The 72,089-nt window shown below is 41.5% G+C and overlaps 1 protein-coding gene across 2 annotated transcripts; it reads right to left on the bottom strand.

Moving 5' to 3' along the window:
- Positions 1–32,531: 32,531 nt before the first annotated feature.
- Positions 32,532–60,939, bottom strand: LOC148040059 (uncharacterized). Of its 2 annotated transcripts, XM_087696535.1 has the most exons (11): positions 60,215–60,939; positions 59,270–60,145; positions 58,985–59,066; positions 58,806–58,900; positions 58,642–58,713; positions 58,454–58,533; positions 58,263–58,359; positions 58,028–58,075; positions 57,815–57,883; positions 57,566–57,730; positions 32,532–33,251 (listed from the first exon to the last, which is right to left on the bottom strand). In XM_087696535.1, the coding sequence occupies exons 1-11, from the start codon at positions 60,641–60,643 to the stop codon at positions 32,982–32,984; spliced, it is 2,283 nt and encodes a 760-aa protein (XP_087552661.1). In that variant the 5' UTR covers positions 60,644–60,939; the 3' UTR covers positions 32,532–32,981. The 2 variants fall into 2 exon arrangements, with proteins under 2 accessions (XP_087552661.1, XP_087552658.1); XM_087696532.1 differs by having other exon boundaries at positions 59,270–60,939.
- Positions 60,940–72,089: the final 11,150 nt, after the last annotated feature.

Genomic DNA, 72,089 nt, shown 5'->3' with positions numbered 1-72,089 from the left:
GCCGTGACCACCGTCTGCTGCCGCGACCAGGAACGCCGCCGCCTTGCTGAAAGGCCCAGGCCGCCGCCCATCCTCTTCTTGACCACGACCTCCTTCCCAATCATTGGGACCCCCCGACGTTGCTGCTGTTGCCCAGAAGCTTCTTAGAAGCTTCTTTAAGAAGCTTCTAAGGATAAGGCCATAGGCCTTGATCCTATGCGGGCTTCTCAGTTTTAAAACCGGGATCGGGAAACTCGTATTCCTACGCGAGGAGAAGGTATCGACCTCCTAGCCGTCTCGAAGAGCAAGAGTAAAGGCTAGAGGGAATCTGCGGAGTCCGTATTCACGTCTACAATGGCTCCCAAGAAGACGCAAGGCGCACCTGCGGGAGGTTCATCTCCTAGCATTCAAGTGGACATCTCCCCGAGCCCACAGACCCAGGTTTTTTTTATGATTTTTGATTCTACGCAAAAGTAATGCATTAGGTATAATAACTCTCACGGAATAGAAAGCACATATTCATGTTCAAATTTACCAAGCCGAATTAAAAAGGCAATTGAGGAAAATTTGTCTATTTGATCGATTACTAGAATTAGCTCATGACATGAAATGGAGTTATTAACATTTTCAATATGATGAAGTGAGTTGTCTATCCATCTTACGACCCTAGTATTATGCTGCCTTATCATGCATTTCAAAGTGACGAGCCTAGAACACCTACCGCCTATCTTTATAAGGCTGAAGTTATTAAGTGTATTTTTGACTAGACATGGAAAGAATAAGCTTATGTCGCAATTTAGGAAAAATCTTTATTGTAATGGTTCATGGGGAAAAGCTGTTAACACCCGTAGGAGGTTATCCGAAAAGTAATGGTGGTGTATCAAAAATGAATCTAGGGATTGGCATGTGGCATGTGCTTGCAAGAAAGAATATACCAACACTAACTCTACAATAACCTCATTTAGCTACGTTGTAGTTATGAAAGGGTTGCATGTTGCACTTTCATCGTGCATAAAATTGATTCATCAAGTGTTGCATTTGGGAAAGGTTGCAGAATTTAAACAAAGCATGAGATTCTAAAGTGTAGATAACAAGGTAGTAGTCATGATTATTTGAAGTAAGTCCTAGTAGGTCCTAAGAAAGTTGGTACCCAGCTTATCATGTATTTTTACTTTACCAATAAAAGATAGAGTGAGTCGCATGTTTACATGTATTGTGGTAGTCGAAACCATTTTTCTTCTTTAGATCTAGTTTATTGTCTCTAGGGAAGGATTCATCCTTGTCGCGAGACAAGCATAGTGAATTACCCAAATCACCTAGTCGCAAAGGATTCGTATGGGCATGGTTCAGTCAATACGATAGATACCCCAAACACTAACTAGGGATTAGCACGTTAAGGATTCGGCCAAGTTTTCCAATTGTCGCTAAGTCGAAACCTTCATGCCCAATAGTCCTAATCACATTCCCAAAATGTTGAGTTAATTGGATGCTCATGCAAACAATAATCTAGGGTTCCTACCTTAAGGACCAATCGCTCAAAATGATGAAACTCGAATTGAGTTGGAACCCTAGGACTAAACGTTGTCGATCTAGTGAAATTAGGGATGGGACGGGTAAAAAGACACCCTAAACCCTGCTTCTCGTCTGAAGATAATTCCGTGACCAGAAAATGCCATTCAATAGGTGAAATGATCTCTTGGAATGGAGGCGACACTTGTGCAACTAGTTGCAACGTCGCATAGCCTTGTGGTTTGATCGTAAGAAAGTTTTGCCATTCCTTGGAATGAGGTTGGCAGGTTCTTGCGCAAGTTTAACTTGAAAAGGGATGGGTAGTCATCCTGTTACATCGCCCTCATTAGGGAAAAATTGCCAAGTTAAGGGAAGTTAAGTAATTGCTCGGCGCAAATGATTAGTCAATAAATTAAAGCGACATGGTCGCCGGGATCTACTATTAATAAAACCTAAGGTGTTGGTTAAGTTGGGTATGACCCTAACCCAAGGACGATAGGAATCTTGCCAAGTTGCAATTGATTCCGGATCGAATGCGGGATGCATTCGGAGAGAAGGAGTCACTCCTTAACAGTTTGCCAACTAAACGACCACTGGAATTGATTGTGCTTGTAACAGCTTAGAAAGCACTGTTTGCATTGTTTGTTCAAGGAATTAAAGGATGAAAGATATATAAATGCTTCAGGTTGAAGGCCTGAAGGGAGTGGCAGCTCAGTTACCCCCGACTGCCTGCCTGACCCTAACCAAGGGGGTTGTTGACCGCGCCGGGAACGTGGACCGAACCCGCCGCGAGAGGTCTTTCCGTTGAGCTCTACTTGGAGCAGGAGGACGCTTGGGTGCCAGGGGGGCTCTGGCCGTAAATCCCTCGCCTTCCGGGTCCTGCACAAGAGGCTAACGTGACTTGGGATTGGATCCCGAGGCCCGCATACTAGTCTACGGGCAGAAGCTTGGAATAGTGATCCCTAGCGGATTACTGGATAGCCTTCGGGCGGATTATGAACAAGCCTATGGGCGGAACCTCTGTATTTCAAAGATAAAATGATGATATGATAATAAAGAAGTTGTTTGATATTGTTTTTCTATGTCACGTGATAAGATTACGTGAAGGAACCAGTGCTTAACGGGATTAATCAAGGAAGCTGTTTGTTATATGTTAAATTAATGTGTTAGGTAATTACATAACTAAAACAAACCGAGGAAAGTGCAGAGGATGGACCATGGGTCTGTCCTATGGATGGGTGGTCCTGGTTAGCCGGGAACTTTTCTCAAAATCACTCGACGAATAGCGGGATGATCATCATCATCAAAGCTAATAATGAAAACGATGACCTAGAGTTACATCCTACCCGATTTACGCTGTTTTAGGGGAACGGAATGGGACTATGCTTTATGGCAGAGAGGTTGAGCCTTGCATCCCTCTCGTTTCCCACTCTCCTTGAACCAAGTGCAGCGTGAATCCGCTTCGGACCTGGTGTTCCTGCGTAAAGTAGTTCGCTCGGGTCCGACGCTAGTTGCTGTTAGCTAATGACCAAACAGGGAAACCCTAATTCCGGTCGATCCTAAGTGGGAACGGCCAGGATACTTCCGCTACGGGGCAGACACGGGAAGACCTGGATTGCAAAACCCATAACATTCCATGGGAGTGCCGGGCGGAGTTTTCTAGACATCCTTTCCGATGGACTGCTAAGACGTGTCCTGGATGATCCTAGTGGACACGTTACAAATGGGTTATGTAGGGTCCATGTGGTTTAGGGATACCCGTAGGGTTTATCTCCATCCTAGGGATGGTTGGCTTATTATCACTAGGTGTTGGGAGGGCCAATGGGGCTCCCCTTTGAAAGAAGTTTGGTGGCCTATTTGCAAGGTAGGGTTGTCTGTAAGGCTGCGAGTATGGGAGTCTTTGAGGTAATCGACAATGCATGGCATCATGGTCGGACCTATCGCAAGTAGCGTAAGGTCATGACCTAAGGTTCTGACACTCAGCTGGCAGATGGTTTCCACCACAATGCACACATTGGACATGTGGGCGCATTAGTCATCTCATCATCTCTTGCAATTTGGCTATTTTCATCTTCATCTCTACTAGATCTTGTCCCAAATCAATGCCCTTCCCTTTATCCTGAGCACTTGGGTCTGATCTCTTGCTTAGCATTGAAGCTCTCAAGGAATTCCTAGCACTAGACTCTTTTCAATTCAAGCTCTTGGAGCTTCTCTCTTTGAGTTGGTCGTCCACTCTAATAGGCTCGAGTTGCTTCCAAGGCTTTGTAGAGCTCTTCGCTTTGTATTCCGTTAATGAATACTATGGACACCGCTCTTTTGGTTGGTCTCTCGCCCATAGGGATTCTCTTGAAGAGGCTCCTCACATGGGTCATGTAATCTTAGATGTCCTCTTTCGCTCTCTACTTGATATTCATGAGTCGCACTAGTAGGTTGTTGGAGTATCCTAGTTCGGAGAATCTCTTAATGAAGAGATTTTCCAGGCCATTGAAATTGGCTCGCTCAACATCATCTAGAATCGTGTACTAGGTTCTACCCTTATTGCCTAAGCACAAACTGAAAGCTTGCAAGCATTGAGTGAGATCAGTGAGATCGTTGGCCTTGTAGACTTGCTCAAACTACTCTAGAAAGATGTATGGATCGGCTAGTATTTGTCCAATTGTTTTGCTACTACGGGAATTTTTTATTGGCTCTTAGAGCCTTGGCTAACTCCTAACCCTACCAGTAGCAATGTTGCTAATGCTCCAGCACTCTGCTCCACTGTCGTGTTATCTAGTAGCCGCTTTGTTAGAAGCTCGCTCAACGTGAGGTCTCCTTCTAGCGCTCTTTCATACTTCGTTCAATTTTTGCCTGCTAGGGCTAGCACTCTCTCGATCTCTCACATTTCCATACTCTGGCATAAGCTCCCCCTAGTCTACTAATCCTAGTTTTAAGTGACTGTGCCTTGTAGAGCTTTGCATGCTAGTTTCCTCTCCTCCTCAAGGTCCACTATGACATCCTATGTAGGTCTACCGCGATGTTTTAATCAGGTTTGAGCATCATATTTGCTCACTAATTGTTGGATCGCCCCAAGAAAGTCTCCTAGTTCAATTTCTTCATTGCTTTTACGATTTGAGCTGCCCTCTGCCATATCTAAGATTTCATGTTCTGCCAAGTTGTCGATCAGGTTAATAAGGTTGGGTAGATCCACTTCCCCCATAGTGTCTGAGTGAGTTTTTATGCCTGAGTGAGTTTCTTGTTAATTACGACCAGTCCTCAACTTACCTTCACTTTGTGTGTGTGTGTGTGTGTACTCTTTTCCGTGCACTGTGCGCAATCAAGCTTTTAGCTTTTCTTAAGTGCATTTCGAGTGCTAGAAATTAGAGTGAGTGAGAAAACAAAGTGTCTGAGTAGCTCTTTCACTCTCATTTATGGGTTTGGCTTGATAGGCTTGTATGTTCGGTTTCCAGCCTCGATTTTTGGTTGTCCTTGCCAATTTATAGGGTTTTCGATGCACCTTCCACTCAATCAAGATTTGTTTAGGGGTTTGCGACTTCGCTTGAGGCCGCTAATAGGCTAGGTCACTAGATAGTCGATTAGCATGGCCTCTACATCTACGTCTTGGTGATTCTTCCATTTCTTGCACCAGAAAGGTGTTTCAAGTGTCTATATGGTATTTGGAGGTTCGTACGGTCGGGGTCTAGGTGGGTCTGGTCTAGAATTTAAAAATTTTGGAAAAAATTGAATTCGGCCCAACAGGTCCGAATTGCAGGGGTCGAGTGTATAACTTAGATAGGCGCCGAATGGCCGAGGGCTAAGTGTAATTGGGCCGAGCCAAATGACATGTGGCACAAGTGGGCCGAGGCCAAATATGGAGTTCGGACGGTCTGACGGGCCGAATGTCCGAGGGTCGAGTGGGTGCACGGCACTGGGCCAAGCTGGAAAAATTGGGCGGGCCAAGTACCTAGTCTGTCCGAATGTGCAGCTCATCCAGGCGGAGTCCAGGTAGTCGAGTGGCTATGTGTCCAAGTGAGCGAGGCCAAATAGGCTGGGAGAAGTAGGCCAAAGACAAGTGTTAGAGGGCCGATTTTGGGACTCGGCCTAGAATTGAGCTGCTCAAATGGGCCAAATGCGGTGCGTTTCTTATCAAAGTATCGAAAATTTTGATGAACTAAGAGATTCAAGGCTTTGTAATCATCAAGCACTTACAAATCATATCTATGGATTAAGGAGAAGGTTTGGATATACCTGTAGTGGGCAACAAACTCATCGACTACAAGATCAACTTGAATCCACGCAATGGAGCTCTCTCTCTCTCTCAACCAGGGTTTCAAATGAGCTCTCCCTTGGCCTCTTGGTTATTAAATTCCTTCCTGGCAAAGGACTTGCCACTCCTAATCACTCACTGGTCGACCTTAATCCCCTCGATTTCTTAATCCTAACCTACTCTAAATGCAACAAGAATCAAAAGCAAAATACTAAAATGATTTGTCCTACTCTTCTAATCATCAAACAAAGTATGAAACTGACAAGACCCACGGACCACTTATTCATTCAAGCGTTTCAAGTGAGCACCTATGGCTATCTCTCACCTAGCCGACACGCCTTCGATACTACCGAGGTGTAGTGAGCTTATCTCAATGCCTGAATGAGTTGCCTCCTCCCTCAAGCACACTAGTAGCTCCATGATTCTTAATGCAAGCTCAAGCATCCTCAAGCCTCCACCTCCAACCTCCATCGTCCATAGCCGCGCGCAAGACAAGAGAAGAGAAGAAAAAGAGAGGAGATGGTGGAGAGCTTCACCTTGATCCCTCGCGCTCACACCCTCACTCCCTCACACTCTCACACTCCCCCTCTCAAGCATACATAAGCAAGCAATGAGAATAGAAGAAGAGAAGAAGAAGAGTCTCTTGTTGTTGCCGCACACCAAAGAATGAGCTCTCATTCACTTTTTGAACTTTATATACATGCCCTATAATCCCATGGGCACCCATCCCCTTTTTTACATGACCAGCCATTGTGGCAAGGTCCTCTTTTCCATTCCCTTCTACTTGGCCTATTTCTTTAGCCTATGCATGTCTACCCTTTTACAATTTGCACATGAGGGAGTCTGGTGCTCTTTTACAAAAGTTTCGGGGTGCCTTTCACTTAAAAATGTGCTTTTGTCTTTAACGTGATTTTAGAGGCTGCCCTTGCACCTTTGCTTGTTCTTTGTCCTGCTTCTTCCATTTCATTTGTATTTCACTTCTTTTGCTTCGATATCAAGCTGGGGTTAATAGCATGGCTAAGCACATTGACTCCCTCTCTTCTTGCGCTGACAATCCCCTTTCTTGTGACGTCTCCTAATGATGCCACTAGTAGGACTGCATGCATCTCTATGCCCTCCCATAAAGCATTTACATGCAAGGACTTAGGCATTGAATTCAGTGTTAGGCTCGCTATCTATGTGGTTGCATCCTGGTTGTGTACATTAGTTGCTCCTGGCTCCTTATATTCCTCTACCCATTCCCTTAACTCTCACCATAATTAGAAACTTTGCTTAAGCACATCCCCCATCTGCAGAGTCACCGGGGCCAATATCAACATTGTAAGCAAGCTACTAGCTGCTTGCCTTTCGTTATGCTCTACACTCTTTTGGCACTACTCTTGGGTAGTTTGCCTGCCTGTGGCTCCTAGGCCTTGTCCTTGTGGTGCTACATTTGGTGCAGAAGCTTCTCTAGATTCTATGTGAGAAGGTGAGGCAGGCATGCTCACACTACAAAACTCATCAATCTCATCTTCTAGAATGGGCTTGACATCCTTTAGGTGCTCTTGGACCGCTCTCACTCAGTTCCTTGACCTTGTCAACCACTTTGAATTGGTGCCTCAGATCAGGATATTCCCTGACCTTGGCACTCCCCTTCTCTGTTGTCTTAGGAGCAGATGTTTTCACTTATGCATTTGTGACTTGCTTACCCTTCGGTAGTGTAGTGACACTGCCAGTTTTTTGAGTGCAACTTTTGTCTCAGCTCTCTTCCTTCTCCTTCTACGACTCCTCTTCCCTATGGAAACTACATCAATGTTGCTAGATTTAGGTAATAAGATACCAGCCTACCTAGTCTGTGCGTTGGGCATGAGATTCAATGAGATGGGAGTGGCCTCGCCATCAAGTGTCTCGACTCCAAATAGCCCAAAGGTACGAATGGCACAATAGCTGAACTACTGAAGAGTTTTCGCCTAGGGCACTTGGCATACAAATGAGTGATTCCACATGCACGACATCTCAAGTTGACATTTTCTCAATTAGCTTGCTCTCATTCAGGGCAACGAGATGAGATGTGTCTTGGGTGGGCCGCAAGTCCCCAGCATGTAATAGGTTCTTAGTTTTGACCTCCTAAGCCTCTGCCCCTTCCCCGACCTAACACCATTACTAGTATTGGTCTAAAATCCATTAGAACGGGATTACCCTCTTTGTCATAAGAGACGTAAGGGTTTACGTATGCCTCTTCCTCATTTGGCTCCTCAACATAATGCACTAGAGCGTCGTTTTGGTGGATGGGTCACGATGGGCCCATGTAGTCTAGGTATCCCTGTGGGCTTGATGTCCATCCTAGGCATAGCCGGCCTTCAAACATTGGATGCTTGAAGAGTTAATGGAGCTCCCCTTCCATAAGGTGGTGGTCTATCTCCTAGGTAGTAAGGCTAATTGTATGGATGTGGGTATGGCAACTGCCTTAGCAATCGACGATGCACTGCATCATGGCCAAACCTACCGTACTTGGCACCACAGGGTCTAGATCTAGGATCCATGCACTCAATCGGAAGGTGGTGTCCTCCGCAATGCACACATTGCATGTGAGGTCTTGCGGGCCTTCTCATCATCTCTTGAAGCTTAGCCAACTCTAGGTTCATGTCTACCAACTCCTGGCTTTGATCGACATTCTTTCCTTTCTCCTGGGTGCTCTGGCTCGATCTCTATACACTAGTTAAAAACCTATCATTTTATGTGAAATAAGGCGATAACCCTATGATTTTATGTGAGTAAAAGCTATCATCTCATGCATAAAATCTTATGCGAATTCCAACTCTACCGTTTTGTGCATACAACTTAGTACTTAGAGTAAACAAAACCCTAAGACTCGTTCTTGTTCCATGCACGTCACAAACCATTTCATCTCTTCCACGAGAAATAATAACTAATTAATTTTTTTAAAGTTTAGAACCTAGGTTTGATTCGTTTTTGTTGCATTGGTCTCTCCACTTGCCTCTCCAACATTACCGGTAGCTTGGGTGCCTACGCTTCCTATGACTTTCTTCTTGGGAGCCATTCGCCTCGTGGAGATTGAGTAGCCCGGACCTTAACGGTGTTTGATTTGATAGGTTCGGGTGGGGAAGACCGCTGGATGGGGTCCTTCGCCGAGGGAGTGGTTTGGGTGTGGCAATTTGCAGTCCCTCACCAACTCTCACTCCCTCTCCTTCTTTCTCTCTCTTTCTCTCTCTTCTTCCTCTTTTTCTCCTCTTCTCCTTCCCTCTCTTTCTCTTCCTCTTCTCTTCTTTCCTCCTTCTACCTCTCTCCTTCCCCTTCTTCTTCTCCTCTCCTCTCTTCTACCCCCATTTATTTTCCCTTTTCCTTCAACTTCTCTCACTCCTCTTCTTCTCCTTCTACTTCTCTCCCCTTCTTCTCTTCTCTTCCTCACTCCTTCTTCTTCTTCTCTCCTTCTCCTTCTCTCCTTCCCCTTCTCTCCCTCTTCTTCTCTTCTCTCTCCCACTCTTTTTCTCTCCCTCTTCTTCTCTTCTCTCTCCCACTCCTTCTTTTCTCTCCTTCTCCTTCTCTCCTTCCCCTTCTCTCCCTATTCTTCTATTCTCTCTCCCACTCCTTTTCTCTCCTTCTCCTTCTCTCCCTCTTCTACTTTTCACTCTCCCACTCTTTCTTTTCCTCTCTCCTTCTCCTTCTCTCCTTCTTCTTTTCTCTCCTCACTCCTTCTCTCCTTCTCCTTCTCTCCCTCTCCCTCTTCTTCCTCTACCTCTCTCCTACTCCTTCTCTTCTTCTACTTCTCTCCCTCTACTTCCCTTCTTCACACTCGCCCTCACTCTCTCTCTCCCTCCTTCTTTCTCTTCCCACTTCCTCACATATTTCTCTCCCTCCTTCTACTTCTCTCCCTCTACTTCCCTTCTTCACACTCTCCCTCACTCTCTCTCTCCCTCCTTCTTTCTCTTCCCACTTCCTCACCTACTTTTCCTCCCTCACATGTTGGCCTGCAGAACACGTCAGAGGAGGGTGTCACCGCTAGCTAGCACGGGTGTGGGGGGGAGGGGCGTCTGAGTTATCGGGTGGCGGAGCAGTACGTCAGTCCACAGTTGCCGTTGCAATGGGTCGCAGGGGGACAAACACCGTTCGGAGGGCCCCGGAGGGGTGGATAGAAGGGGGTGACTATGGACGAAGGCCCAGGGGGCCGTTTCAGTAGGACAGCGGGGGGGAAGAGAGCCCAATTGAAAGGCCCAGGGGAGGGGTATGCAGCGTTGCCAAGCGAGGAGGGGGGAAAGCCTTCAATCGGTGGCCCAAGGGCCTTGCAGCAAGCTGACGGGGGGCGATGACGTGCATGGAAGTGGGGTAGGCTCTGTCTGTTCTAGGGGAGGGGAGAAGTCTCCCCTATATAAGGGGCGGAGAGGAGGTCGGTGGCATGGCCACCCCTCCCACCTGGGGGGCTGCATGCCTCTAGCACCATCACTCCCTCTCTCTCTCTCTCCCCGACGTGTTGTCGGCGGGGAGAGAGGGGGGAGTAAAAAAAATTATACTAAAGGTAATATATTTTTCTCTTTTTGAAATTACAGGGGGGGTCTTATGGGATGTTACATCCTCTCCCCCGCAAGATGTCCTCATCTCAAGAGGACCTGGGGGTATTGTTGGTTGAGAGTATCTTCATCTATCCAGGTGGCATCCTCTTCGGGATAATCTTTCCACTGGATGAGGTATTCTCTCAAGGTCCTTGCCCTCAACTGCCTCTCCCTGACATCTAGGACTCTATCAGGCCATAGCTCAAGGACTCCTTGGCTAGGCATTACAATTTGCTGATCATCAAGTACATGATTTGGATTAGGTAGATACTTTTTCAATAGACTAACGTGGAATACATTATGAACCTTTAGTCTTGCGAGCAGTTGTAGTCTGTAAGAATTAGGTCCTAGGCACTTAGTGATCTTATAAGGTCCACAATACCTTGGACTTAGCTTCATGTACTCTCCCAAGGGCAGTGAACTCTTTTTAGAGCGTACGTAGATGAAGACCATATCACCTTCAACGAAGGATCTGTCTTGCCGTTTTTATTGAGATGGCAAGCTCAACACTTGCGAACATTGATGATGGATCACCTGGCTAGATGGGTCCGCATGTCTACACTTAGCATGTTGGTGGTCATTATGATACTCACATGGCCACTGACTTATCACTTATTATATTTAGTTTATTACACCTACCTACAGCTGGCAAAGACATAGCACCAGTCGATTAGTGTAGTCGATTATGCACTGTTTGACTTAGTAGGCCACTTTCCTTTATGTTGTATTTTATTTATACTTTGTGTACATTGTATAGCGCATGGAAGAAGAAGAAAAAACTAGCAAGAAAACGTTTTGGCCTCCATCTCTCTTCTTGTATTCTTGACATGGTATCAGAGCCGCGCCACTGAGAGAGGTTGATTTCAAGGCTGAAGTGAAGGAGAAGAAGCAAAGTTCAAGCAAGCAAGCAACAGGTAAGAAGCTCTCCCATTTTTCCACTCCCTCTCTTGGATAGTGCTTGTGGAGGCATTGGAAGAGTAGGATGGGGCAAAAATCTCAGGTTGCTGTGAGATTTGGAGTACAAGCAAATCACTGTATATTCTACATATAAGCCCTTTAGGTCTTTCCCGCAGTTATTTTGGGCATCTAAGGCCATTTCAGGCCTCGTTTTAGAGCCGCAAGGTTGCAGACAATAGTTTCAGGGTACAATGTGATTTCGACTATATTGACCGAAAGTGGGTGCGTAGGTTATAGATTGCGAATTTGTAATTTTTGAGGTGTTTGCAGGAAGCAAACATAAGGTTTATCTGCAAACAGGTTGCAGATTACATGTACTATTGAGCAATCAGTGAAAAAGGTTGCTTGGTGTATTATTGTGCACGTGTTGTGGAAGATTGCAAAAGAGTAGCTTGCTGTGTTATTTCCTTATTTGTGATAATGGCAGAGAACAATGGAGATCCCATTATTGAGAAGCTCGACAATAACAACTACCCTTCATGGAAGTTTCGTGTGACGAACTTCCTCATTGGAAAGGGCCTTTTTGAGTTTGTCTCATGTGAAGAAAAGGAGCCAGAGTTGGGTATCCCTCCGACTGCAGATGAGTTAAAAGCATGGAAAGAGTGAAATGCGAAAGTCAAAAAGGTGATGTACTGGCTATCTGCAGCAATTGATAATACTATGCTGGGACATATCAGGAATGCAAAAACTTCACATGCAACTTGGACAATTTTTTAGAGCATGTTTTCAGTAAATACAAAGGCACAAAAGATTCAACTCAAGCAAGAGTTGAATGCCTTGAAGAAAGAAAAAATGTCCGTCAATGAGTATGTGTTGAAGGTGAGGAGCATTGCAAATACTTTAGCAACAATTGTGCAATGCCGGATGATGATGATTTGGTTTCATCCACTCTGAGTGGCCTTAACAATGAGAAGGCATGGAAATCATTTGTCACTTCAGTATATGTACGGAAGCCATTTCCAGATTTTGATGAGCTGATCTCTCTCATGATTACTGAAGAGATCAATATGCAGGGTGATTCGTCTGAAAGAAATGGTGAACAGGTCCAAGCATTTTACTCGAGTTCAGGAAGGGGACGTGGAAGATCCTCTTTGAGAGGCCGTGGTATGGGACGTGCTGGCGATAACTAGCAAAACAGGTTCAATCAACAGTTTGGTGAAATGCAGGTTTCTGGAGGCAAAGGAAACTTTAGAGGTAGGGGGAGCTCTAGAGGAAGAGGTGGATGGCATAATAGAGGTTCTGGAAATTTTGCTATTGTTTTCCATTATTGTGGCAAAACAGGCCATTTTGCAGCCCATTGCTATGCAAAGAAGGATGATATTCGAATTGGAAAATTGCAGCAAAGAAGCTATGCATCGTCTTCACGACAAAATGAAGACAAAAATGAGTGTCTGTTTGTTATGCAGCATATGATGAATGTAATTACAGGAAAGGGGGCACATGATGATGTATGGTATGTCGATTCACATGCATCTAATCATATGATCAGTCATGTTGAATGGTTTGGAGAGAGGCAAGACTCACAAAACCCATGTTATATGCAAAGGGGTGATGATTCATGCCACCCAATTTCACACATTGGAAAGGTTCCCTTGTCCTTGTATGATGGCCAGACAAAGAGTCTGACAGATGTATTACAAGTTCCATCAATTACAAAGAATCTAGTATCTATTGGCCAAATGGTAGAGCAGGGGTTGTAGGTCCGATTCAATGCAAAAGGTTGTTTTGTAGAAGACTTTAATGACAAGTGCAGGTTGGTCGCAAAAGGAAGTAGAGTTGGCCGAATGTTTACTTTAGAGGTTGGAATTCCAGCAATGGATGCTACTATGTATGAAAAAGGAAAAGGAGTAGTTGCAGTTATTGAAATATGTCATAAACGTATTGGACACATAAATGTGCAAAGGCTGAAATTAATGCAGTCCAGAGGATTGGTTACAGGGTTGCCTTCATTTAGAGTTGCAGAATTGCATAAAGTCTGTGAAGCATGCCAGTTTGATAAGCAGGCAAGACAACCCTTCACGCATGAAAGAGAAGTGAGTAGAAAAATACTTGAGGTAGTGTATACAAATGTTTGGGGACCTACATAGAATGTATCTCTTGGTGGCAGCAAATACTTTGTCACATTTATCGATGACTGTTCAACGAAGTTATGGGTATACTTCATGAAGGAAAAAAGTGACGTGTTTGAGCACTTCAAATCTTTTAAGGCAGCTGTTGAAACAGAAACAGGCTTAAAAGTAAAGTGCTTGAGATCAGATGGAGGGGGAAAGTACCTATTTAATGAGTTCAGTGGCTTCTTGAGGACTCATGGGATAAAGAGGCAATTTACTTGCAAGTATACCCCACAGCAAAATGGTGTTGCAGAAAGAAAAAACAAGCATATTGCAGAAGTTGCACATGCATTAATGGCTGAAAAGAATATGCCCAAACATTTTTGGTCTGAGGCTGTCCATACTATTGTTTACATTATGAATAGAACTCCCACAACTGCAGTTCATGGGATGACTCTTGAAGAATGCTTTACTGGCAAGAAGCCTGATGTATCGCACTTGAAGGCATTTGGTTGTGTTGCATATGTTCATGTGCCAGATGAGCTACTGAAGAAGCTTGATCCAAAGGTAGAAAATGTGTTTTTATTGGATACTAGCAAAAAGGGTATCACTATTATAACCCTGTCCAGGTGAGTTCAGAGCGAGCAAGGATGTTATCTTTGATGAGATGGGAAGTTGGTATACACCTGCTGGTGATGTTTTGGATGATGATAATGATCAGGACAGCTATGTACAGAAAGCTAAACAAGAATCACAGAGTCTTAGTGGACCAGAAACATCATCTGGTACTACACCTATAGTGAGCCCTTGGTCTGGGAGACTAAGGAGTAGCCCCACATCTTCAAGTGGATCTATAAGTGTTGCAGGGAAGGACAAATGAAAGAAGAAAGTGCTGGATGGTAATGATGTATCTACCAATCATTTGGGATTTGACGGAGATTCCAGTGGTTCAGAGAGTTTGGATGATGAGCTTGGTATTCCTTTAGTCAGGACACCAGGTGTACAAAGAGCTCATAATAATGTAAAGGCACCATTGAGTGATCCGGTGGTACGCAGATCTAGCAAGGTCAAATACTCTATTAAAAGATTTGGTTTTGAAGGTTATGCAGCTCACCATTATGCTTATATGGTGAAACTAGTTGAGGATATTGTTTTGAGGATGTTGTTGGTCATGCTCATTGGGATGCAGCAATGGATGAGGAGATGGCTGCATTAGAAGCCAATAAGACTTGGGATTTGGTACCCTTACCTAAGGGTAAGAAAGCTATTGGCTGTAAGTGGGTTTACAAAGTCAAGCATAATGCAGATGGTTTAGTTAGCAAGTATAAGGCTAGGTTGATTGCAAAAGGCTATGCTCAAACATATGGCATAGATTATGACGAGACATTCAGTCCAGTTGCTAGGATGGCAACAGTTAGGCATGTGATTGCCTTGGCAGCAGTCAAAGGTTGGAGTTTGCAGCAAATGGATGTTAAGAATGCCTTCTTGCATGGTGAATTGCAAGAAGAAGTGTATATAGAGCAGCCAGCAGGTTATGAGGATTTAGAGCATCCCACATATGTGTGCAAGTTAAAGAAGGCGCTCTATAGGCTGAAGCAAGCACCTAGAGCATGGTCCGACAAGATTGGAGAGTATCTTGTCAATATTGGATTTTGTATTTCTGATGCTGATCACTCACTTTATGTAAGAAAGGAAGATGCAGGGTTGGTTATCATAGTCATCTATGTGGATGACTTGATTATTGCAAGTGATAGTGAAAATGGGATTACTGAAGTTAAGGACTTCTTGAAGAAGAAGTTTGAGATGAAAGATTTGGGTGAACTGAGATACTTTCTTGGTATTGAGGTGATCAGATGTGATGATGGTATATGGTATCCCAAAGGCAGCATGGCTTGGATATGTTATCCAAGTATGGCATGACAGCATGTAAGCCTCTTTCAGTACCATTGGAGCAAAATGTGAGGTTCTCCCTCTAGCCATAACGGTGGCTCCTTGGCCATGGGCGGCTCCTTGGAATGGCCCTTGGCGATGTCCTCTGCTAAGCTTGGGACACTACCTCTTGAAGTTTTTGGGCTTGTTGCAATGGAAGCAATGTAGATTGCGGTCATTACCTTGTGTAGGAACAAAGTTGTTGACAGCATTGGTCCTAGCTTTCTTCCTTTGTCCCTGATTCTGACCCTGCGCTCTCTTAGTCTAAGCCCTATACATTCCCTTGTTCTGATCCCTATAAGGCCAAGTCCTGTTGTTCCTTGGCTTGGTTTGCACCTCCTGTATTATTGGTGCAGCTCGAATGAGTGCGTCTTGTAGGTCCATTGGGCGCATTGATTCCACGTAGGTGTTTATGGGGGGATTTAACCCAACACAAAACTTTGACGCCCGTTGTGTCATATCCATTGGAGGCACGTACTTTAGGAGAGAAATGAACTTTGAATAATATGCATCAAGGGATAGTCCAAGCTGCTTCAATTCATAGAATTCGTTCATCTTCTATGTGCGGTAGGCAGGTGGCAAATACCTCCCTCGCACAGCTTCCTTAAGCTTCTCCCAAGTGATTGTCCCTTCCGAGATCGCTTGGTCTCTGCACCACTATTTCCACCAAAGTCTTGCTTTGCCTGTAAGCTTAAGTTTGGCGAGCATAGCTTGGTTAGCAGGTGCAGTTCCTGCTGCCTCAAAATAGTCCTCGATCCAGATCTCGGCGTCAGTTTGAACAGTCCTTCCCTTGCCATCGAACTCAGGTGGCTTGATTTGTTTGAGAAGGAACTTCTTCTCTTGAATCACAGCTGTACTTAGTGCCAGAGTCGGACTTGGAACCTACACTTGGGGTTGCGTCTGGACAATAAGATTCTTTATGTTAACAACTTATCAAACGTTTCCCATATTACGTTAATACGACTAGCACAGCTTTTAGCCAAGTGATTTAATTGCTTAACATATTAGCTAACATTTACAATCAAGATAGATGACAGTAAAAGTCTTGTTGATTCATGAGGGCATAGCCCTTTGAATACATTTATTTTGGGAAAGTAGAACAAGCTAATTGGTACATTAGTTTAGGAAAAATAGGATTGTGTTACAATCAGCTACAGGGACTGAGTAATAATATGGAGTGGGGTCATGGATTTTCAAGAAACGATAAGTCATAGGAAGCTTGGGGTATCCCTTCCTTTGATACCCGTTCTTCTCATATCGCCCTAGCACTTTGATTCTGTCAGTAGGGATCACCCGAGTCACTTCTTCGTACACATACTTGTTCTGTTTGACTTGTCGACCGCCAACATGCAGGGTTGCGTTTGCGTGAGCTTCGACAAAGATGAATAGCTTCACGATCTTTAAATCCTCCATCCACTTGATTCTCTTCAAGTTGGTCTAAAGGTACGTAAGTCGGTGGACTGCTATCTATCAACATCTCGGAGTACATCCAATATCACGCCCGAAGGCTATCCCAGCAATCTATAAGATTGCTGCTCCAAGTTCTACCCGTTGACTAGTACACGGGCCTCGAGATCCCATCTTGAGTCACATCGGCCTCTTATGCAGGATCCGAAGTCAAGGGATTTACAGCCAGAACCTCCCCTGGCACCTGTGTCCTCCCACTCCAAGCAACACCCACGGAGAGACCTCTCGCAGTGGGTTAGGTCCATATACCCGGCACAGCTAACAACCCCCTTTGATAGGGCCAGGCAGACAGTCGGAGGTAACTGTTCCTGCTTCTCCCTCCAAGCTTTCAACCTGAAGCATTAAGTGTTTTCCTTAAATTAGTTCCTTGAGCAAAGAGATCAAATAATGTACCTAAGTACAAGCACGAACATTTCGGAGGTCGTTTGCACGACCGACTGCTAAGGTGTGACTCCTTTTTTCCCCGGATGCTCCCAGCATCCGATCTTGGGTCTTTTCGCGACTTGGCAAGAACCCAATAATTTCAAACAAGATTATGCAAGCAAATGGTCTTGGTAAGTTGACTTATACTTGCCCTTTTCCCTTGGGTTTTACCTTAGGGTATCTTAGTCCCTAACTCAAGCATTAGCTGGTCCGTCAAGGCAACAGACATGCCTTATTCGCAACCCAACCAAGGGTCTTTTAATCTCTAATTCCAACCAAGCTCAGTTAACATACATGACAACACATGATTCTTCATTTAGACCTTCAAGATGCAGTCTAGATGCATGCGATCCTTCCAATTCTCTTAGTGCAGTTCTATGCAGGATTTCCTAATCAACCTTAACCATCATGCACATTGTGTGTTTTAGTGTAGTTGTACCTCCTAAACGAATTTTATCTCTCTTTATTTCCAACAAAAACGAGTACTTATTTCTAATGCACCGGATCACATGTGACTTGCGTATATGAAAGTCTAGGGTTTTGTCTAATGATGCAAGTGCATCTCATGAACAGAAATTAACATTTCATGTGTTTCTTTTAACCATGATTGCAAACGTGAATTCTAAATGACTATTCATGCACTGAAGTAGTTAAAAAGCTATCATTTTATGTGAAGTAAGGTGATAACCCTATGATTTTATGTGAGTAAAAGCTATCATTTCATGCATAAAATCTTATGCAAATTCCAACTCTACCATTTTGCGCATGCAGCTTAGTACTTAGAGTAAGCAAAACCCTAAGAATCATTCTTGTTCCATGCACGTCACAAACCATTTCATCTCTTCCACGAGAAATAATAACTAATTAAATTTTTTAAAGTTTAGAACCTAGGTTTGATTCGTTTTTGTTGCATTGGTCTCTCCACTTGCCTCTCCAGCATTACCGGTAGCTTGGGCGCCTATGTTTCCTGTGACTTTCTTCTTGGGAGCCATTCGCTTCGCGGAGATTGGGCAGTCCGGACCTTAACGGTGTTCAGTTTGACTGGTTCGGATGGGAAAGACCGCTGGATGGGGTCCTTTGCCGAGGGAGTGGTTTGGGTGTGGCAATTTGCAGTCCTCACCAACTCTCACTCCCTCTCCTTCTTTCTCTCTCTTTCTCTCTCTTCTTCCTCTTTTTCTCCTCTTCTCCTTCCCTCTCTTTCTCTTCCTCTTCTCTTCTTTCCTCCTTCTACCTCTCTCCTTCCCCTTCTTCTTCTCCTCTCCTCTCTTCTACCCCCCTTTTTTTTTCCTCTTCCTTCAACTTCTCTCACTCCTTCTCTTCTTCTCCTTCTACTTCTCTCCCCTTCTTCTCTTCTCTTCCTCGCTCCTTCTTCTTCTCTCCTTCTCCTTCTCTCCTTCCCCTTCTCTCCCTCTTCTTCTCTTCTCTCTCCCACTCCTTCTTTTCTCTCCTTCTCCTTCTCTCCCTCTTCTACTTTTCACTCTCCCACTCCTTCCTTTCTCTCCTTCTCTCCCTCTTCTTCACTCTCCCACTCTTTCTTTTCCTCTCTCCTTCTCCTTCTCTCCCTCTTCTTTTCTCTCCTCACTCCTTCTTCTTCTCTCCTCCTTCTCTCATTCTTCTTCTTCTTCCTCTACCTCTCTCCTACTCCTTCTCTTCTTCTACTTCTCTTCCTCTACTTCCCTTCTTCACACTCTCCCTCACTCTCTCTCTCCCTCCTTCTTTCTCTTCCCACTTCCTCACCTACTTTTCCTCCCTCACACGTCGGCCCGTAGAACACGTCAGAGGAGGGTGTCACCGCCAGCTAGCACAAGGGGGCGGGGGGCAACGGCTGAGTCGTCGAGTGACAGAGCAATACGTGAGTCTACGGCTGCCGTTGCAGCAGGTCGCAGGGGGACAAACGCCGTTTGGAGGGCCCCAAGGGGGGGGTGCAGCGTCTGGCATACAGGGGGGTGACTATGGACGAAGGCCCAGGGGGCCATTTCAGTAGGATGGCGGGGGGGAAGAGAGCCCAATCAGAAGGCCTAGGGGAGAGGTATGCAGCATCACCAAGCGAGGAGGGGGGAAAGCCTTCAGTCGGCGGCCCAAGGGCCTTGCAGCAGCTGACGAGGGGCGGTGACGTGCATGGAAGGGAGGCGTAGCCTTTGTCCGTTTCGGGGGAGGAGAGAAGCCTCCCCTTATATAGGGGAGGGGAGGAGGTAGGTGGCATGGCCACCCCTCCCACCTAGGGGGCTACATGCCCCCCAGCACCATCACTCCCTCTCTCTCTCTCTCCCCAACGTGCTGTCGGCGGGGAGAGAGGGGGGAGCAAAAAAATTTGTTCTAAATGTAATATATTTTTCTCTTTTTGAAATTACAGGGGGGGTCTTATGGGAGGTTACATGTCGGGATATCCCCCAGGTCAAGCTCATTGTTTTTGGGATTTGTGTTGGATCCTTTCGTCAGTCTCTTGGGCTACTAGGGCATTGATCAGGCTAATCAACTCGAATAAGATTGAGTCCCTAATTGTCTCAGCTCCTTTTGCTCTCCAAGTGGCTTGCTTTGAGGCTTCGTATCCTCAATCACACATTTCAAGATCTAAGGGTTTTCTCCTATTAATGGGTACATTCAATCTTGCTTATCTTTCATGTGACTTCCTTTTTATTTCAAACAGTCTCAATTTTAAGTGCACTCAGGTTCTAATGGGGTGCTTCCTTTCGTGTGTAGTGCAAAATCAGGCTTTCAACTTTCTAAGTGCACTTCATATGATTATTCATGCAGTGTGTGATTGTGATGAAAACAATGTGGTGCAGCATACACTTTTCTAGTCTACTCTTGCAATAGTGGTGGTTTCTCTAACTGATTCGTTTGGGTCCTTTAAGATGTCTCGAATGGGCGGTCTAAGAGGTTGTGTTCACAGTCAATTTGGAGGCTTTATGAGCCTTTCAAGGTGTTTAGAGGCCTACACGGGTGCTGCTCTGCTCTAGCTTTGATCTAGAGGGCATGCTAGCTTTGTTAGCTTTCAAGTTCTATTTTTAGTGTCCAAGTATTAGTCATTTCATTCCCAGAATTAGACTCTCCAATTTTGGGCTTGTTTGAATGGTCAACTCGAACGGTGCGAGTCCGAGGGGTCGAGTCAAATAGTTGAGTCTAGCTGCTTGATTTTGGGCATCCAAGTGATTGGGGTTCGAGTTGGACTACGTCCAAGTCTAATAGTCCAATCAAGGTGGACCGATGAGCGTGTCCAAGTGGACAAGTTGTTTGAGTGTCCGATTTTGATGACTCAGACGAGGAAAGATGCGTCCGAGTGGACGAAATTCGGATAGTCTAATTAGGGCAATCAGACCTTGGGGTGAGCATTCGAGTATGATGACGGGCTACCGAACGGTGAAAAATCTTAAAAAATCATACTCATACCTTGCTAATGATTGCACCTAGAGAGTCGACACTGATCAATAAGCACCAAGCAACATCCATAACATACATGAAGGACTAAAATACACTATGATAAAGATTAGCATGCACAATCTCTCCTCTTTGCCTATAGTTCTCTCTCTCACTCTAAAATGAGAAAATGAGCTCTCCCACATGTTCCTAGCCTATTAAAGCCCTTCTCTACTCAGTTCTGATATTTTCCCTTTCTTCCTTTTGATGCATTATACATTAGAGCTCTTTTTCTCTCCCTTTTTTCTTGTTTGGCTTGTTTACAATGGCAAAAACCCTACTATGCATACCCTTCTTTTTCTTGTTTTTTCTTGATCCTAATGCATTCAAGTCACAACCAAATGCCCACACTAATCCATCCTACTCATCTAGACGCAAAAAATTAGAAAACTTACTTGCTAAGGAGATCAAATACCTATTCAAACTCCCTCATTTCCTACCTATCTACCTCAAGTACCGATTCAGGGAAATCCCTACTTCAATATGCTTGATTCAAAGCATGCAAGCACTAAAGCTTGAATCCATTGGTCCCCGTGATGGAACCAAAATGTGGGAGCTTTCGCTCAATCGCCAAGATCCACGAACCATTTATTGCTTCAAGCATTTCAAGCCAAGTGCAAAGGCTACCTCTCACATAGCCATACGTTCTCTCACACCTACAAGTGTATGAGGCTGCCTCCATGCTTGATCGAGTTGCCTCCTTCCTCAAGCACTCCGATAGCTCCACGATCCAAAATGCAAGCTCGATCCTCAAGCTCCAAGCTTCATGATGTTGGGGGTAAAGGTGCCTCTGCCGCCTAGCCACCCGTATTTTACTACTACATTGATAGTACCCATGCACTGCACACTATAGAGGCGCAGACGCCCATCACTCTCACTTCATTCTTTATTCTTTCAATGACATTTGAATAAAGGAAAGGCAATCACACATTGTGACTGTTGGAGTTCCCACATTGTGTGTGTCTCTCTCTCTTGCTCTTGCTCCTTCCATCATAGCTATTGCTCCCACTTGTGCTTCTAGTTGAGGGCTCACCTCCCTTCAACTGGTGTCAGAGCCTTCTTCTTCGTGAGCTCGAGCTTGCGGCACAATCTTAGCTTCCATTCTAATACCTGCAACAATCATCTCTTTGTTGGGAGCCATAGCCACTTTTTTTCAAGCTTCTTAATGGTTGCATTCTTCTTGGGCACTCTTTTTTAGCTCGAGCAAGTTGGAGCAGCACCCATAGCCCTCACCCTATTGGTGTAGCAACATGTTGTGTGAAACATGCCCTTTTTTCAACAACAACTCACGTTTTTAATCTCCTACAACATATTTTCTTCAATGGGCAACTATACTACAAGCACTTATACACTTGATTTTGATGCTTGGCATTGATCCTTCCACTCTTGGAATTGGATTATTATAACAGTCCACAGACTGTCATAAAATAGGGCAACACTTATCTTTGATGTCTACACTCATTGCCATTGGTTGGATTATGCCCATTTATGCTTGGTTGATGCTTATATATTCGAGGATGCTATGTTATTGCTTGGAGTTGATTTTGGACTGATTTAACCACTTCATTTACACTCTTTTGGTTGAGATTTGCTGGCTGGAAATATAGGGCAGCATTCTCTTTGATGCTTCTATGATCAACTTTGTTGGTCTTATGATGCCCTATTATGCTCGAGTGATGTCTACATGTATGGGAATGCTATGCCCGTTTTATGGATTGGATTTGGAGTTGATTTTGGTACTGAAATAGCTTGTTTTGACAGTGTATTCACTGCTATATATATCAAGGATAAACCTCATTTAACAAGGATTTTATATTCCTATTGCTCTTGGCCAGGATTTGGGTGTTAATATGCACTACTAATGTGTACCATTGATGCTAGTACATTGGTATATCATATGCCCATGTTTTGAGCTGGCTTTGAGCTTGTTTTGAGGACTAATTTAGTTAGTTTTGATAGTGAATTTATTGCTGTAATAACCAGGGTTGAAGCCTATTTGGTCAATGTATGCTCTACATATTGGTCACACGGGTGCTTCTCGAGTGACTCATGTGACTACAAGGATGTATACAAAGGTTGGCACATGTCTTGTATTGCTTTAGAATTCCTTTTGAGCTTTGATCAAGCTTCGTCTTGGCTGGCATTTGATTGACATTGGTCTACAGTGGCATGCTTTGTGACAGTCATTATGTCTATGGTCTGTGCTTGACCCTTTGGTACATGCTTTGACGCATATGTCAGAAATGCATGCTCCTTACATTGTTTGTGTTTAATTGCCACTTGGAACTTTAGTTGGGCTTTCATTTGCATACTTTGGAGCTCTTGGATGCTTATTTGGGTTGTTAGAGATTTGACATTGACTGTTATATGATGTACTAAATGTTATAGGTGATGCTTGATCTATCCCTTGCTTTGGATGCTCCATTGATATACGATCTCAGCTCCATGATTCCTTATCTATTCACATGATATCTTTGGGCTTAGTTGCTCGATTGACATCGATCTTTCTATCAGTGGGAGCTTTATGCTATCTTTGGATACTGCAGAGCTTGTGGTTTATACAATTGAGCTTCTTGAGTAGATGAGGCTGGGATCTCTTACATATCTATGCTCTTGATAAATCCTTGTCTGCATTAGATGCTTTTGGGATGATTAGATCTGTCTTCTCTTTGAACATACATCAACCTTTGTCAAGTCCTATCAATTAGCCATGCATTTAGCTTGGCTTAATCTCTGTGTTCTTTATGCTAGGGCTTGTATCCTTCTAGTGACATTGATTGCTCTGACACATTTGGGTATTTGGCTCATGGTTCTTGGCTGCTACAGTGTTTGTTACATGCCTGCTTTATGCAAGATTTGACCTGGGATTCATACTTAACTTTGGATCACTGTTAGCTCATTGTTTGTTGTCTTTTTCTCATTGTTATGATTTATTATAGTAAGCTATTTTATGTGGACTGTGATGTATTTACTAAGCTTAGTGATGTCATTTTGATGTACTTTTGGTACGATTTAGTGGGCAGCTGGTCATTTTAGCAGTTTCTCTTATTTTTTCTGCATAGTTTGCCTTTGTTTGACTCATTATGGCTAATCATCTCAAAGATATGGCTTTTTTTAACATTGCCAAGTTGGATGGCACCAACTATGGCTACTAGAAGTCTCAAATATGGCAGGTTTTGGTGCAAAAATTGCAGATTAAGCCACTAAGAAACAAATGTATTAAACTCAAGAACATGGATGACGATGACTGGGCTGATTTAGATACATTATGCAAGTCCACTATCATTTTATCACTTTCATGCTCCTTTGCCATATGTGAGATAAGAGAAGATAAGAGAAAAAGAAGAAGAGAGGAGAAGATGGAGAGCTTCTCCACCATGGTCCCTCACCGTCACACACTCACTCCCTCACACTCCCTCTCTCAAGTACAAGCTCAAGCAAGCAAGAAGAAGAAGAAGAAGAGAAGAGGAGAGCTAGTTTTGCCACACACAAGAATGAGCTTTTCTATTCACTTTTTGGCTTTAATACATGTCCTAATCCCTTTTGGGAACCCACCCCTTTTTTACATGACTGGCCATTTTAGCCTAGGTCCTTTTTTTCTATTTCCTTCTGTTTACATTGTGGCTTCACCCATGCCCGTCTACTCTTTACAAATTGCACAGGAGGGAGCTTGGCGCTCTTTTACAAAGATTTAGGGGTGCCTTTTCATTTTAAAATGTGCTTCTTCCATTTTTGCACTCGCCTTGTGTTTTTAAGGTGTCTTTGCGCTTTTGGCCCTTTTCCCTCTTATTTATGTTGTTGTTAGGTCATCTTTTTTCGTTTTGGCTTGTATTTTTAAATTTTCTTTTGCTTCCTTTTTTTTTTCCTTTCTTGCATTGGGGTTAACAATTGGGATGAGAAGATCTAACTAGTAGCTTTCATGGTATATTTTATCCTTGGAAGTTTGCATAAGGAAAGAGGTGGTAAAACGATCATTGCTTGAAGTGGCCTCAATCCAAAACTAGTTTGGGTACATGGGATATGCCACAAAAGTAAAGTTTTTGTTAATATGAGCAAAGAACTGGTGCAAATATTTCTATGCATGTGTTCAATTCTTAGCAAGCTTCATTGTAAGAGGCTCTCTTGACCAAATTCTAGTAAGTGTATTATTTTGGTGAGTGACTTGAATATGACAACTAACAATGTTGACCACTCACATGGCACCTCTTGCACAATTGAGGATAAAAGATAGAGCTAGAGAACATTGGTACAAAACAAAAGATTGGAAGATCTTGTCTTCTTCTTTGATAACAATTATGCCTTTACTTGGCATAGTAAGCACCCTCATTCATTTTTTATTCATTCTTGCATTATTATTGAATCTAATGATGGAATCCTTCATAGGTTACTATAAGACTACAAATCATTCATTTGAATTCAAAAATCCCATTGTAAAAGTCTAACCAAATTTTGATCAAGGATTGTGCACTTGAAGCTCATCGTCAAATTTTCTTTGATGATTTCAATGTTAAAAATAGCAAAAAAAAAGTCCTTTGTGATCAAGAATGAGGATACTTTCAAAAAATGGCATAGTGAACATATTTAGGAGGCATCTAGTTTCAATTGCTAGTTGAGGCTTTATTTGCTGTGAGGGCTCAAAATCACATTTGGCAATCATTCTCAAAGTGCTACATGCTGTTGTTTTTTGTAAAAACTTTTCTACATTGATCTAAGATTTCTTTGTTAAATGCTTTGGCTAAGGTGTTTATCAATTATTATTGTTTAAGAGGTTTTCGACTAGATGAGCACACATTAAGACAAGTAGTATACATCCTAGCACATTGCATGATACTCTCACATGCTTGCATTTCATCAACACCAACCTTATGGACATAGGCACATGACATTGGTCATGTATTGTAGAAAGTTGTAAGTCCAACCTATATTGGTAGTGCATTGGTTGCACCACACACATCGCACCCTATTATAGATACTCATATACATGTACACATATATGTGTATAAGAAAAAATGGAGATGCATATAGAGTATAAAAACACATAAACAACATATGTACACGTGCACACATATGTGCAAACACATACACACAAGTATGCATATATGTATACATACTCATATACACGTACACATATGTGTAAAAGAAAAAATGGAGAGAGAGAGAGAGAGAGAGAATGGATACATAATGATAAAACACACACAAACATGTATACATACATATATGCAAGCATATACATCTACACACAAAGATGTATGTGTACATATACATGTAATGCATACGCACATATGTATACATACATATACGTATGCATACATATACACATATATGAGGTGAAGGAGGGATAGGAGGAAGAAAAAGAAAGGAAATAAAGTAAGAATTGTGAAAGAGAGACACAGGATACACACTTATGAAACCACACAAATGGACACATATGTATTAAACACATATATACATACGTATACACATACACACACACGTGTGTGTGTGTGTGTGTGTGTGTGTGTGTGTGTGTGTGTGTGTGTGTGTGTGTGTGTGTGTGTGTGTGTGTGTGTGTGTGTGTGTGTGTGTGTGTGTGTGTGTGTGTGTGTGTGTGTGTGTGTGTGTGTGTGTGTGTGTGTGTGTGTGTGTGTGTGTGTGTGTGTGTGTGTGTGTGGCATAAATGTACACATAGAGCATAGGAAAAACAAGAAAATATAAAAATGAAAAAATGTGTGAGCCATGTATATATAGCATGAAGAAGAAGAAGAGAGATATGAGAAAGAGAAAGAAAGAAAATAGAAAAGAGAGAGAGAGAAAAGAGGGAAAAGTACTCATAAGACCACACAAATGGAGAGAGAGAGAGAGAGAGAGCAAAGGAGAGAGAATGAATATACACTTATAACATGCACACTTACAAATATACACACTCACATATGCATGCACATATCCACACACAAATATATACATATATGTATACATGCAATGCATACACAAATGTGCATATACATGTACATGTATATGCACACAATATGCGCACACATATGAGATGAAGAAAGAGGAGATACAGGAGGAAGAAAAAGAGAGGAAAGAAAATAAAAATGATGAGAGCAAGAGAAAGGAGACACATTTATGAGACCACACAAATAGTTACATGTGTATTAAACAAATATACACATATCTACACACATGCATACATACATTACATATATGCACATACACACACAAAGCGTAGAAACAACAAGAAGAGGGAAAAGGGAAAAAAAAGCATGTTGTGCATGTGCCATCCATAGATGCACGTGTGTGTGTGTGTGTGTGTGTGTGTGTGTGTGTGTGTGTGTGTGTGTGTGTGTGTGTGTGTGTGTGTGTGTGTGTGTGTGTGTGTGTGTGTGTGTGTGTGTGTGTGTGTGTGTGTGTGTGTGTGTGTGTGTGTGTGTGTGTGTGTGTGTGTGTGTGTGTGTGTGTGTGTGTGTGTGTGTGTGTGTGTGTGTGTGTGAAAGCTTTTGAAGTTTGGATTATGTTTCTTATATCAACCTCCCATAAATCCTCTTGCTACATGTAACATGCTTTTGAACCCTAATGTGAAGCACAGGAGAACATCCGCACGAAGCGAGTAGTGTTTATTGCCATGGTGAGATAAAAATGGCCTCGAAGGGTGCCTTTGTCATTGGATGTCCACTTTTAGACATAAAGTGGAAAATATCACTAAGATGAAATTGATGCCATCATAGCATACTTACATAGGAGCACTATAGCACCACTAACACAACAATATCAAATTGGAGATTACCCTTCAAAGCACCACAACAACACGCTACAGACTGATATTTGCATCGTGGCTAAGCTCTCACTTAGATAACAATTGTCCCACTTATTATAGAGCACAATATATCCCAACAATCGCCTTGAAAAGTCAGTAAGTAGCCAAGCTTCATGACCCTGGGACTTTGTGTCATAGCTACATTGTTTTGTACTTGGATTCTTGTGTAGCAAACATAATCTTTTAGGTTGAATTAAATTGGAGCCCCAAAAATATTATTCATAAGTGGATTTGTATGTTGTATAAGGCTTGAGCCAAAGCTCTTACATGATAAATACAAACTACAATTGAGTTTCTTTGGTTTCTTGTATTCATGTTGATTCTTGCCTTCACCTTCTACATCTTGTCTCTTTATTGTAAACTCTTTTTGCCAGAACCCTAGTGGTTTAAGGCCAAACACAACAAATACCTCAATAAATTTGGTGAACCTAACGTAAAACTAGCTAGGGTGGGGGGTTTAATCATGGAGTTTTGACTGAATACGTACATTGATGCAAGTGTTTCACGAAACCATGGGTGAGATGCTAATTTTTCAAGAAACTATGGAAAACCAACAAGTGATGAATGCACTTCAAGCAATCATTAGCGAACGGGATCAATTTGATGAAAAGATATATCTAGATATCTCAGAAGCTATCAAATGCATATGAATCTTTACGGTATTCTAGAAAACCATATGACAAGTATTGTGGAGAGTAGAATCAAGACACAAGTTCAACATATATAATGCCAGCATGGTGCAACATGGAAAAACTTTAAACAAGCTCTTATTGAAGAGTATTATCTGGAAGATCTAGACCTGGATCACCAGGATGCTTTACTTGGGATACAACAAAGATTATGCAAGTTAACCTTGGGAATTTGTCACATGCATCTTGGATGGTTTTCTAGATGCTAAAAAAGTAAGAAACTTGCTTGATGTATTGTTTGATGCTACAAATGTATTACCTCTAAATGCTTTGATTGAGGGTGCAAATTATGTATTGACAAAGGTGGTTGATGATACATGGATTCAAGATGCTAATGATACAGATGTGTTACGTAATGATACAAACATATTGACTAAGGATGTAGATGATGCACTCATTGTAAATGCAGATGATACAATGACCTAGGATGTAGAAGATTTGGATGCTTTGATGGGCGATGTCGATGTGATGGTTACAATTGCTATCCAATTTAAAATAAAAGTGGAGTGTATAGAAGAAATTGAGATGGAGTCACCACTTGTGTTGCACATGTGCCAAAGAGCTTGTAAGAATATGAAAATTATGATACAAAGTCAGTATAATATATGGCAAATATACATGGTATATGTGATTATATTTATTTATAAGTTGAAGAATCTTTAGAGGGGATTTGTGATTCACATGATGAGCTTCAGTCTATGCAGTTATTGCATATGCAAGATGAAGATGCTTTTCAAGATGTTTTCCTTGTTCCAAATGCTGTGGAGTTTGCTTCTCTATGGATGCATAGTGCAAGCTGTAAAGCTAGAGGGGGTCAAGCGGCTTATGTTTCTACTCATGTTGCAAGGCATGGAGATATGGATGTTGGATATAGGGACAAAATGCTTTTTATGGGTATAATGATGGGACACATGCGAATATGTCGTATGGATCACGAGCATTTGAATACATAGTAAAAAGGCTGTAAATACTCAGTGCTACTTTTTGATCCAGGGGGGTTTGTAGACTATGATACGCTTCAAAGGTATTATGGGTTCAGTATGCCATTTGATCCAAGTAGGTCTAAGGCTTTCATGCAGCAGGATGCATATGGTTACATGCTATTAGAGCTATATGGACTTTTGTTGCCATATGACCCTAGGGGTGGTAATTGGATTGGTTGCATGCATATATGGGCAACAAGAATTTGAATTTATGATCCAAGTAGATGATATGATTCTTATGACTTATGCAAGAGTACTATCTTGATTTTTTATCCTAGAGGTGACCACATGCTTCTATGCTCAATACTTTGGGAGATTACTGTCTGGCCTTTGATCCAAGTGGATTACATAGTGTAGCACATGCCAGAGGATGTGTAGGTCTAGAGGGAGTGGATGTCCTATGGATTCGGAAACCAGAGCCCGAAACTCTGTGAGAAGACATGAAGGTTAGATTTTACAAGCTTCGGTTTTGTTCAGCAATCTACAAGGGAAACTGTGACACCTTGTGTCCATGACAAAGCCATAGCTCGAAAATTGTCAAGGCATAATGATCTAATTTGCATGGCTATGATGTTCAAGCCAATAGAGTTAAAAGCTACTCCTTAAAACACGGAGAAAGAGTAAACAAAAGCAAGCATGGATTGGGAGGCTAGTTATCGGATTGCGTGCTTTTCCCTTCGTTAGCCTCGACATTTGGATATTCTGGGAGCGCTATTCATGGGAGGCCCTGCTTTGTGAAGAGGGAGCCAGCGTGCTTGTTTGGGGGAAGGTGTCATGTGGGTGTTTGCGGCTATCCTAACTGATTGCCTGCGCCAATTCCTCAAATGATTTGCATGCATGTCGTTGCTGGGAGCTTCGACGTAAATCAGGAAGGCGTGATAATCGGAGGAGGATTGCAATTGCCAACATGCAGACACTGAATAGATCAACGTCACTCATCTCGCTCACAACAACGGCCAAAGGGCGGCTAATGCAGGTGATAGACTTGACAGGAGAAGCTCAGCTACAAAGCTCAAAGGGAACTTGATTCACGTGGGATGAAAGAGCCCGCATTAGCAACACCACCAAAAGCAATATTGGGTGACAGCATGATCAAAAGAGGAAGCACTATCGACTACAAAGTCATCATGATATTTGCAAACATAACATGGAGAGATGGAAAAGGAGGAAGCAGAAAACTAATTACTATCTTTTAAATATGTCTGGGTTCTTGTTCATGTAACAGCTGGATTTCAAAACTTGGAAATGTTCACCCCCATGAGCCTGATGGAAGAGGCTTAGTTGCAGTTGAAGATCTAAATAACTAGTAGGATCTCGGTGCACCTACGCATCACAATGAGAGGACCCCATGTCTACCTAGTTATGCTTGCCCAAAATTATCCCAACCATGTATATGACCTCCAAGTCCAACCTACCACCTAGCAAACAAATCAAGCTTTACCAATGGATGCCTTTTAGCCACCTAAGGGCCAAAAATTGTTTCCCTCAAAACCCTAATGCATGCATCCCACGTTTCTGTACTCTTCTACCTCTTACAATGTTATGTCATCTTTTGTTTTAAAAATTAGGTAATAGTAAAGTTTTCACAAATCAACTCCAAACTTGTCAAACCTAAGATATTTATAGTCTCTTGAGAAAAGACATGTCATGTGTTGTTTTGAAAAATGGGATAGTAGTAATATTTTTACAAATCAACTCTAACCTCCTCAAACTTAAGACATTCATAGTCTACTTCTCAAGAGCTTTCCATCGATACATAGAATGATAAGGTTTTGGAAGTGAGGAATGAAAGATATGGTTGAGCATATAAACTAAAAATTTATTGGACCTTAAACTTGTATACCATGAGAGAGATCCAATATCCTTCTGTCATATGATAGGGTTTCAATGTAAGATTGATAGGGCTCAAGGAGTTTCCCATTTTCCAAGTGATTGATTACATTGCATTCCTTAAAGGCTCATCAAGGCCGAGACATGACCTAAAAGGCATCAACCTGCCTGGTAGTGTTAGACTCCCAAGAGCACGTGCACCACTTTTCTACTCTTCCTTTTTTGTAGCCATTGCAAGCTTCATATGTCTACTCCCAACTCCATATTCAAGCCTATCTTGCATTTGCACCTCACAAGTCATATGGTAGGGTTTCATTTTAAGATTGATAGCTTCATACATCCATTCTCAACTCCATATTCAAGCCTATCTTGCATTTGCACCTCACAAGTCATATGGTAGGGTTTCATTTTAAGATTGATAGGGTTCACCATTTTAAGATTGATACTTTTTTGCGCTCTTTTTAATTGCCATTGCAAGCTTGATGTATCTGCTCTCAACTCCATCCTAAAGCCTGCTCATGCATTTGCACCTCACAAGTGGCCTCAATTCAACCTATGACTGATTATTGCCTTCCCATACAACTACCCCACTATTCCAAACCAATTCTTCTCAATGGCCATCATCCACCTGGACATCCGTCTTCACAACTGCCATGGGACTAACCCTTTGATAGCATGCAAGTCAGCATTGATGGATATATAAACCTTGCTTTTATCCCCTAAATTTTGGAATAATGTGTGCATAAGAGACCTACAAGCTTGCAAGCACTCATTAAAGAACTACAAGTGGCAACTAACCACAAGCGATAGTCCACAAGATGCATTAGATATGAGGCTAACAAAGGGCACAATACCCCTTAGATCATAGGTATGTTCCGGGCTACATCATATTTGTACTAACATTCACTATTTGTACTTTTTTGAGAGATTCCTAGCATGTGATACAGATTCAATGCAGGATAATACAGTCATGTAGTTGACATCTTGAAAACGGTATTGTCTGCAAACAAGCTCCAAAAGGAGCTTATTATATCCCTCACAAGGTGGTGGACATCACGGTTGGTATGTGCGATTTTCTATTATGGTTATTAGTTAGTTATAACCATTATAACATTGGTTCTCCAGTCGTGCACAAGTTCCACATATGATGTCAAGGATTTGAACCACTTAACAAAAGTATTGGGTGTAAACAGGCTCCAAGAGGAGTATAGGACATGAGATTGGCATTAAAGGGAACTATTGAGAAGCCAGCCCAATACATGTAGACGACCCACTAAGCTGATTATTTCACAATTATAACACTCACAAGGTGGCAGACATCACAGTCAGTATCTGCAAATGATCCTCTATTATGATTGTTAGTTAGTTACACCTATTATAGCATTGGTTGTGTTCATGCACAAGCTCCAATGGGTACATAAATCTGGAATTTTCAGGTTGTTAGTTACACCTATTATAGCATTGGTTGTGTTCATGCACAAGCTCCAATGGGTATATAAATCTAGAATTTTCATCTTTCAAAACATTTACAGGGGAAAATACTGAGTAGTGTGTCAAGGAAAAAACCATCCTAGTTGAAATGAATATTAAACTGTGTAAAAGGGGCACTTACATCCCATTCATGCATGATGAATACATCAGAAATCCTTCCAAAGCCAATTCCATTAAGTTATGCATTTCAGAGCTATCAAGAATTAAACTGCGAATATTCCAATGCTAGAAGAACCATGTAGCATTTGCTTGTTCTAAATATTACCATGACTCAAAATGGTAAAATCATCATTCAGCTTCTACAGAGTATCCAAAATTCAGTTCAAATACAGCTTAGCTCGTGTTCAAGCATGCTTCTTGGAGGATTGATTTTCTCGTTTACTGTTTCTCAGCTTCACCACTAAAGACTGACACTCACGGGTAGCTTCTGTCAATGTTTGTTGCGGGATCATCAGTACCCTATATGCTAGACCCAACCAAGCTTTAAATTTATTGGAAAAAGCATATCATCAAGACTCATATCCCAAGCTGCACTACCACTAGCACATTCCTCCCAACAAGAGCCATAAACTAGGGCCATCAATTATGCCCCTTTCCTGTACACAACATCTACGCAGCTTTGATCTGTTGAGTTGCGTGGAAGAGTCTTTCAAGATACACCAGTACAGGGCACTCAGGCATCCCTCACTGTTGTCATAGAAAATGGAGCCAAAGCGGCAACTGTTTTACCCCGACCTAATGTGAACCCTTTTGTTCCATCTGGCATCCGAGGGCCAGGAGGTGGCTTCGATTCACTTGAAAAGCTATTAGCCTGCGGAGGGGTACCTACTGGATGACTCCGACCACCATTTGAATGGAACTGCCCACGTCCCCTCCCTCGTCCACGTCCCCTCCCTCTTCCTCTTCTTGATGATGCATCCTTGTCATTGTGTCTTTCAACGACCTACACACAATGAGCAATGCTCATGAATTTGGTTAAAAATCTTAATGTCATGAAATTAGCAGGGTTTTTGTAGCAAGCCCAGCAATTGAACATCAGACATTTACAAGACATGCAAGACACTAGATTATAATAAATATTTATTAGAATGCAACAGATTCAGCAAACATAGCCCCTTAATTTCATTACAATCTTACTTTCTGCTTCTAGATCATAGCCCCTTAATTTCATTACAATCTTACTTTCTGCTTCTAGATAACATGGAACTCTATATCAATAGCTGACTTCCGACAGAATGGTCTAGAGGATAAGAAATTTGGAAGATCCTGAGATCTAAAACGGAAGCCTCAAGAGCAAAAAGTAGACGTGCATCCCACATAATCTCCACCATAAAATGTAGTAACTTAGTGTCACACACTAAATTTTATCTTACCTTTAGTTGTCACAAATTACTCACCCAGCACAAATCCCACCCCCCCCCAAAAAAAAAAAAGTGCCTCCAAATATTGTTTATTTGTACTTGATTTAATATACCAATCTTTCTCTCCATGATGCATTGGAATTTCGCACAGCCAACATGCTTTTTAACACTGTTTCCCAACTCCAGCTCAAGCACCTTCCTCCAGAAAGCACATTGCTCATCCACGATTGACCTTAACACATTTGAACCTTTTTGAACCCTCTTAGGCACAACCATGCATATGATGCATTTGAGGACTCGTTTCAGAGTTCTGATTTTTGCCAACTTATCCTACCAATATGCACTGTGCTCTGCAGTTTGAATGTCAAATCTAGAACTCACAATTTCTATAACTCCTATAGTAGGTGTAACCAAGCCTCATAGTTGTGACCCGAAAACCATCAGAAATCAAAGCACCAATGCTTCAGTCATATGCGTCCATGCCCTCAGGTTGGTTCACAAGCTCAATGCATTATCGTATCAGCTGCAGAATTACAGTCAAATTAGAGTCATGACTCATAGTCCATACAGACCACTCCAAAGTACATATCACAGTTTCCATTTTGGTCCAAAAACTGGTTCCTGGTCACAAGACACGTCTTGCACAGGTTATGACCAGGGTCCAAAAACTATATTCTGCTTCTAAAAGGTGTTCTCATTTTACCTCTGAGCTAGCTGCCATTAATGGTACCAGCTAAAGCATCATTGTGCCCATAATTCTGCATGCTTGCTCATGCTTGCAGGTTACAGCATGGTAAGCAGTGCACTTTTTCTAATTTTAAGAACTAGATAAGGTCATGCTTTTATAGGATAATTTTTTAATTCAATTTTTAAAAATGAAATCTACTGCAATTAAGATAACCTCGAATCACACATACTTATAACTCTTCTGCTCAACGTACATTACCATGCTCAAAAAGGGGTCTAAAAATCATTCTAAGGACACACCTTTATAAGTTCAGCTTACTATTATGTATGATTTACATTCCACTAGGCCCTTTCTTGCTGCTACTGCTGCAGTGCAGACTCTGGGCCGTAGAGAAAGTAGGGTTTGCAAGACGGAACACATTGTTGTTAGCAAGCATGTATCGTGTATCGTCATCTCCTAGCTGTGAGCCTCAGTCTGAGTCAAATGACGACATAAGGAGCTCTGACATCGTCTTTGTCTATTCTTGTGTGCACTATAGGCACTTTAGATGGAGGGCACATTGGTGCATTTCTTTTTGGACATTGTAGGTTGTCCTAAGCACTCACATTATGGGCTTGGCCCCAGTTTGCTACATATAGGGCCGCATGCCCTCTCACTCTCATCATCCATCATTGATCCTTCATGATCAGTTAGCCCTCCTCATTCTCTCATCCACCTACTACAATCTATCACCTACGCTCACACGTGAGCTATGTGTTGGGCCTGACTATTGCAGCCTTGTGACCTTCAGCCATTGCCATCAGATTGTTCCTTCTCTCACTTGTGTTCTCTTTCTCTCCCCTTCTTTCCGTATTCACTTTCCTTTCCATTGCAGACTTACATGGTATCAGAGCCACGCGTGGGAGCTGGAGATCTTCAAAGAGGAGTCTCCTGTACATATGGGGAAGAGGAGGAAGTCAAAGCCATTGCCATCAGATTGTTCCTTCTCTAACCTGTGTTCTCTTTCTCTCCCCTTCTTTCCATATTCGCTTTCCTTTCCATTGCAGACTCACATGGTATCAGAGCCACGCGTGGAAGCTAGAGATCTTCGAAGAGGAGTTTCTTGTCCACATAAGGAAGAGGAGGAAGTCAAAGAGCCATCTTCTAACTCTGTTACAGATTTTGTGGGAAGCGCGGAGCATATTCCATGTGTTCTCATTGTGGAAAGACCTCACACCCCGAGGAGAAGTGCTAGAGGAAATACCCTCACCTTTGTCTAGGAGCAAAGGATGAATCTACATTGGAACCTCCATCTACATCTATGTTTCTTCACATTCATCAAGTGGAGAAGCCTTCTTCGGCTATCTCAACTTCTAAGCAACTACAACAATGTATAAAGTCGAGGAGCTTTGCTACAGGATCCTCGTCCATCAGAGGGTATAGTCAGTACTGGTGACATTTATTTGGTGCCTATAAGTAGTGTTGCCACTTTGTCATTATTGCTTGGCCATCCATTGTGCTGCATTTTGGAAGCCCTACATATTCCCAACTTGGCTTCCCACTCCTCTCAATTAATGGCCTTACTAGTCTCAAGACCCAAGTTATCTTCATCAAGCAAGCCACACATGGGGCTATACTGCTCCATTCCCCTCCATTGGGAGGCCCTCTAAGGCAAATTTCTATCGTTGCACCAGTTCCCGATTATGCACTATCTATCCCATAAGTTCCATCCCATCCCCACCATCTCCTCTAGTAGTTTCCTCATACCTCCCATTCCTTTCAAAGGGGGACAATATTGATAATGTGGCTATGGATTCCCTAGCCCTATGTGTTTCCAAGGGGGCATTCCAAAGAACTTGAGGAGCTTCTTTGGGTATTTCAATCTACTTTGGACCCTTCCTTTATATGGCAATCTCTTTTCTTCGTCATTGAGCCACCATCCCCTACCACTAGGCCCGTGATCTGTGTTGTTTCTATGCATGGTATGGTGCCTTTGATAGTTCCTCGCTATCATTTCACAATTGGGTTAGAGGGCCAAGGTTTAGCTCACTCATCCCCAACTTGAGTTTTTGAGTGATCTATTCAAGGCCTCTCCATTTTCCTTGGCCTGTGTTGGCCTTCCGTTGGATTGGATTGTTATCTGGAGAGAAAGTCTTGCTTCTTGGCTAGCTTTCTTCATTGACGAACTTCATTAACATCAGCACTCTTCCTACCACCCTTGGATCCGCATCTCCTTTGGCCTTTTGCCACATGTAGATCTAAGAGGGGGTGTTAGCAAACATGTGCCTGAGTCACACAATGACATCAAGAGCTCTAACATTGTCACTTTAGAGGGAGGGCACATTAGTGCATTTCTTTTTGGGCCTTGTAGATTGTCCCAGGCACCCATATTATGGGCCTGACCACTTCATTACCAATCGTGGCCCCAATTTGCCTATATATAAACAGCCTACCCTCTCATTCTCATTGTCCATCATTAATTCTTCATTATTAACCAACCCCCCTCATTCTCTCATCCCCCTTCTACAATCTCACACCCACATTGGCGTGTAGAGTTGCATGTTGGGCCTGATTGTTGCAACCTTGTAACCTTCAACCATTGCAATCTGATTATTCCTTCTCTCACCGGTGTTCTCTTTATGTCTCCTCTCCATGCTTGCTTTCCTTTCCGCTGCACACTCTTGCAAGTGTATACGACAAACACCGAGACACAAAACTCAAAAATACAAAAAATAAATGAAATCATGACTCATGTACAAATGTTGATACAATGGAGGAGCCTCAAGATTTCGTGTCTTTGGGACCAGTACCAAGGTGAGCAAAGTTAGTCAATGACACCAATCAAGGCCACGATTACTACAATGTCCTGGTCGATCAGGTGGCAGCACTTGTGTATAAGAATGATCTATGGAGGGAGCTCCACTAGCCAAGGGGACATCAAATAAGACATCGGAGCTCCTCCAAGCAAGGGGACATCAATGAAGACATCAGATAATGATGGACAACAATAGAGGGAGTAAAACAGCATCCTTGGAAGTTATAGGTGATGATGAATATAAGAAGTTGCTCTGAATGATGACAACTGCAGTCCAACAATGTGGGACAGCTGCAAATGGTGAATGTCAGCTCAAAGAGGCAAGATGATGATGCACAAAAGTGTGCCAATGATGCCTATTGCCCGTAGAACACCTGCCCACCAAAATGCAGCAGTGAGACATGGCTATTAGCTGGTCAAAGACTACAAGAATGATGTCGCCAGAATGAGGAAACCTCCATGATGCAAAACACAGGTGTGATGGCTGTATCCAACCACTGACAACTAGAGAGAGTAATGATGATGCAGCTGCTGCACACCCTCCTACTCAGCAATATGCAGCAGTTGACATGCTGGAAACAGGTTGCAATCCGCAGTAGTAGAGTTGTGTGCCTGCAAACGCAGATGTTGAAGCAAAGAGGGGTATCCTAGATAGCAAGGCAGCCTGCTGGAGACTAAAACGCAGCAATAGGAGAACAAACAAATCAGATTGCCAGCTTGTTGGAGGAGAGAGAGTCTGTCAATGAGTGTGTGTGGAGAAGAGACTAGAGAGTCACAGCATGCCCTATTTATAGGGGATTTTGGTGCATTTGTCCTACCATGTGAAATAAGTGCCAATACATACAAATAGCGCCTTTTTGGGGCTAGTAATAAAGACCAACACTTACTATTAATGCACTACAATTGATTGTTAATGCATGTGAGAATTTTGGTTGCTCGATAAGGGTGTAGTTACAAAGAAGACCAAAACCCATATACCAATATTTTGCTCTTGGTGCATCACCTACTCACACTTTTGTTGGAGTTTAAAGGTTGCTTGTGCCTAGCTGCCCACATTTATTGTATACAGACCCACACACAAGTATACTGCAAATGACATGCGCCCATCACCGTCACTTTATTCTTTATCCTTTTAGTAACAAATAGAATAAAGGAAGGCAGGTCACACATTGTAATTGTTGGAGTTCCCACTCACCGATCTCTCTCTCTTTTTGCTTGAACGTCAATTGCTCTTGCACTCTTCTTGCTTCTGCTCGTGCTTCCACCTTCCACTCACCTTTCAATTGGTATCAGAGCAGGCATTCGAGGAGCCTCTTCATCATGTGCTTCAGCCGCAATTCAAAGCTTCAGCTCAAGGTTCCATGGCACCCATTGCTTCTTCTCCCTGAAGTTTGTATTGGGCTCTTACTTCTCCCGACTTGCTCTGCACTTGTCAAGGCTTGTTCTAGGGATCACATCAACCAAGTCACCGTGTTTTGCACCTAATTTCAAGCCCTCTATCTTTGGCAATCTATGGTCTCTAGTCTCCTTTCAGCTCATACTTGAGCTCCAAAACTTAGCAATCCTTGGAACTTCCCTAGCATTGGATACTTGCTTTTCAGCATCATTTTGGAGCTCCCCAACCTTTGTCATTGCTGTTACATACAATAGAACTGCTATACACAGGTCTAGGATAGTTGTTCTTCAATGCTTGGAGCTCACTTATGCTTCTACTGGTGCTCATATGCTCATATATAGTTGCTTGGATACTTGGAGGATGTATTAAGGTCCTTTGGGGACACGTTTGAGCTTACTTGGTTCAGTTTTGGCAAGGTATTCACTGTTGTAACAGTGTGGATAGAAAGCTTTTTCATTGAGAAGGTTTATGCCAGTTGTGTCAACTAGCCTTTCAGATATGCTACATGTCTACGATGATATCTAGCATTGATGTATGCACCTGAGTATGCCTTTGGTACTTGGATTTGAGCTACATTTGATATACTTGGGCTCTGGTTAGTTACTTTAAGTTTCACTGATTACTCACTTACGAGCATTGAAGATTCATTGGATACTTATGCTCCCGGATGTATCTTCGATGCGCTTGGGCTTTCCAGATGCTTTGATGTATATGCCTTGAGCTTTGCTTGCTCACTTTGCATTCCGGATTCACTTCCACTAAAAGATGCTTGTGCTTACTTGGCAGAGCTTGGTTCTTTGAGATAGTAGGACTCTTGATTCATGTATATGCTCTCTCGTATGCTATTGGATGCAATTCCTTCCGCTTTTGGGCTGAGTTGACTCTGTATGCTTTGGACACCAACACTTACCTCTATCAACAATTTATCGGTAATGTATACATACATATTGGTTATGTAATGAGCGCCATTGCCCTTTGCTCACTCAATTGTGCATTTGCCAGATCTCTATAGTTGCTCTTGAGATCTTCTATATGCATGATGTATATACTTACGGGATGTATTGTCTACTGACAATTTGAGTTTGTGATAGTCTTCAGTACCAATGGTCTATGCCTATTCACTACTAGTTACATTCAATGCGTCCCAATTGATACCTACATATCCTTAGCAATGGGAGCTTGCTTTCTAATCTATTTGCCCACAATTGAATTGACATACACTGCTGCAATTATTACATCCGTGCTGCAATTACTATTTTCAGCATTCTTTTGGAGAGCAAACAATTCATTTTGGCATTGTATTGCTTGCAATATGTGGACAGCTATACCCTCCTTTGTTCCCACCCTTTAGGATCAGTTTTCGTGCTGTTTTGTTGTGATTCTGTTAGACTAGGGAATGAGACTGCATTGGATATCATTGGCATAGGTGATATTAGTTTGGAGTTTGGTACTCATATTTGTGTTTGAGCTTCTATGTTTGAGGTTTGAGTTTTGTGCTTAGGACTTGAGTTTTGCTTTCTGTATCTGTATCTATCTCTTTGTGTTTCTATCGTGGTCGTATACTTTGTGTTTCCTCAGTACAAACCCTAGCAATTTTCTTCACATGGCATCAGAGCCGATGCTCCTGTAAGGAGTATCCTATAGATATTATGGAGAGCTTGGTATTGCCTGAGGCACACAATACGACTCATAACCGAATCACAATGTCACAGACACCTTCTCTAGTTCATGTGATATCCTATCAAGCTTCTCCATCACTGAAGGCCCTAAGACGGCATTATAGACTCGGTGAGGAGGACGACACTCCACCCTCACCATCACCAAGGAGGACTTGAGGAGTATTATCGCAACAAGTACGGTGATGTTTACACCCCTCCTCCTAGTTTTACTACCACATTCGGAACAGTTGGCGAGGCTGGCCATCTCTCCAATCATGGAGGATATACAGCAATCAAAACATCTAGCGATCCATCTTCATCATCTCAGCCACGTCCAGTGTTAAGTTTGTACAATCCTTTTGAGTTGCATGAATCAAATCCCTCATCTATTTCTTCTTTTGAGGTACAGGATCCGGATGGCTTTGCATATGTAAACTACAATAGAGAGGGCTCTCGAAGCAGGCATAATTCATCCCACCCTCTTCTACATCATAGCTTAATCACCTCTCATCATCTTTCTAAAAACTTGGATTACACTCCACATCCACATCACACACACTAGGGGTTGGATCTTATTTTGCATTTCTCAATTTTGTAATAAATATTACTACTGTAACTAAGTTGTAATCAAGGAATTAACCAGCCATCCACGTAAGGAAGGCTGGTGGTTCCATTGCCGAGAAACCACTCAATCCCTTTGATTGGGTGGGCCCAAGGCACCTAATTGCAAGCCAAAGCTTTGTACTAGTGCTGATTTTTACTCTTAGCTGAGAAATTACAAAAATATGACTTCATACAACGAGACGGACTCAAGCAGTAATGATACCTCTTAGTATGAACATCACACACACTAGGGGTTGGATCTTATTTTGCATTTCTCAATTTTGTAATAAATATTACTACTGTAACTAAGTTGTAATCAAGGAATTACCAGCCATCCACGTAAGGAAGGCTGGTGGTTCCATTGCAGAGAAACCACTCAATCCCTTGATTTGGTGGGCCCGAGGCACCTAATTGCAAGCCAAAGCTTTGTGCTAGTGCTGATTTTTACTCTTAGCTAAGAAATTACAAAAATATGACTTCATACAACGAGACGGACTCAAGCAGTAATGATACCTCTTAGTATGAACATTCATATGGGAATGAAAAAAATGCAATGTCAAACCTTGGACAAGGCTCAGACTGTGGACAGCAAGCTGAAAATGTTGTTGTTGGGCAAGATGCACGACCTTCAAGGCATAAGGAGACTAACTACTAATAAAGTGAAGAGGAATTTGATGACCAGTTCAAGAATTGAATGAGGACAGCAACAAATCTCTTTGTTAAATTGGCAAAGGATCCTCAATTTACCCAATTTTTTAATACTCCGAAGAAAAAAAAGACGTCTTTTATACCTTGGAGACAGCTAGATACACTGAAGATAATGTAGCTGGGCATGCATGCTATGATAGGGCAATCAAGATATTTTGGTGGAGGTACAATTTTTCATGCTATGGTTGGACAAGGAACACATACGGGAATGTATGACACAAATCCCTATGGTGCAGCAACCAATGCATGGTGTGCAAGGCCCAATGTATTCGGGTATGGCTAGAAATACGCAAAACCCTATGTATGACAGCGTTGGCTCAATGCCTGGGACACAAAGTAGCAAGTTGGTACTGCATCTACACCCCCAAATGCTTATGGGGCTCAAGAAATGAATGCTGGTCATGCAAATGCTCCACCTGGCATTGGTTTTGATGTAAATTCAGCAAATGCACTCTTTCTACAGCAGCCAATGTATGACAACTTGACGCCCAAAGGGGCAGCGAAAGACTATGATAAGGGTGGAAAAGCAATGAAGTTTGAGTCCTTCAATGGTGCACAAGATAGACTGAAAGCTTTGACTTTCATTCAGCAAGTTGATGCAACCTACTCAAGGGGAAACTTCACCAAGTCCTCCAAGATTCAAAAGGCAGCTACTTTCTTGAAAGGGAATGCATTACACTGGTAGTCCACTCTTTTGATGCAAGGTAAAGCACCATCAACGTGGATACAATTCTAGCAAATGTTTGCATCGAATTGGTTGACAAGTACCTTTGAGGTGGACATCATGACAACTTGGAATAAGCTAGATGCTAAGGAATGTAAGAATTTGGAGCAATATAATAAGAAATTTTGGGATGCATTGCTACCTATTACTTGTTACACCCCATGCTCCTTCATGTTGAGCAAGTGGAAAAAATATGTTTGTGGGCTACCCAAAGGAATCGAGGATTTTTGCATTAAATCCACCGTGTCTAGCATGTCTCGGCTCATAGAGACTGCTACTACAGCCAATGATTTCCTCCATGGAAAGGATTCAAGCTTCCTAGAGAGTGGGGAGAAGCCGAATAAAATGTTGTTTAAGGCTGAGAAAAGGGGCAAATCGGAAAATCACCCTAAAAAGAGGCCAAAACAGCAAAGAAAGGGCTCAAAAACATTGAGCACAGTGTAGGGAATTGATGGCAACAAATAAATGTTTTATTTGTAAATAGAAGAGTCACATTGCAAGGGACTGCCCCAATAGGTAGCAAGCTGGAAAATCAAAAATCAAAAAATCAAGTCTAAAGGAAAGAAGCCTAAAACATCAATGGGATTGGTGCCTAATATTGTTAGTGATCAGCCCAATGATGATGCTATTGAGTTGTGCAAAGCATGGGGCAAAATTAAGGATTAGCATGCATTGATTTTATTTGATAATGGTGCACAAGCCAACTTCATCTCTGTTGGCATGGTAGCCCGTCTAGGCATCAAAGAGGATGAGATGGAACACATTGGGAAAGTTGGTATGGCATGTAGAGACCATGCAAAGCCCCTGTCACACCACTCATTGAAAAGCTTCGGTTGCATACACAAGGATATGAGGATAGTGAAGAGTTCTTCATTGCTCCACTTAAGGGTTGTGATGTATTGCTTAGTCACCATATGCATGCAGTGATTGATTCTTGTGCAAAAAATATTACTATTCAACGTAAGGGAAAGATACTCGCACTTGATGTAAAGTTGAAAGGTCCTTGTTGTATCTACAATTGTCATTTCTAAAGTAATGATAAATCATCTTTCAATGTACTTGGTTTTTACTAAGGATAAAGATGATAGTGAGAATGTTGAGAACATATCTAAGTTAGAGAAGGATCGCATGTCATTTCTGAAAATGTATACTGATTGCTTCTCTCAATCACTTCCAGAGCAACTACCGCCTAAAGGGCCAAAAAATCATGGCATAAATCTTATTCTTGAAAGAGCCCACCTAATAAGCCAACCTATAGAGTTAGTGCAACCCAACAAGAGAAGATTATGAGTCCGATGAATGAGCTATTAGAAAAAGGGTTTATTCAACCTAGCTCATCTCCTTTTTGTTCTCCAGTGCTTTTGGTGTACAAAAACAATGGTTCATGGCGTATGTGCATTGATTATCGTGCTCTGAACAAGATCACGATACAAAATCACTTTGCGATTTCTCAGATCGATGATGTTATGGATAGATTGCAAGGGGCAAACATATTCAGCCATATAGATTAGAAAAGTGGGTATCATCAAACACACATTACACCGGAAGATGTGGCTAAGACATATTTTGAAATGTATAAGTTCCTTGTTATGCCCTTTGGACTTACAAATGCTCCTACCACTTTTAATCGGATGATGGATCGCACTTCAAACCACAGAGGATTTGTGGGCACTTTTCTTTGATGACATAATTGTCTATTTAAAGAACGAGGTAGAGCGTACAAGACACTTGGACATTGTGTTCAATAAACTATGTGAGCATAGGCTTGTTGGTTATCAATGACAAGAAAAGTGAATTCTTCTTACATGAAATCCACTTTTGGGGGCATATTGTATCGACCGATGGTATTCACACGGACCCTGCAAAGATTGAGGCAATACGATCATGGCCACCTTTGAGGAATGTGCATGAGATCTACAGCTTCTTGGGTTTATATTCTTACTACATGAAGTATATACGCGGGTTTGCTGAAATTGCATCTCCATTGCACGCTTTGCAAAAGAAGGATGTGTCACTTAGATAGACAGCAATGGAAATTTCAGCATTTGAAAAGTTGAAGGAAAAGATGACTTCAAATCCTGTGCTTGTGTTGCATGATCTAAGAAAGTCATTTGTAGTTCAATGTGATGCATGTGGTAATAGCATTGGGGTTATTCTTATGCAGGACGGCCGAGTTGTGGCTTGTCAGCCGAATTCTCCATGGTACAGAAAAGAATTTGCAAGCCTATGAGAAAGAGCTCTTAGCTCTAATTCATGCACTGTCTACGTGGAAACATTATTTGTTGGGGGCTGATTTTATAGTGCAAGCAAACCATCAAACTTTGAGGTACTTTCTCACACAAACAAAGTTATCAGAGAAGCATATGAGATGGGCAAATTTTCTCTCTATGTTTCATTTTTAAATTATGCATATTGATGGTAAAAAAAATGTTGTGGCTGATGCATTGTCACGTAAGCCACAAATTTCAGCCGTCAGCATGGTTTCACACACTGAATTGAATGCCATGAAAGAGCAATATGTTGCTGATTCGGACCTTGCTAATGTTTATTATCAACTTTGCAATGGCCAAAGGCATGAACACTATTGGTGAGCTCAACTAAGAGTAACAAAAGTTCGAGAAGTGAGCGTGAGGGTGTCACCGTTGGAGAGAGAGAGAGAGAGAGAGAACAGAGTCAAGAACGATTCGATAAGAGTGTACCAACAAAATGTGTGTTGGTACACAAAGAATAAAATGCATTTATACTTAGGGCATGTAAGGGTACATTCACATGTATAATGTGCATGTACTATACACGGAAGGTAAACCGAGCCTTTATCCCAACAACCTCCTACTTAAAGGTCTGATGTAAACCTCTAACCAACTCCCACTAGTCGTATGCAATGCTCGTGCTAAGCTTTGCTTAGGCTTTTAGTGAGAACATCTGCAGGATTGTCTTGTGTTTTGATCTTGGTCAATGTGATTTGACCATCTTCCAGAATCTGTCTGATGAAGTGATATCGCACATCTATATGCTTTGTGCGAGAATGATACATGGCATTCTTAGCCAAATACACAACACTATGGCTATCACATCCCAAAACTACAGTACCCATAGACATGCCGAGATCCTCTGCAAGTCTACTCAACCATATAGCTTCCTTAGAAGCATCAGTAGTAGCTGATATGTATTCAGCTTCAATAGTACTAAATACAACGATGTTCTGTAACCTGGAGCACCAAGACACAGCTCCACCAGCAACTGTGAAGACGGTATATACCTACTGGTGGACCTACGAGTGTCCAAGTCACCTGCCGTATCTGCATCACAATAACCCTGCAAACTAAGTATACCCTACCCATAGCAAATACACTTTCTTTGTGTACCCTTAAGGTATCGAAGAATACACTTGACATTCTCCCAATGTGTTTTGCCAGGATTCGACATAAACCTGCTAACAACTTCCACTGCATGAGCAATGTCTGGACGAGTAGCAACCATAGCATACATAAGAGAGCCACAAGTTGATGCATAAACCTGCTAACAACTCCCACTGCATGAGCAATGTCTGGACGAGTAGCAACCATAGCATACATAAGAGAGCCACAAGTTGATGTATAAGGGACTCCCTTCATAGCATTTGCTTCCACGTCATCATTTGGGTTGTTGGCTTTGCTAACCTTGAGATAAGACGGTAAGGGTACCCTAAAAAGCTTAGCTTCAGCCATGTTAAATCTGTCCAATACCTTTTCAATGTACTTTTCTTGAGATAAAAACAGAAATTTCTACATTCTATCTCTACGAATCCTCATGCCCAAAATATACTCTACATTTCCCAAATCTTTCATGGAGAAGGCTGATTTCAGCTAATTTTTGAGAGCATCCAAGCTAGTCTTTTGTTTCCCAGCTAGCAACATATCATCCACATGCAAAACAAGTATGATGGGGCCGCTATCTGTATCCTTTTTCATATACAAGCAATGATCTGCATGGCTGTGTGTAAACTCATGAGATAGCATAAAGGTGTCAAACTTTTTGTACCACTGCCGTGGTGCTTACTTCAGCCCATACACATAGCGTTTTAGTTTACACACCATCTGCTCTTTTCCAAGAACTACAAAGCCCTCAAGCTGTTTCATGTAGATTTCCTCATCAATGTCACCATGCAAGAAAGTTGCTTTTACATCCATTTAATACAGCTCTAAATCTAAAACAGCAATGAGAGCAAAAAGCACACGTAGAGTGGTCATCTTCACAATAGGTGAAAAGACCTCTTGGAAGTCAATCCCTTCCTTTTGTGCATACCCTTTGGCAACCAGTCTTGCTCTATACTTCGGTTCCCCATCAACTATCTTTACTTTGTAAACCCATTTATTTGGGAGCGGCTTCCTTCCCTTGGGCAATGACACAAGACCCCACTATCATTTGCATATAGAGAATCTCTTCTTGCATAGCTAGCTCCCACTTACTGCTGAATTCACATGACTTGGCCCCTTTGTATATAAAAGGCTCACCCTCATCTGTAAGCATCACATAATGCAAGGAGGGGTCAAACCTATGTGGTTGCCTTCTTACACGTGTAGACCTGCGTACCCAATGATCAACATTTTCAAGAATTGGGTCTACATCTGGAGGTAGATTATTTTCAACATTTATTGGCTGCTGTAAGCCATTTTCAGCATGCTGCTATATAGCACCTTCATTTTCATTTTCCAGCACCTGCATTTTCATAATCAACAAGCCTATCTTGCTGTCCGTGACCTCCTTGTGCTCCTATTTGCTGTCCATCATCATCTGGCTCAAAAATAACCAGCTGATCATCAGTTTCAGCCTGTGGTACAGCACCATGAGGCTCATTTTCTGAAGTAATAGGTGGCTGTAAACTCTGAAACTTCACCTTTTTCAGATCTTCATTAGAGGCTAAAGTGCCTTTTAGCAATTTTGCCTCATTAAACACAACAATACGGCTGTGAATAATTTTCTTGGACTGAGGTAACCACACTCTGTAGCCAAATTCACCCTCATCACCATAGCCCATGAAAATGCCTTTGGTAGATTTTGGGTCAAGTTTGTTCCTCCGCTCATCCCTAACATGCACAAAAGCATCACAGCCAAATATGCATAAATGGTCATATGAGGCCGATTTGCCAAACCAAATCTCCTCAGGGATGCAATTATTTAAGGACCTGTTTGAAGAGCGGTTGCAAATGTGAACCACGGTTTTGAGTGCCTCTCCCCAAAATTTATGAGGGAGATTAGCAATGGACGGCATGCACCACACTCTTTCACATAGTCTGTTATATCTTTCAACCACCCCATTTGAAAAATGGGTGTAAGGGACTGTAAGCTCCCTCTTAATACCATGCAAATCACAAAAGGACTTGAATTCAGTCGATGTGAACTCACCCCCATTATCAATTCTCAAGCATTTCAGCTTTCTACCTGTTTAAGTGGTCACAGATACATGAAAAGTTTTAAAAACAGCAAACACTTCACTTTTCTTTTCAGCAAGTATACCCAAATCTTGTTAGAACAGTCATCAATAAATAAGACAAAATATGCAACACCACCCAACGATTTCACGGGCATACTACATACATCAGAATGCACTAAGTCCAAGACATTGGACTTACGAGAGACACCAGAGTAAAAGGAATTTTTCATTTGCTTTCCAAACGGACACTCATTACAAAAGTCAAGTTTAGAGCCTTTTCCATCAACCCTCTTCAGAGAGGTAAGGGCATCAAGTCCTTTTTGGCTCATATGGCCCAATCTCTTATACCATAACTCCAAGTGGCTGCAAATTTCAGCAACTGCAAGAAACTTGCCATTCAAGGCTTTACAGTGCAAACAGTACAAAGTGCCCTTCTTGGTTCCTTTTGCAATCAGCATGGAACCCTTTTTTACTTTCCACAAACCACACCAAACAGTGTGGTGTAGCCATGCAAGTCAAGCTAACCAACAGATAGTAAACTCTTTTTAATGCCAGGCACATATCTGACATCTTTCAATAGAAGCTCTTAACCATTGTCTAAAGACAAGTGTACAGTGCCAATCCCATCAATGCTGCAAGCATGGTTATTTCCAATATACACCTTTCCATAGCTGCCTGCATTGAACATAGCAAAACACTCCAAGCAAGGAGTTGCATGGAAAGAGGCACCAGAGTCTACAATCCAAGTCTGAGTGACACCATCATCCACTGACAAAAGTGCATCAATCACATCAGCCTTGGTAATCTCCATATCTTGCATGTGACACACAAGGGCATCATAATCAACTGCACATAATACATCGACCTCTATATCTGAAAGCTCCTCTATGACCACACTAGAGGCCACATTGGCCTTTTCTTTGCCTTTGGTTGCCTTAGATGATGCATATGTCTTATCTTCCTTCTTCTTTTTATCTCCTGCATTCTTCTTTCTCTCTTGTTCCTTCTTGTAATACCTGCAATTAGGTTTCTTGTGGCCCTTTTGACCACAGTAATAGCAAGTAATGTCACTCTTTTCCTTTCCTTTGCTCTTGCTCCTATTTCTCTGTCCTGCATTTGCATTTTTCTTTTCAACCCTGCCTCTTACATTATAAGCTGAGTTGCTGCCTTCTCCACTAGACATACGTCTAATTTCTTCATTCAAGATAGAACCCCTCACCGCATCATATGAGAGATTGGGGTTATTGCGGAGTGAAACCACCAAGGTCTCCCAAGAGTCAAGCAATCTCATGATCAAAAAGATCACCCTCAACTTATCATCAAAGTCCAAATTGGCATCTTTGAACTAATTTAGAATCCCTGTAAATGCATTGAAGTGCTCAACTGCAAACTTTGACTCATCCAGACGCATATTCACCAACTTGCACATTAAATGCACCTGATTAACAGGTGTGGTGATCTCATAGGTAGTTTTCAGCTTCTCCATATTACATAACCTGTATCTAAACCCTTAATGTCTGTCAAAATGTCATCAATGACACCCATCTTTATGTAAGCCATAGCCTTTTTATTTACTCTGGCCCAATCTGCATCAGACACTAATGTAGGTTTATCTTCCTACAAAGCATCCTCACAATTCTTTAGAAACAAAATGCCCTACATACGGTCTTTCCAAAGGTCAAAGCCATGACCATCAAAACGTTTGATTTCCATCAAACTCTTGATGTCTAAACTGCAGAAGTTGCAGCCATTTTATCACAAACACAAGAGTAAATGCACTAAACTACAGAAGCACAAGCTGAACCAGCAAAATAAACTGCTATTCTTTCCCAACCAGAAATAAATCTCTGTTGTTTGTACATGAACCATTCACCACACGGGTAAAAAGTGCAGAAATTTACCAAATTATACGCAAATCCCCAAAATTTCAAGTTCAAAATTGCATAAATGTCAACCAATCAAGCCCAGCTGAGCAAAACTTTGCCAATACATAAAAAGCCCCAAATTTCTAGGATCCAATATCAAGAAATTTTGCTAAGGAGCAAAATTGTGACTAATTTGGCAAAATCCCTAAATTAATTGAGGTCACCACACGCAATGTCTGCAATTCCTGACTTCAAAATCACTGACAGGCATAAGCAATGTCAAATCTGGGAGAAGCCCCAATTTTTCTGGGCCAGATTTGCACAGATCTAGAAACTGTACTTCCACACAGGAAAGGGGATAAAATGGATTTTTTAAAGAAAAACCTAAATTTTAGAAAAAATATGACGAGGAGGGGGGTCTGTTGACCCACCGGCCTAGGTCGCAACCGTCCAGCCGGCATCTCCTCGCCATGCGCTAGACCTCCTCACGCGTGTTGTAGACGTCGTCCGCCAGTCATCGCTTGCAGCCCGTCACCTGCCTGTGACCAACACACCTGGTCGCTTCCTGCATGCATGGTCTTCTGCCTGCCATCAACCGGACACGCCACCAATCGCCTGAACTATTCGCCTGCAACTGCCCGACACACAAGTCGACAAGAACTCCAGCTGTCTGCTAGTCATTAGCACTATCAACTGATCCCGTCAGATCTCGGAAGCGCGTGGAACCTGATGCTCTGATACCACTTGTTGGTGAGCTCAGCTGAGAGTGACAAAAGTTCGAGGAGTGAGTGTGAGAGTGTCACAGTTGAAGAGAGAGAGCAGAGTCAAGTACAATTCGATAAGAGTGTACCAACAAAATGTGTTGGTACACAAAGAATAAAATGTATTTATACTTAGGGCACGTAAGGGTGCATTCACATGTACAATGTGTGTGTACTATACACGGAGGTTAAACCGGGTCTTTATCCCAACAAACACTTTGTTCTAAGAGATGGACTTTTGATGATGCATGGATGATTGTGTCACAACGCAGTTAAGGGCCAAAGTTATCACTGAAAGTCATGCTCCTCCATATGCAAGACATAGAGGTATTGATACCAAGGTCAAGGCAGTGGAGCATTTCTTTTATTGGCCAACTTTGAGGCATGATGCAATGTCATGAGGACATGTATTTTTGAAACCTCACTTAACATATGGATTAATTTTTAATCACATGGTTAAGTAAATGTTGCACATGTGAGTTGTAACTGGGGTTAGAGTAAATTTACAAGCCCATGACCTGAGGAAATCACGGGATGTCAAAGGCAAAAGTTGCTATAAGTTATGCCACACATGTACTTGGAGATATCTAGTGCTAGTTATTAGCCTAGGTCATTCATTTGGCCATAAGTATCAATTAGTGATACTAGAGAAGTGACATTTGATGATACTTAGCGCCAATCTAATGGTCAAAGATGACGCAGAGACACTCGGGAATGGAAGTTGCCTAGCCAATTTAATTATTGGCCAGTCAGTTTATTTTTCAAGGCACCGAAATAGTTATTAAATTAATTTTCAGTATTTAAAAATTGAAAACTAATATTTAATTATGGATAATGCTGGATAAACCATTTGGAAAGGCTGTCAGTTGTCCAAAATACCCATGCAAGACTGCAAAACGTCTTTAGAGGCTAGAGAGAGACATTGTAGTATATTTAGCCTACAAGAGAGAGAGAGGAGATATTACTGGTCTGATTTACACCCATTGGAGGACCTTCTAAGACAGCCAATGGCAAGAGAAGACCAATCAACAGCAAGTGACAGCATCTACAAGCTATTGAGACAGGGCAGTAGCAATAAATGACTGATTTTCGTCAATTCTTTGCATCTAAAAGCTGTTGAGACATTGCAACAGCAGTAAATGACTGATTTTCTTCAATTCTTCACAAAGAAAGTTTGAATTTTCTCTCTCCTCAGCATTCTCTCTCATCTCCCAACCTTTCTACAAACTTGCTCCAAATATTACAACATTGAGGTCACCAAAGGCTTAGAAATTTCAAATTTCTCTACTGTAAACCCTAATCTGAGTAAAATTTAGGATTCAACAATAACCTCAAGAAACATGCCAGAAATTGGAAGCTTCAAGACTTCGATTTAACAAGACTGAGGCTATTTTTAGTCAAATTCAAGTGGAGGGACAAGTAAATCAATGAATTTGGGGAATTTTCCATCTCCATCAAAGCGGGTGAAGGCCAATTGATTGCCCAAATCAAGGGGCCAATCACATTGAAGACTTGCTGGTCATTTTGGACAGCAAGGGGAGTTGGAATACCGAAAGGGATTGGGAGAATCCCATTGTAAATCAACTTCTTCTTCAATTAAGTTAAATAAATACCAAAAGGGGCGCTAGTTTTGGGACCAACAGGATGTCCAATGTCCAAGATTATATGGTGAAGTGTGCATTTCAGTTTTGTGAATTTATTAATTGCTGTAAATAGTGCTTAATCAGGTTATTTACTATCCTATCCGATGAGGAACGTTGGTTTCATGTAGAACAGTTTGTTAGGACATCCATCGTATGTCAAAAGGTAAGACATGATAGGCAAAAGATGCCGGGTATGTTACAACCCTTGCCTATTCCAAATAGGCCTTGGCAAAGCATTGCAATGGACTTTATTTTTTAGCTTCCTAAGACACCTACAAGGAATGATACGATATGGACTATCATTTGCAAGTTTAGCAAACAAGCCCATTTTATTTCAATAAGGAAGAAAATAAAGGTTGATCATATGGCACGATTGTTTTTACAGCACATCTTTAAGTATCAGGGTATGCCAAAGTCGATCAATAGTAATCGAGACTCTTGGATGATCAATTTATTTTGAAAGGGGTTGTCTAAGAACACGAGTACCACACTGAAATTCTCATCATCCTTCCATCTGCAAACAGATGGTCACTCAGGAAGCAAATTCCACACTGTTAGATCTTTTGACATGCTATGTTTTAGACCACAAGAGGTGGTAGGGTAGCAAGAAGGTATCACCTATTCTGCAAGTTAAGGATAAGATCTTTGAGGTTGATCGTTATGTGGAAAACTTGGATGTAGCCTATGCAAAGATAAAATATGCACTTTAGAGATCGCCGGAAAAGCAAAAGAGAACAACTGATCACCACAAACGTGCTTTGCAGTTTACAGAGGATAATTATGTATTGCTGCATTTTGAAAAGACAAGGTTGAAAAAGATGAAAGTAAGAGAAAGATTGAATCTGAAGTTGAGTATAAGATACTATGGACCCTTCCAAGTGTTGGAGAAGATCAACGATGTGGCATATCGGCTGAAATTACCTCCACATTGGCGGATACACAATGTCTTTCATATCAGCTTATTGAGGCCTTTTCATGGTGATGTGACAAAGGATATATCGACTGAAATTCAGCCTGAGGTCAAGGAGCTGGATGAGATTTTGACACATAAGGAAAGAAAGGTCAAAGTTAAAGTTTCCAAGAGCTACTTCGTGAAATTTCAAAATTATTCACCAATGGATACCAAATGGATGGAAGAGGATGACTTAGTAGACCATCCTCAATTGTTGCAGCTTCACCTAGATGCCTTTCAATTAGAGCCGTCTTTAGTTCGGGCTCCATCAAGTTCAACAAAACAAGGATCCATAGTATTGCCTGATGCTCAAGGGAAAGGTAGCACTTCCACTCCTCCAATTAAGGACAACTCTCGTGTTTAGTGGATCTCAAATGTATTCAGCATGCATCCAATGTACTGTGGTGACAATATGTTTGCCATGAGGTCACTACTTAGTGTACTAGTCACTATGAGATGTATGCAGATAAGTATGAGTTTCACCTAGGCACTGAAACTATACTTTTACATCAGCTTATGATCAATTTGGCATGAATTTCACCTCAATTTTAAGACAAAAATTTTGATCACTTTCAGCTCATTTTTTGTTCAGCTTGAGGACCATTTATGGTCACTTTTGGAATCAATTTTTGCATTGTTTGCTGGACTGTTTTTGCAATGAGTTTGTCATTAGTTTGGGGTCACTTTTGCAGCAATTTGTGATCAATTCTCAGATCAACAAGTGATCAGTTTTTATGATCAGATTATACTCAATTTTCAATGGCTTACATCTAGTTCCATGGACAACAGCATATACTATGAGACGATGTTCTAGCCATGGTTTATGCTTGGTTATGCTATGCTGTGGTTTGGTTTTGCCAAATGAGTTGAGCTCATGAGAAATAGACATGTCACATGATACTTTGGTAATGTTTTTGAGATTCTTTGTAAGTCTTACGTTATATTATGATTGCTTGGTAATTTTCAGCAGGTGTTGGGCATATGGAATGGTTGAGCAACAATGCGCAATGTTGTGTAAACTATGATGCCTTTGGAAATTCTAGTCCACTATATTGCTCTTGATGCATCTGACAGTGCAATTGAGAATGATTGCAAGGATTTAAGGGAGAGGGCTGTCATGAGAACATATATTTTTGAAACCTCACTTAACATATGGATTAATTTTTAATCACATGGTTAAGTAAAGGTTACACATGTGAGATGTAGCTAGGATTAGAGTAAATTTACGAGCCCAAGACCGAGATGTCAAAGACAAAAGTTGCTATAAGTTATGTTCCAAAGGTACTTGGTGGTATCTAGTGCCAGTTCTTGGCCTAGGTCATTCATTTGGCCATAAGTGTTAGTTGGTGACACTGAGAAGTCACATTTAATGATACCTAACGCCAATCTGGATCAAAGATGACGCAAGGACACTTGGGAATGAAAGTTGCCTAGCCAATTTAATTATTGCTCAATTAGATTATTTTTCTGGGCACCAAAATAATTATTTAAAAAAATTTAAAAAATAAAAATTGATATTTAATTATGGATAATGCTAGAAATATCATTTGGGGAGGCTACCACCTATCAAAAATGCCCATGCAAAATTGAAAAACGTCTTTAGAGACTAGAGAGAGGCATTTTAGTGCATTTAGCCTGCAAGAGAGAGGAAGAAGACGCTGCTGGTCTGATTTGCAGCCATTGAAGGACCTCTTGAGGCAACCGAGAGCAAGAGAAGACCAATCAATAGCAAAAGTGCCACATGTACAAGCTGTTGAGACAGGGCAACAACAATAAATGACCGATTTTCTTTAGTTCTTCACTAAGAAAGTCTGAACTTTCTCTCTCCTTAGCATTCTCTCTCATCTCCCAACCTTTCCACAGCCCTGCTCTAAAGATTACAACATTGAGATCACTAAAGGCTGAGAAAATTTAGATTTCGAGATTCAACAAGGCTGAAGCTCTTTTGAGCCAAATTTAAATGGAGGGGCCAACAAATCAATGAATTTGGGGCATTTTTCATCTCCATCAAAGTGGATGAAGGCCAATTAACTGCCTGAATCAAGGGGCAAATTAAATTGAATACTTGCTTGTCATTTTGGACAACAAGGGGAGTTGGAATACCGAAAGGGATTGGGAGAATCCCATTTAACATCAACTCCTTCAATTAAGTTATAGCTATTAAAAGGGGCGCCAATTTTGGGGCCAACAGGGTGTTCATTATCCAAGATTATAAGTTATTTTGCCTTTCTCAGATTTGTAATAAATGTTACTAATATAACTAAGTTGTAATCAAGGAATAACCACCCATCCAAGGAAGGCTGGTTTCAACTCCACTCCCATCTCCTAGTCGAGCCATAAACAAGAGACTATTACTACATCTTCAGCTAAGGCTGAATACCAAGCATTGTATAATAGTACCACAAGGAATAAGTGAGGCTCCTATAATGCTATACTATGACAATCAAAGTGTTATCGCACTAGCTAGCAACCTAATTTTCAACAACAAAGCCAAATACATGGGAGTACATTATTATTTCACTAAACACTAGGAGTAAGGCAACATTTGCCCTGAGTTCATGCCTTCATCAAAAAATTATACCGACATTCTAACGAAGTCAATCAACAAACCAATACTCAAGCACCTTCGACATCGTATTGCTTTTGGTCCATCCCTCGCTTTCCCCCTTTCGATATTAGCATATTGAGGAGAGGCGGTCCATAACTTTCCCTTTCACCTTTGGTTGGTGAGAGGGGATAGCATATTTAGTGATGAGAGGACTTTGGTCACAGTATTGATATTCTCATATACTCACATCATTTTCTATTGACATCTTGATGGTGGTCATACGTGCAAAAAGGCACACAAGAGCATGCATACATAATGCAAAAGTTTTTACCTTGGAGGGAGTCTACTCTCATAGGTTTTCATCCCTTCCAAGGGCCCTATGCCACAAGGGTTTTCAACTTGGAGGGAGCCTTCTCTCATAGGTTCTCATCTCTTATAAGGGCCCTATTTCACGTAAATAGGATGCAAATACATGGGTGATCCAAGGGGAAATGCAAGGTGTTGTGTACTCCTCTTTCACCTCGTGAAAAAGTGGTTGATTTAAATTCACATGCATAGCAATTAGTCTTGGGCAATCACAATTATGCAATTCCATGGCAACTTACCCTTAACATTACCTCATTATGTACCACTACTTCACCAACACCCTTGCCAAAGAATGGTTCTTAAATCTTTTAGCAAAGGAGACTATTTTACCCTTACAGTTCATTTATTGTCTTTAAAAAAGCATAAGACCCATCAAATTGGGCTACTCAAAAGAAATGCCCATCACTTGTTGAGTAAAACATGGGTGAAGTATGACTCCACCTTCTCTTGGACCCTTTCGGACTTGAGAGGAGATGTTAAGCCACCAAAATTAAGGCATGTCTTGACTTAAACTATCTTTACTAAAAAGAAATGCAATCCTAAAGAGTTTCAATGTCCCACATGTAAACCCTAATTTGAGAGGCCCCAAACTTTCTATAAATAGATAAGCTGCCCTCCCACTCAGTTTAATCTCGTTTTCTCAAATTGGAGGCACTAGAGTTTCGTTGTCCACACCCTGTTTATGGAGGACATCTCAACCCAAGCTGCCCCATACCATCTACCACCTTCAACACCTGTTTCACCATCTACTATTGTCACCAACTGACCACCATCATCTAGAAGTTGTGTTTACTGCCTGGCAATCAGCAAGAGGCTGTTTGCTAACATGGAGCTACCATCTCCTGCTCCTTAAGACATTAGAATTCGAGATTCAATATTCATTCACTACATAGTATGTTTGCTGCATTGAGCATTGTATATTCAGTAGTTTTCATTTCAGATTATTCACTCCATTCATTATCTCTGAGTTACCCTAATCCTAACTGTGTTCTATTATCAATTTGTACTTTATTATATGATTGTATTTGTGTTCCTGTGTTAGGGCATTTCTTTACAACTGGTAGAAGCAGGAAGATCTATGGCCGACACTCATATAAGTCAAATTATGCCACCATAATTTATCTTTTGCTTGCATCGGATTTCTACATGGCCTTATGTTCTTGTGCAATCATGCTCTTTGTTTCCAGATGCTTATGCCCCCCCTTCTCATCTGTGCCATTACTCCCATGCTTCAAGCACCATCCTCGCAGGCTATCATTATATGTCAGCTTTTGCTATCTACACATATCTGCTCCTAGTAAAGTGTACTTTTGGATTTATTTGCTGCCATGTTGACAGTGTCAACATGTATTTTCTTCATTAAATTTTATCTATTACTGGGTCTATGCTGTGCACCAGAACAGCTATCCTTTCAGAGGTTTATGAATAGCATGTGCAGTTCAAATGAAGCACTTAAGTCGGGTCAAGTGCCTTGCAACAGAGCAATATGTCTGATTACAGAGAAGCAGCATGCAAACCATCACGAAATCTGATTTTTGATGGCCTTGGCATTGCAACACCCCACAAATTGCATATTTCTGACAACATATTGCAAGTTAGGCAAGAGTATGATATGGTAACGACCTTGTTCAGCTAATGAATGCCAATGTTCAAATGAGTACAACTAAGATGAACTAATCACAAGGAGGCACATGTTGACTACTTAAAAATTGTATCTGTGCCTCGTGATGAACTCTAATGGAAATAGCAGTGATGTGCAAAAGCAAAGTGAACTCACCAAAGGGTCATCAGACTTCTCAATGTTAACATGAATTTCTTCCCCACAGTTCTCAGGGGTAGCATCAGAAACTAAAGAAGACGGATCTTCTTCAGCAGCATTCCCATCAATCACATCATTAGCATTGTGACTTTTACCAGCTGATGGCTGTTTGTTCTGATGGTACTGCAATAGCACAACAAGGTGTGCACAATTAATTCCTGCAATTACAAACTTTGCAATTTTTGTTTGAAAATAAACATGACCTACCACCCTCCTCAGCAGTAAACGCACGTGCAGTCCAGTTCTCCAATTGCGCTGGTCAGTGAGGTCTGCAGCCTGAACATAAAAACAAGACACTTGACTTAACACATCGAGGGGAAATGCATGACACCAGTCAGTGAGAGTGACATTTTGAAATGAAGCCAACATTATCAAAATGTAAACCAATTTCTGTAACAGTACAATAAGGCTTGCACTTACAGCTCGCTCTGCTTGTTCAACAGACTCATACTCAATGAGGGCATGCAACTGCACAATCAAAGAGTCATATATAAGCATAACGTACAGGTTCATCCAAAGAATGTGGGAACTGTGCTGACTACATGGGTGAACTTTCTTGCAGTAAAACAGAGGAGAGCTATGCATATGCATTTCTAGCCTTCTCGGTTCCAAAGAGCTTTCTATGCTTTAATTGCTAGAACATTGAAAGTATCACCTTGTTACTGACAACCACGTCTGCTTTTGTAAGTTTTGCAGATGATTGACTAGCACCATTAACTGCCTCTGGTTGGCATACCCGAACCATTTTCACACTGCCATAAACAGATCAAGTAAGTACATTGATAGCATAGAGCTAGTCCAAAATGGTAGTTGAACAATGTTGTGGTTTACAGGAAAGAGACCAACTTGCCAACAGAGCTAAAAAGCTTTTCTAAAGATTCATGAGAGTGATCTTCTGGAAGGTTTTCAGCAATAACTGTTCGAGACTGTTAAGCAACAAACATGACATAAATAAGTTGCCAAGCATTTGATTATCAGACTCTCAGATGCACTGTGAAATAGCACGGACAGCTTGCAGCTTCAGAAGCACACACCTTGACTTCATCTAGGTCAATATGTGGAAGAGGATGAAGCCGGCGGACCTTTTTGCCATCTTCACTTACTACCTTAGTGGAGAAAGAGACATTTTCAGTTCAAGATTCATTTTATGTAAAGCACCATGCACACACAAAGCATTGAAACAAAAAAAAGTACTTACCAGCTGTTTTGAGCTACGCAGGGCAGCAGTCACGAGTGCCGGGTTTTTGACAAGTTGTTTCATTTTTGGAAATTTTGCCACAATTGCAATGGGAACTACAAAAACCCAATTAAAAATTGTTTAATGTCTTTTACTTCCTAGCATTCAATTAACAAAAGTAGACAACGTATCATACATACCAAAACCTTCTGGATCCTTTTTCACAAGTTTCATCAAATAGTTATCTGTTGGAAGGTTGGTATCACTGAAATAGAACTCTACCTATCATTTAGCAGTTTCAATCAGTCAGAGAAAGGTAGCCTGCAACACACGTCCAGGCTATCTAGTTGAAAACATCTGTGCCAAGCTAACATCCTGTGAAACTACTTGTCACTCAAATATGCCACAAAAGTAACTTGCTGGCAGACAGGCTGATGTTACAGTTATAAAGCTGTCAACTGTAAGAGCATGTTCAAACAAAATACCTGTTTCACAATCTTTGCCTTCAATTCATCTGTCAGTGCAGGCCTTGCATTTGCAGATGAAGCCACGGAAGGATTCAACGATTCAGGCATTTCTCGATCCGGAATGACCTCAACTTCTGTATTGGAAGATTGATTTGCAAACAGATCCCGCACAAGTCCAGACTGAAGATGGCCTGGGAGACCCAAAGGAGGTGGAGGCATCATAAGCGTTGGTGATGGTATTGATGGAGGTGGTGGAGGTCCTGATAACTGCAAATTCAGCATCCTAGATGGGGCAGGCCCAAGCAATGCCATAGGGTTCATCATCGAATTAGGTATGGGAGGAGGAGGTGGACCAGCCATGGGTGGGGGAAATCCTCCCAGGTGTGGAGAATGTATAGGTGGAGAAGCAGGAAATATAGGTAGGAGTCCTGGAGTTGAATTCAGTGGTATCACCAAAGGTGGTGGCATCTGAGTATGCATTGGGGGCGGAGCCATAGGAGGTACTGTACTAGATGGTGGCACAACTTTGGGTACAAATTCTGGTGCCTTGGCATTTAACGATGAAGCTCTGCTAAGAGACCGCTGTGGTGGCTGCTGCGGCTCCTCTTCCATAGACATATCTGTGCATTCCTGTGAATTAGATTCCAGAAGGGATGAAGAAACTTGATTCCCCGATCCACTCTGAGAGAAGGAGCCAGAAACTCTGTTATCCTGCATAATTTGGCACTGCAAATCCTCGCCAAATGCAGGATCGTCATTGGTATCACTTTGACTGCCTAAGGACGCAACTTTCTCTAGTGAAGCGTGAACCTGAGGGGCTATAACCTCGTGAGTAGACAAATGGGAGCACTCTTTCAACATGGTAGAGCCGTCAACCCTGATCTCCTGACTGGCCTGTACATTTTCGCTCAGGGAAGTCAAATGCTCGCTCCCTCTGGACAAAAGAGAAGAGGAAACAGTTACCTGCTCGAAAGCTTGATCTTCATTTGCATCCCGGTGATCTTCCGCTAGAAAATCCCTTCCACCATACCAACGAGGATGCTCACTACAATCCCTGCGAGAGACAGTATGTGCAGAAACCCTAATATTTTGAGAAGCCTCGCGCTGGGGCATTTCCGCCAGATCAGCCGAGCTCGATGACGATTCAAGCGCGGAATGCGCTGACTCCATGCTTGAATCCTGCGAATCCGGATCGGAAGGGGCCGTTACCAAGCTGGAGCTCTCCGATCTCGGGCTGGAGGAGGCAGAATCGGCGTCGGGGGCGTCTTCCAGGCTGGCAGCAGATCCGCGAGGGTGCGGCGGGGCGCGGCAAGCGGAAGGACAAGGCGCGGGCACGTAGCTCTCACCATCTGCGGAAAGAGGGACAGGATCCATGGACAGGAGGCCCGCCATGGCGGCGATAACGATATGCGGGTGAGGGATCGGGATGATGCGTCGTCTCCCGTCTGCGGCTCTTCTGCTTCTTCTGCTTCTTCTTCTACTCGTTTGATCTTCTTCTGTGACCCTGCCTCCCTCCCTCCTGCTCGTTTCCGCCTTCAAGGACGATGTCTCATGGATACCTGTACAAAAGAAAATTGCCGGTTTGTGCCCCAGTATATGAGCCTGTTCAACTTCTCACGTTCTCAGTTGACATTCCTTAGACCACGTGCCAGCTTGCCTCGACTCCCCCCTCCCTTGCACTCGTCTCTTCTCACGTTTACACCTATCTATCTATATATATATATAAGTACATATACATATATATATAAACTTTCAAAGGTCTATCAATAATCAGGGTTCCAAAAACGTATTTTTTCAGGAAGAGGAATTCAATCCTTTTCGTTGCTATCTAAGAAGGAAGTAGCCCTACCCCAAAGCAACAGCCCAATTGGTAGGAATACTAGGTGTGCCGAGGGTAATCACGAGTTCAATTCCTACAGCAAGTAAAGGTACGTGAGTCCATCAAATAAAAATAAAATATATCGAAAAGCACAACATTAAAAAAGGAGGGAAGTTGCTCTTCTATTGAGTTGGTATTTCATACATAAATAAGAAACTACAACTATTCTTGAGAATTTTGAACGACTAAAGTTTTTGAGACGGATTATTTCCAAGGTGAAGGAGGGAAGTTTCTCTTCTATTGAGTTGGCATTTCATAGTTGAATAAGAAACTACAACTATTCTTGAGAAATTTGAGCGATAAAAGTTTTAGAGACAGATTATTTCCAAGGTGAACAAGTTCTATGTTGAAGCGAACCCGTCTTTTTCTGAACCCTAAATCACAAACTACGACTGCATACATTTTACCTATGTATAATTCTAAAGGCTTCCTCGCGTCTTAAAAGTGGTTGCATAGGTTTAATTTGTGTATAGTTTTAACAATTTCCTTACCTTGATTTGTTATCACATCCATCGATTATCGCATTTGCATTTAGGTTACATTTGTGCATATAATAAGCTTTAAAGTTACAGTAATGCCATGCCCAAGTCACCTTGACTAGACTTTCAAAGAATTTAGCAAGTACATGCTAGCATATACTCAATAAGTAAATAGGCAAAATAGCATGTCACACCATGTTCACTTTACTTCCAAGACTCCCAAAAAGTGTACAAGACCTCGATGATTTGGGACAGGATCGTCTAAGGATGAAGAACACCTCATAGGCATTATTTATGGGTTGAAAAATGAAGAATTTGTGCAACTTCATTTCCATGTAATGGTTGTTGTGTGATTGCCAAGATCTTAGGGTAATTGCTTGAATACACGAGTTTAAGCCCCCAAAACTACCATTGAGCATGTGTTATTCCATTGGGCATAGAAGCTTCCTCGAACAAGTATTCATCCATTATTCTTTTTTCTTGCTTGTTTACCTCATTGGCAAGTGTTCTTGGGCATCCGCTTTTGGTGGATGCTAGGTGGCTTGTAAGAGGCCTTAGAATAAATGTGTAAAAGTTTACTTGGTTGCCCCTCATTGCCTATATCATTCATTAAAGTAGTGATCGTTCAAAGAATTTGTATCTAGATTTTTATACTTGCAAAGGTCAAAGGCCTACTATGTTTTCCATGGAAAGACCCATCAATGTTATATTACGTTATCAAATGCAAATCAAACATGTTTTCACTCTACCATGGACATCTCATTGTTGATGAATGTGTTTATAGCAACATTTCAAATGGTATCAAAAGTATACCAATGCATAATTGAACAATATGAAAATTTGGGCACATGTCATAGTTTCTATGTCAATCTGTATGGATTAATAATCATCTTGAAGATTTGTGAATTGAGATTAGGAAGAGCCCTTTACTAAAGATTACATCAAATGAGTGGTAGTGAAATACAATTTATTTGGCGATGGAGCCACAACAAAAGTTGTAAGGGAGTTTGGGATTACCATTATTCATGTTTTTTGTAATCATACATTTGGTTCAACAATCATATCCTAATACCTTGATCAAAAGGTATAATCAAGCTTCAATTTAAACAAGTAAATTGGACCACATTCTAAAGTTTAGTGTTTCTATATGAAAGTCAATTGTTGTTTGTTTTATGAATGGCTTAGTTGAACCGTGATTGAGAGGGTGTAGATTTGGAGCCTCGAACTTGTACACAATATCGTACTATATTGTAGGTTAAACTCCCTTTGAAAGTTTATTGGCATAGCTCTTAAGCTATGTCTCTACTCATTTTGTTCTCCTCCTCCGTCCCATCTTACTATTAGTAAGGGAGGGGAGGACCATGAGGATACATGATTGATTTAGCTCATCCATATATGTGATCCTACTCATGCCTAAAGATAATATCGGATATATGAGAGGCATCAAAGGTGGATTGATTAAGTTCTCTCTCTAAATATGATACAGCACTATTTACTTAGCAATACCATTTGACTTGCATCTCTCACTGTGTTTCCATGGCTATAGTTTGCAATAGTTTGGCTTCATATTGCAATATACAAGTTTGTCAAATGCAAGTGGAATGTTGTAAAGACTTTAAATGGAATAACTTGGTAAACTCACATTAAGACTTCGTCACTCAATAGGAGTTGTAAGTGAACTAGCAAAGTGGGAGGCATTTGCTAATATTCACTAAAGTAGGAGAGAAACTTGGATTGCTTGATAAGGTATAATCGTTGAAGTTTGCAAATAAAAACCTTGAACAAATAAACATATTTGCACACGAAAGCATTGATGCTTATTTTGAACATCATGGCTTGAACTTTATGGAACTTAGTGTACATTTTAACAAATTGTAATCATCAAAGTTGCAGCCATTGGGGCTACCGTGTCACTTTAGGCATGCATTAGTCACACTTACTATAACAAAAATGTTATATAAACATTGGCATACATAATGAGAAAATAAAGGAGCTTGGAGGGTTTTGGGATTTGATTAACAATTTTGTTATTTTGTTATTGCTTTACATACGCAACAAAATCAAAATGCAAAAATCCTTTGCATTTGTAACATACACCATGAATTGTATAACAATAATCACAAAGGCCTTTGTAGATAGTCAATGCACAATGCCCTTTACATTGGATGACTTATTGTCTTCATGTTCACACCTCTGTCCATAGCAATTCCTCTTCAAACAATGTTACAATAAGAAAAAGTATGTTACAAGTTCCAAGTGACTCACTCTTCGACACGCATTCATAGGACTTACAATGGTTGCTCAATCCAAGTCACGGTGATTGCATTATCCAAGTCATACGTGTCATGATGATCACAATATTTGGACTCATGATCACAAAGCTTAAGCTATTTAAATGCCATAAATACAAACTTGTATGACTTCAACAAAAAATAACATGTAAAAACTATACAAAAATTGAAGAATATTGCCAAAATTAATCCCAAAATCAATGAGAAAGGAACAAGATCCAAACTCAAAACAACTCCTACCCTTTCCTAACATTTGATAGACTAGGAAAAACCCACCCACTCCCTAACAATCACCATAAACCCATGATCACAGAGATTAAGCTATTTACATAAAACAAATACCAAATTTTTGTGACTCCAACCAAAAGCAACATGGAAAAACTATACGAAATTTGGAGTTATTTGCCAAAGTTAATCCAAAAAATAATGAAAGAGGAACAAGATTCAAACTCAAAATAGCTCCCACTTGTCGCAATATTGATAAAGTAGGCAAAACCCACACATTGTCGATGAGTTTTTTGATCCTTAAGGATCTCAAGAAAAAACTAAAATTTAATGGAAAACTTCACATATAGATAGCAAGACAAATCTAGTTTAAGTATTCCAAGAAGAGTACAAGTCAATTGAGAAAATATAAATGAGTGCATACATGTTGTAAACGCCCCGAACAACGTAGTATGCTTAACAATTATGATATTTGCTTGTTTTCGAGATTTAATATAAAAGAGAATGAACACTTAAAGCTGAAAATGAAAATTACTCACAAAATTACAGCCATGAAAATGTAAAAGTAATGGAGACAAGATTGAGGGTTGAAGATGGGCAACCCCCCCCCCCCCCCCCCCCCCCGAAGGAATGTATTTCTGCTCAACCCAAGTCCCTTAGGGAAGAGCTCAGTTACAATCAACCTGAGAGTGAGAAGAAGTAATTCTCACTCTCACAAGATCATGCAAAGATGTACAAACACACATGCATTATCTATTATGCAATGATAAGAACTGATTTCTTTACAGTATGAGAGAAGAAAAAGGGGAATTCAGCCTTTCTCCATCGTTGATCAGCAGTACATGGATAGAGCTTGCTTCTTGTAGCTAAAATGGAAGAAAGAGCTCAAGAAGGAGGTGCTGTAATGAATTTATAGGCTTGCTGTCTTGTAAAACAACAGTGATAGAAGAGGGAATATGGAGGAATTTGATAATGGAGAAGTGGGGGATGATGATGGGGATGGATGGGGCCAGTTTCTGGCCATCTGTGGGTGCTGTTCATGAGTTTACAGCAAAGAAAAATGATGATGAATGAGGAAAAACGAGCTCTTATTTATAGGAGAGGGGAGAGCTAGTACAAAAGGGGAAAGTGGAGTAGCACAAGACAAGTATCCAGCCACATGTCATGAGATGTGACAAGTGGTGGGACACTTGGAAACTTGTGTGACAAGTGTCTTGACACTTGTCTCTTCTCTATGGCCTTCCTTTTTGGGTTGAATACTGTCAAGAATAGAAACAACCAAATTTAGTAAGCACAGTCAGAGTACAGAACTTACTATTTTTAGAATGACATCCCTATTTTTTAGGACTAGCATTTTTAGGCTAATTCGAGGCTCCTAAAATTTAGGGACCCCCCCAATATGGGTATCATATGAAAGCTTTTTCCGTGTACATCGCAAAAATGGTATCCGAATCTTCATGTGATTTTCCTATGCAAAGAAATGTGCATTTCAAGCTTTCAGCCCACACATGCACATTATACAAGCATTTCATGATCATGCCATCTTGTTGATTGTAACTGTCTGTTCTGGTGGATCTAGCCCACACTTCAAGGCATCAATCCTTTCTGTGTGCGAGTCTAACCCTGATATGCGTGAGTTCTAGTCACAGGCGCCCAATCGGGTCATATAGGTGGAAGTGTGAACTATCTTTTCTCTAACCCACCGCGTGGGTCCACCATAACCTGTGACCACTCATTAGTGGCCAGCTCCAATGCACTTTTCTTTATATCTAATTAGTGCAAAGGAAATAAATTTAATAAATCATTATATAGACAAATTAATGAAAAAGGATACAAATTCTGTTTCTATAGAGTTGTGACAGCCCTCTGGCTTTTATTCAGCTGTCCTCAGCTGAAAAGCTTCTTGATATTGCTGTAGAATATTTGGGTAATCCTTCATGAATTTTTCATCTACCCACTGTGCATCTGTTGTGGGTAGATTCTTGAATTTTAGTAAGAATTTTCGCGTCACAAGGCCACTTCTCGTGGTTCGATCCTTGAGAAACAAAATCTTTTCAGGTTCCAAGAGTTGCTCTGTTTCTTCAACTTCTGGGGGATCTTCAGTAATGGGTTCCTTTGGTTCTGGTCCTATGTAAGGTTTTAGCAAACTTACATGAAAAGCATTGTGTATTTTCCAATGAGTAGGAAGCTCAAGTCGATAAGAAACTTCATTTATTTTCTCAATCACTTTGAAGGGTCCAAAGTATCTACTGGAGAGCTTTGGAAAAGATGAATTTTGACCAGAACCTTGTTTGAGCCTGCTTTTATCAAACTTTAGCAAGACATATTGACCTTTTTCAAAAGCCAAATGTCTTCTTCGTTTATCTGCTTGCTTCTTTTGTCGCTCTTGGGCCACTTTGATAGTGGCTCGAACTTGATCCATTGTTGTTTTTAAATCTGAAGCAAACTCATCAGCAGCAAAAATCTTATATTTAGTGCGAATAATTGGAGGAGGAATCACTTTACCCTGTACTATTTCATTTGGAGCTTTCCCTGTGGATGAGTGCACTGTATTGTTGTAAGCAAACTCCAATAATGGAAGATATTTCTCCCATTGTGACTTATGTTCACTAACATAAGCTTTCAACATATCCAAAAGAGTGAGATTCATCACCTCTGTTTGGCCGTCAGTTTGAGGATGAAAAGCTGAAGAGAACTTTAAAGTGGTTCCCAAATTCTCAAATAAAGCACGCCAAAAGTTACTTGTGAATTTGGAGTCTCTATCTGAAATGATCTCAGAAGGCATACCATGTAATCTGAAGATATGTTGAATGAAAAGTCTTGCAGCTTGTGCGGATTTCAATGTTTTATGACATGGAATAAAATGTGATTGTTTGCTGAATCTATCAATTATGACCCAAATCATATCATGACCTTGAGGTGTTCTTGGAATACCTGAGATGAAATCCATTGTGATAGATTCCCATGGATCTTTGGGCACTGGAAGAGATTGCAACAATCCTGGAATCTTCTGCCTATCATATTTGGATTTTTGGCATACCAGACAAGCCTCAATGAAGTTATGTGTATCTTTTCGTAATGTTGGCCAATAAAAGTAGCGCTCAATTGCACTCAGAGTGGCTGCCCTCCCTCTATGCCCTGCATAAGGGGGTTCATGACTTTCTTTAAGCACCTTTTGTCGAACAGGAAGAGTGACACAAAGGCGATTGTTCATGAGAAGGTAACCGACTTTGATGGAATAATCTGGATGAGAATCTCCTTGCTGTAAATTTGACCAAATTGCTGCAAAATCAGTATCTTCATCATAAGTATTCTTCATCGTTTGAAAATCTTCATGATGAGCCACTGTAATAGTTGCAATGCGAGGCACTCTAGAAAGTGCATCAGCAACTACATTTTGTTTCCCTGGAGTGTACATAATTTGAAAATGAAACATAGACAAGAAATTTTCCCATCTTGCATGTTTCTCCTGCAAATGCTTTTGAGTCTTGAAATACTTCAAGCTTTGATGATCGGTTTTAATAAGGAATTCATTGCCTAAAAGATAATGTTTCCATATCTTTAAAGCATGAACCACTGCTAAGAGCTCCTTTTCATAAATGTCATACCTTTTCTCCACATCATTTAGACGGCGGCTTTCAAAGGCTATGGCATGGCCTTCTTGATTTAGCACTGCACCAATACAATCACCGCAAGCATCTGCTTCCACCACAAATGGTTTTACCAGATCTGGAATGATAAGAACAGGTCCAGAAGTAAGAGCTGCTTTCAGCCTTGTGAAGGCTGCCTTCTCTTTTTCCTTCCATTGGAAAGAGATCTTCTTCTTTGTAAGGTCATGAAGTGGAGAAGCCATATGTGCAAAATGCTTGATGAAGCGGCGGTAATAAGAACATAAGCCAAGAAACGATCGCACCTCATGTACATCACGAAGATGAGGCCATTCTTGGATTATCCTGATCTTTTCAGGATCCATCTGAATCCCTTCAGAAGAGATGACATGCCCAAGGTAATTTATTTTATGCATGAAAAATTCACTCTTTTTACCATTTACCAAGAGTTGATTTTGTTGTAGTAATTGTAGAACAATTTCCAAGTGTTGATGATGCTCCTCTTCATTCTTGCTAAAGACAAGAATATCATCAAAGAAAGTACCGACATATTGTCGATGCTCTCTAAAGATGCGCTCCATCATTCGATTAAAGGTGGCTGGTGCATTGGTTAATCCGAAAGGAACCACCAAGAATTCATAAAGACCGTATGAAGTGCGGAAAGCAGTTTTATGTACATCTTGTGGTATTACCCTAATTTGATGGTAACCACTCTTTAGATCAATGCGGCTGAAAACCTTTGAGCCTCCTAGACGATCCAAAATGTCGTCAATTCTGGGAATAGGAAACTGATTCTTCACAGTGATTTTGTTGAGGGCTCGATAATCAATGCACATCCTGAATGTGCCATCTTTCTTTTGAACAAGAAGAACCGGTGAACAAAATGGTGAGGTACTTGGCCTAATTAGCCCACGGTTGAGTAGGTCTTCGACTTGCTTTCTGATTTCTTCTTGTTGAGGACGGCTCACACGGTATGGTGCTATATTAGGAGGAGAACTACCCGGGATAATATCAATATGATGGTCTTCTGGCCTTTCTGGGGGAAGCTGATAAGGAAGATCTTCCGAAAAACAATCTTTATACTTTCCAAGAGCTGAAGTTGCTCTTGGTTTTCAGCATTCATATTATCTTTTACATCAGTGACATAAAGCAGACAACATTGAACACAATCCTTAATTGCTCTAGAGACTTGCATATGGCTTACCATAGGTATGGTGTCTCCAGAAACTCCAGCTTGGATCTCGTACTTCTTGCCTTTTTTGGTGAGTTCTACCTTCTTTTTCTGAGAGAAGATGGTTGAATCTACTCTATGATTCCAGGGCATGCCAAGAATCACATCGCAACCATCAAGGTCTCCGATACAGAAGGTATCTTCGTCACTGTAGCCTTGAATTTGAAACTTGAGCTTGCCAATGTAGGGTGTCACAGTCTTCACTGTGTCACCTTCATCAGCATTTAAAGCTTGGCGAACTTCTGCCGGAGTGTCCATCTCTTCGTTCTTTAATCCAAGCTCTTTAGCTAATTGCAAGGAAATGATATTTTCATTCGCCCCAAGATCTATCAAGAATAGTGCTTGCTTACCTTGCAACTGTCCCCAAGCTTTTAATAATTTGCGCGTCTCTGGAGTGTGAGTTGTGTTTGCAACTACATCACTGATAGCATTGATTTTCACTAGCGACTTAGGCTTGTTGTCAGAAACCTTGCTTTGTCCCTTGTTTGGACATTGCTTCGCTATGTGGCCTGTCTGTCCACATTTAAAGCACTTCCCTTCTTTCATGAAGCGTTGCTTTTCTTCTTCGGAAAGTTGCTTTGCTTGTGGGCATAGATTGGAGCGAAATTGAGGAGCATTAGGAGGTGCATAGGGCTTCATCTTCTTTTGATTTGATGGCTGCTTTTGCCACTGTTTTTGTCCTTCATTTGGGGCTGAATACTCCTCATCATCAGCTACTCTCTTCTTATCATTCTTTTGGAATGATTTGTTGCCATTGTGCTCCATTTCCCATGTCTCAGCATGGTCAATGAGTTCCCTGAGACTAGAACAATGATAATGATTAAGAGCAGTACGAAGTTTAAAATGCAAACCTCCTTGAAACTTCCTAAGCTTTTCCGAACTGCTGATCTTCTTGAAATGTTGGACCTTCAAAAGTAGCTCCCAAAATCTCTTGGTATAGTCACCAAGTGACTCATTTTTCTTTTGCCAAAGCCGATCCCATTCCATTTTTACATCTCTTTTGAAATGAACAGGAAGAAATTGGCTTTGTATCAGGCGAACAAAGGACCGCCATGATTTTGGGGCAGCATGATCATATTCCAACCCCGTCCACCAAGTATGGGCTAAGTCGGTTAAATGTAAAGCTGCAAACTTAATCTTTTCTTTTTCTTTATACTTGTCACGACCATACAAAATTTGAAATTGACGAATAAACTTCAGAAGAAGATCAGGATTTCGGGAACCATCATACATACTGACTTGATCTTCTTTTCAAGTTGAGATAGTGACTTAGTCTTCTTCTTCTTCTTATGTCTTCGTCCATGCTCGGATCTTGAGGTTGAAGATGATGAAGTGCTTGATGGGGATGAAGATGGAGACGAGGGTGAAGAATGTCGACGCCTTTGACGATGAAGAGGTCTTCCACGAGAAGGGTGTGACTCTTCATTACTAGAAGAGGATCCATCAGAATAGGCGCCAGATGACTTTGAAGAAGAGGATGAGCTTCGACGCGATCTCTTTCTTTGTCTTGAAGTAGAATGGGACTGCCTCTTAGAAGTAGTTGGACTTCTTGATCGGCTCCTTTCATTGGTATGGCTTTGTCTTCTTGAAGTAGATGGGCTTCTTTCCTTGAATTCTTTGGGATTCTCAACTTTTTCTAGTTTGAGAAGTTGCTCACGAATTTGCTGATTCTCCTCTCTAAGACTTTGAATGGCTTGAAGGATAGCACTCGATTGATCCATTGAGACTAAAGAAAAAAAATATGCTCAAGCACTCAATGCAAGGGCTGAAAACAAACAAACTTATAGTTGTAAGCACTACCAGTGTTGGGGGTGAGGACCGAGCCAAAGCTCTGATACCACTGTAAACGCCCCGAACAACGTAGTATGCTTAACAATTATGATATTTGCTTGTTTTCGAGATTTAATATAAAAGAGAATGAACACTTAAAGCTGAAAATGAAAATTACTCACAAAATTACAGCCATGAAAATGTAAAAGTAATGGAGAGAAGATTGAGGGTTGAAGATGGGCAACCCCCCCCGAAGGAATGTATTTCTGCTCAACCCAAGTCCCTTAGGGAAGAGCTCAGTTACAATCAACCTGAGAGTGAGAAGAAGTAATTCTCACTCTCACAAGATCATGCAAAGATGTACAAACACACATGCATTATCTATTATGCAATGATAAGAACTGATTTCTTTACAGTATGAGAGAAGAAAAAGGGGAATTCAGCCTTTCTCCATCGTTGATCAGCAGTACATGGATAGAGCTTGTTTCTTGTAGCTAAAATGGAAGAAAGAGCTCAAGAAGGAGGTGCTGTAATGAATTTACAGGCTTGCTGTCTTGTAAAACAACAGTGATAGAAGAGGGAATACGGAGGAATTTGATAATGGAGAAGTGGGGGATGATGATGGGGATGGATGGGGCCAGTTTCTGGCTATCTGTGGGTGCTGTTCATGAGTTTATAGCAAAGAAAAATAATAATGAATGAGGAAAAACGAGCTCTTATTTATAGGAGAGGGGAGAGCTAGTACAAAAGGGGAAAGTGGAGTAGCACAAGACAAGTGTCCAGCCACATGTCATGAGATGTGACAAGTGGTGGGACACTTGGAAACTTGTGTGACAAGTGTCTTGACACTTGTCTCTTCTCTATGGCCTTCCTTTTTGGGTTGAATACTGTCAAGAATAGAAACAACCAAATTTAGTAAGCACAGTCAGAGTACAGAACTTACTATTTTTAGAATGACATCCCTATTTTTTAGGACTAGCATTTTTAGGCTAATTCGAGGCTCCTAAAATTTAGGGACCTCCTAAAATTTAGGGATCTCCTAAAATTTAGGGACCCCCCCAATATGGGTATCATATGAAAGCTTTTTCCGTGTACATCGCAAAAATGGTATCCGAATCTTCATGTGATTTTCCTATGCAAAGAAATGTGCATTTCAAGCTTTCAGCCCACACATGCACATTATACAAGCATTTCATGATCATGCCATCTTGTTGATTGTAACTGTCTGTTCTGGTGGATCTAGCCCACACTTCAAGGCATCAATCCTTTCTGTGTGCGAGTCTAACCCTGATATGCATGAGTTCTAGTCATAGGCGCCCAATCGGGTCATATAGGTGGAAGTGTGAACTATCTTT

Source organism: Lygodium microphyllum, chromosome 2 (assembly GCF_053477565.2).
Source record: "Lygodium microphyllum isolate KBCC chromosome 2, Lygodium_microphyllum_v1.1.10, whole genome shotgun sequence".
NCBI lineage: Eukaryota > Viridiplantae > Streptophyta > Polypodiopsida > Schizaeales > Lygodiaceae > Lygodium > Lygodium microphyllum.
This window is presented reverse-complemented; position numbering and strand designations above follow the sequence as displayed.

Excerpts from the sequence above, each read along its gene's own strand:
- LOC148040059 (XM_087696532.1), bottom strand. The coding sequence starts at position 60,643 with ATGGCGGGCCTCCTGTCCATGGATCCTGTCCCTCTTTCCGCAGATGGT. Across the intron at positions 59,067-59,269 it reads AGGCAAAGATTGTGAAACAG|GTAGAGTTCTATTTCAGTGA; the intron begins GTATTTTGTTTG and ends GCTAAATGATAG. Across the intron at positions 58,360-58,453 it reads CTTTTTAGCTCTGTTGGCAA|TGTGAAAATGGTTCGGGTAT; the intron begins GTTGGTCTCTTT and ends TGTTTATGGCAG.